The sequence below is a fragment of the Gymnoscopelus microlampas genome, assembly GCF_963454915.1.
Source record: "Gymnoscopelus microlampas genome assembly, chromosome: 17".
In the NCBI taxonomy this organism is placed as follows: Eukaryota; Metazoa; Chordata; class Actinopteri; order Myctophiformes; family Myctophidae; genus Gymnoscopelus; species Gymnoscopelus microlampas.
The window spans coordinates 19,732,055-19,804,143 of record NC_139954.1 but is presented as its reverse complement, the minus strand read 5'-3'; the positions used below and the strand labels follow the sequence as shown (position 1 = coordinate 19,804,143).

General features: G+C 41.5%; 1 protein-coding gene across 1 annotated transcript; it reads right to left on the bottom strand.

Annotated features, from left to right (window-relative positions):
- Nucleotides 1-51,679: 51,679 nt before the first annotated feature.
- On the bottom strand, nucleotides 51,680-70,554 carry cckbrb (cholecystokinin B receptor b; the record flags this gene model as incomplete). The annotated part of the gene is made up of 5 exons (XM_084084181.1): nucleotides 51,680-52,955; nucleotides 56,080-56,207; nucleotides 58,503-58,764; nucleotides 60,928-61,176; nucleotides 70,404-70,554. The coding sequence occupies 5 exons, from the start codon at nucleotides 70,552-70,554 to the stop codon at nucleotides 52,402-52,404; spliced, it is 1,344 nt and encodes a 447-aa protein (XP_083940307.1). The 3' UTR covers nucleotides 51,680-52,401.
- Between the last annotated feature and the right edge of the window lie 1,535 nt (nucleotides 70,555-72,089).

Here is a 72,089-nt window from a genome sequence, read left to right as displayed (position 1 = left end):
ACTTTAGGTGTGTCTATGACTCACAGCGAACATCACTCAGTGAATATCGTGCTAGTTTTGAATGCATTTCAAATTGTGGATTTGTTTGAGAAGTATAGCCAAATTGATTTATGAACCAAATTCAAACCAACCATCCATCCAATCACATCCAACTTCTTAGCTGAACAGTTACTCATTTATTCAGGTAATTTTCCATAGTCAGTAAAGGTATTTACTGACTATGGAAAATGGTTTACAAATGTGAAATCTAAAAATAAAACCATGATGGGTAAATAGTCTAATATGTATGATATTGTCTATATGAGAATGGACAATGACATGTACAGTATGGTACGGTATGGTCCTTCAGCATATTTTCCCCTGTTTTACAATAACTCTTTCTAAACCAACTTATTCTTAACTGTTTGTACCCTTAACCTTATTTCTTTTGAGGAATCACAATGACTGGATGTTACCTTTAAGAGCTTCCCACACTGGTAAAGAAAAACAAAAGATAACTAATTATTTTCATAACTGGAACACTGATACGATGTAATGCCTCACTAAGACAGCACACTGCTTACAGTAGTGTGAAAATATTTTGACCCTATTAATAGAAATATATAATCCTATTCCTGTCACACTATATAGAGGAAGACCTGCAAATAGATAATTTGTTTTTTTATTTTAACTCTTTTTTCCCAGAATGTGTAAGCTCTTTTAAATAACTGCATGTGTTGGCTGTCTGAAGGTTTTGAGCAGCCTCTTTTGTTTACTGAGTGTCCTTAGTCCCTCTTAGAGCTGTTCCCTTAACAACTCCTGTAGCATGTCCTCTGTCTTCTACTTTCTCTCCATCAAAACATCCAACCTGTGTCTCATCAAGTAAAGGGCTTATTAAGATTATACAGTACAAACATTGGCATCAACACACTATATATACTACATGTGCATCCAAATACTTAATACATGGCGCACCCACATGTTTTATGTCCTATAAGACATACTGTATGTGTCATTACTGGTATACCTGCAGGAACAGAGGCATTTCACTCGCTATATGGTTGGAGAACATTAAAGGGGGAATAATCCTGGGGAAAAGGGTGTGACCTGGTGTGTGTGTGTGTGTGTGTGTGTGTGTGTGTGTGTGTGTGTGTGTGTGTGTGTGTGTGTGTGTGTGTGTGTGTGTGTGTGTGTGTGTGTGTGTGTGTGTGTGTGTGTGCGCGTGCGTGCGTGTACTCAAAAGCAGGCAGCATGGCCTGATTGTGGCAGATGTTGGAGATCACGATCCAAATGTTAACCGGCGTGAAGAGAAAAGAACAGTGAACTCAAGGGCTGACCTCTTCTTACCTTCTAATCTAGATGTTTCGTCTCTTTCACGAACTGCGCTGGGAGATCAGGTATTAACAAGGATTAACCGTTTGTCCACCCTCAAGTCTATTGATTATTTACATGTATGCTGAGGTGTCCATTTCAAGGTCTGATGTGTCTTCACGATTGTTGTTATCGGTTTTATATCAGGTTCATAAAAGCATCATCATTCAACTCCATGTCCAGATAAAAACAATCTTGGTTAGGAATGTGTACTGTTTAGACCCTGATCATCCCTTCAGACATTATCAATGCCTGCTTGCGCATAATTCATAACTGCTTTTTGTCATTCAGTCTGCACACCCATGCATGCAGTGACATGAAAGAAATGTTCTATTGGCCAACTGCAGATGGGGCTATTGTGGATTTCTAACCAATTGCCTGGTATCAAAACGTAATGAAAAACAGACAGACAGACAATTATAAAATAAGCCTAAGAGCAGATATTCTGAGTGTGTGTGTGTGTGTGTGTGTGTGTGTGTGTGTGTGTGTGTGTGTGTGTGTGTGTGTGTGTGTGTGTGTGTGTGTGTGTGTGTGTGTGTGTGTGCGCGCGCGCGCGCGCGCCCGTGCGCGTGCGTGCGTGCGTGCGTGCGTGCGTTTGCCTCTTTGGACACACACACACACACACACACACACACACACACACACACACACACACGCACACACACACACACACACACGCACATGTATACATGCATCTATGCATGTGCGTAAATATTTTAGTGTTTTGTTCTGTGTGGACATGAGGATGTGTTTCCACAAGGGTCTGTGCTAAAGTGGTGAAGCTGTAGCTAATTGCTATCAGTTCTCTAGAGAGCCAATTAGTCTTGCTATAACCTTGGGGCCCGCAGGTGTGGCAGAACCACCCCTGTCTTAAAAACCACAGGAGACGCAGCATTAATTTCCCCCAATAGTCCCAGCGGCCTTAAAGCTGCATAGAATAGATTGATAGGTGTAGGTTTTAGCTCTGCACTGACATAAGACATATAATGCCATGGAATGCTGCCATCATTGAAATGAGGAAGATCATGACTCATGTCAGAGGCTGTTTGTCAGAACTACAGGGTAAATTAAGTGGAGGCTGCCATAAAATTAAAAGCCGATGCATGCGTTTATATGGGGTGGAATAAATTCAATTCATATTGAACCTCAAGCCATCCTTCCCTTGGCCAAGAGAGCAGGCAGATGACACTGAAGATCCTGCTAGCCGGAATGGGAAGTGTCATACAAATCTGCCATGTTAGCAATATTTTTCCCCATACCCTGCAGCGAATATCCAACCCGATTACCATGAACCAGTGTAAGAGATTTGTCACAGACATGCTGCATGTGTTTTCATCCTGTCTAATTGCATCGAGTCAGTGTTCATTACAGAATGTGATTAAACCAATGATCTCATCACAAGCTAACCCTTGGGCACGTACGGTATGCACAGCATACCTGCCCTGACATCCGCAAGCAATGCAGGGCTTTTACTCACAGTGATGCATCCTCACCAGGGTTGTGTGGGGGCAGTGCTGTGCATACAAAATGTGTTGTCCCTCATGGTCTCTCAAGACAACTTTGAGCCACGGGTTCCTCCAAACAGCAAAGCTTGAGTTATACTTATCTGTGGGCAGGTGTCGTGCACTGAAAACTGCCGATCTACAAGCTCACACACAAGCTTGTAGATCTGCTATTCACTAAGTATAAAGCAGGCTTAATGGAATTAGACTCCACCAGTGTAAAGCCAAATTTGTACTTTGCTGTATGACAGTGTCACGGAGACGTACGATGTAAGTGCAAATTAGGCTTAACTCTCTGATTTGACTTTGCTGTCAGTAATGTAGGCATGCACACAATAGCTACTCTGCTGTGATTCTTTTTTTTAACATATACTGAATTAACAAGTTTTCATCGGTCAATTTTCTGCATATTATGTTGAGGAGAAATTGTGCAAGGCCCTATTACAGTAATTCTAGCCCCCTTAAGCAACAGTCTGTAGCAATTGTAAGGTATGGTTTGTAACATTCCACAACAAACCAACCTGCAGAAACAAATTTACGTGTTTTCCCCCTGCACATAGACTACGTACTATGCCTCTTACACCCTACACCTCCAACCCTGTGTGCACCAACCATCACATGGTATATAGACAAATGTTGCCCTTTCAGTCTCTACCTTCTCAGCCTTTCTCTGTTTTCACCATAGTTCTGTTCTCTATCCTGTGGATCTATGCAGAAGCCCATTTCTTTTTTGGTTGTAAATATGTTCCCTAGTATGCTGAACAATGTACTGTATGTCTTTGCTTCCAGGTTCTCTTGTGTTTTTGAGTTGGTGTCACAATGTTACTTTATATTCTTCTGTTGTTCTTTTTTTCTTTTCTTTTTGAGTGTCTGAAATCATCGATGTTAAATTGGATGTCGTGGGGCTTAACCAATAGACTTGTCCTCAGCTTCACAACCTTGTTGAGAGAGGTTGTGGGACTGTGTGTGTGGAAGAGAAAGATTTACAGTATGACTATAAAACAAGGTTCAAAGGCATATAGAAATATCATTATGATTATGATTATTATGATTACTATTATACTACTGGTATATTGTAATATTATAGATGCTTTAGTTCAAGTAACTTCTTTAATTTTTTTACAAACGACTTTGATGAAATGATTTATAAAACAATCTCACGAGTCATGATCTTTTCGAAAAGTATGAAAACTACTGCTACAATGATTAAAATTGTGTTCTGATGAAAATAAATACAGACATATAATCTGTTCCTCTGTGAATTTCTATGTCATTGATACAAAACCAAATGAATACACAAAGATAATGTTTATTTTTTCCCATTCTGATTTCATCCTTAAAGGTAAAGGTGAGATGGCAAATGTACAATATCATTAAAAATGTAATCACTCAACCTAAACCTTATTCTAAAAATAAATACATCTTCTTCTTCTTCTTTTGGCTAATTCCCATGTGCATCCCATCTAGATGCCATCTGCTTTTGATCTCTGCATCTTCCTCGGTCATTCCAGCCAATTCATTAATTCATTCATTTAAGGTATAGAATGAAGACAAGATCAGAAAGAAATCCTTCCCCTGACCATGGGAAGGACGCTAAACTGTTTAGAGCATTCTGAATGAATTTGCCAAATAGAATAACCTTTAATTTCATCAGCCTAATAGGCTCTATTCACAGCAGCCATATTATGAAGACATTCCCGGTCGGTTTGGGATCTCGCTGTCTCTCAGACATTCACAGGTGTTACCAATGATACTAATGAAGGCTCTGTTCCATTTGGTCTAGCACAGTGGTTTCCACGACCCCCATAACTCTGAGAGTGTACAAATGGACCCTTACGGGTCCATTTGGTTCCATTTGTACACTCTCAGAGTTACACACCTATAAGGGGCAATTTGGAAGCCCATGAGGGTCCCTGGACCCCAACTGTAGACCCACTGGTGTTTCCAGTGGGCCAACATGCACAATATTAGCACCCTGACTATGTTTGACCAGAATGGAACAGAGCCTTCATTAGTATCATTAGTAACACCTGTGAATGTCTTCATAATATGGCTGCTGTGAATAGAGCCTATTATGGAAATGTTTAATTCTGGGAAGGGGCCCAGGGCGATGCCCAACCTGCCAGCTTGCCCCGGACCAACATGAGGAAGGCAGCGGGCCTTAACATCCACCCATGGGTACTGAGGGTGTGTGCCAAGCAGCTAGCTGGCCCATTCAGGGACCTCTTCAAGCTCTCCCTGAGGCTGGGGAGGGTGCCCCAACTGTGAAAATCTTCCTCAATTGTCCCAGTACCAAAGAAAGGACATCCTTCTGCCCTCAATGACTACAGGCCAGTTCATCTGACATCACATATCTCTGCTGTCGAGCAGAAACCAGCTATGTCCAAAATATTAACTTTTCAGGAGATGAAAAAAAAGGACTTGTTTTTAGAACAACACAATACTACTGTACCTCATCAAAGTTGGTATGGTGACTTTATACGTTGTCAGATACTTGAATGTGTCCTTTTATTGTCATCACTTTACCCAAGTACAGCTGAAGTAGAGTTAGGAGGTTTTTGACCATAATGTGGAGATTCCGTTCATTCGTCTGACTTAGTCATTCTAATCAATGATGGACAAAACAACTATCTCCACAAGTTGGAGTTAGGAGGTTTAGTCAGAAGCGCTTTTTAATACTTTTCATTGGTTCAATATTTGTAAAACCTACACACAGACTTAAAGGGTGTTCAATAGCACTGATTTATTAAAAGAAAAAAAAAGCCCGATAGCTACGATGATATAGAGACATCGAGCGACTGGTACTGCGACACCTGAAACCACTGGTGAGTGACTACATTGACCCCCCTTTTGGTATGCGGTCCAGGTGGGACTCAGGATGACTGGACTTACCTGCCATGCACAGTCCCCAGTGAACATTTCTCACAAAGTTCACTGGCATTTCTATTTCATATTATAATTTGTAAACATGCCCAAAAACCTAAACCTTAAAGAAAGGTGAAATGGTTAACCCTAATTGGAAAAAATGTTTTTCCCCCCCTCCCTCCAGGAAAGGGGTAACAGCCAAAAAGGGCTTAGGGCAAAGATTTAGAATGTAGTCTAAAGGAATACTTAATTAAACAGAATGTGAAATTATATGGACCTTAAAATTAAAGAGTAGCAGGATCCCAAAAAGACTTTCTTTCAAAAATAAGATGGCGAGAGCAAAAATTCCTTGCTCTGCCTTTTTCTGAAAGGATGACCTTTCTAAAAAGGCTTAGCACTGAAGTCCGACCCTAACCATTCCCTAACCGCACGCGGAAGCCACTAGTCGGAGTGACGATATGTCGGAATGGAAGGCGGTTACCGTAATAGTGTAGGTTAATGATTGCTTTTAGTATTGGAAACACTTCTCTCCAGCCTTCTACTCGTTATTATCCGTAAGTCATTGAAGTGATCTTAAAAACTATTATTCCAGTTTCAACAAAAAGAGTAGAGTAGCTGAAAAAGACCCATCAATTCCTCTGCAAGATTTTCAGTGACAGTACAGTATGAGGATGACCAACATTGGCAGCAAAACAATGATGAAACAATCTTCTGCACCAGAAATGTAAAAACACATGTATTTCCATTTGCTAACACAAGATGGCAGTCTATGATTGTATATCACTTGGATAGATATGGACGCTCTACATAAACTGATTGATGGTGACTTGAATTCATCTCCTTCTGTACTTTATACATTTGACCATAACTTTGTGTAAAGGAATTGAATATTGTGTTAGATTATTATAGGCATTATTAAATAGGCATCACAGGTTCGTAGGACAATAATAAAAACATTGGCAAAATATTTGAAGCAAGGCAGTGCTCCAGTATAAAGGTATAGTGTGGTTTCTAAAATACAATCTACTAATAAAACAACACTACATTGAAACGAAAATATAAAAATACGACCTAACAACCTCACAATACAATTAGCAGTAATGAAGTGGGGCTTTGGACGGTGAGTGGCTCGTATGGACAGAAAGTACAGGCAGATCACTCGAGTCAATATAATGACGACTCAGTTTCAGGGTATTGGCATGGCCAATTAGCCTGGTTCCAAACCTACCCTGACCCCCGCCCACTCACTGAGTGGACTGAAGCTCCACGCAGCTTCAGGCTGATAATCAGGCTAATGGCCAAGGGTTTCTTGGACAGTGCTATTCAGATCGGTACTCACCGACAGGGCAGAGTAAAACTTGGTTGGTGCAGCTGAGGTGTCCCTGTCCTTCCTTCCTTCCTTCCTTCCTTCCTTCCTTCCTTCCTTCCTTCCTTCCTTCCTCCCTCCCTCCCTTCCCTCCTTCCCTCCTTCCTTCCTTCCTTCCTTCCCAGCTAGCCAGCCCAATAATTTCAAACTAAACATGCAAAAATAGCACAAAACATAGCAAAAACACACATCACACAATAAACCAAAAGCAAACCAAAACACAAATCAGAATCCACTCTTTCCACCGGCTTGCACGTACAACCGACAGGGCAGAGTAAAACTTGGTTGGTGCAGCTGAGGTGTCCCTGTCCTCGATTCCTCCCTCCCTCCCTCCCTCCCTCCCTCCCTCCCTTCCTTCCTTCCTTCCTTCCTTCCTTGCTTCCTTGCTTCCTTCCTTCCTAGCCAGCCAGCTAGCCAGCCCAATAATTTCAAACTAAACATGCAAAAATAGCACAAAACATAGCAAAAACACACATCACACAATAAACCAAAAGCAAACTAAAACACAAATCAGAATCCACTCTTTCCACCGGCTTGCACATACAACAAATGCCATTCTGTCTGTCTGTCTGTCTGTCTGTCTGTCTCTCTCTCGGCAGCGTATCTCACGTGCGTCAAGGTGGCATAGGCTTGCAAAATGCAAGCCTATGCTGTTTGCTTGTCCTCAGATGATAGGAAATTAAGCACTGCAATAGTTCAGGCAGGCATGCAAGTCAAGTCTGTCCCACGCTTATACACCTTCCAATCACATACGGCCACAATCATAGTGGTTCATGTTCACTCACTTACATGCTCAGCACTACGTCCCCCATAGTGTAGCATGCCATTTTTGTATGTTTTTTACATTGGACTACACTTGCAGCATGGCTTTTTTTATGGTTTTTACACTGGATGCATATGATATGTGTCTCAAATAACAGGGATTTTATTATAGAATAATAACATTTCTTACTGTGGTACCTTGGTAGAATGAAAACAGTGATAAAGCAATCATGCTAAATGTGTCATCGCTCTAGTAGCTTGTAAACTGTCATCTTTCCTTTTTGGTAAAGAGAACCCTTCTCTTTACCAAAAAGGAAAGATGACAGTTACAGTAGTGAGTATATTATTATCTACTCTACAGGGAAGCACTGCTGTGGTTAGTGTCAGAATGTACCACACACTAACATCTCTAAACCAAAAGAGGGCAGTACAATGTAGGCATCCTAAATGATATGAGCCACATGAAGTCATGACCAACCATAGGCCCTCCATAGTTCATAAGGAATGCCTCTTTAAATTAACACTGAGGGTGGTGTGCAGTGAACTGACTCAAGATGCCTTGAGTTTAATCAAGAGTCTCAGGTTGCTTTTTGTTCTGCTCGCCTGAATGCTATCAATCGTTCCTAATCTGCAGAGAATAACCGTTTACTTGTGCTGAATCGCATTGTTCTGCTTGTATCTCAGTTGCTATTGTTTGTCTCGGAGCAGGGGTCATCAATGTGTCCGGCCTTGTCTGTGGCAAATTTTAGATTTTTATTTTTTTTACATTTTGATCATAAGACTCAATCACTGAATTGTCAATTATCAATTAATGCATTGTCACTTATTTGCTATGACATTATGTATGACACATTAGGAGTCCACTTATTTTCAAGGACCCCCATAACTCAGAGAGTGCACAAATGGGTCCATTTGGTTCCATTTGTGCACTCTCAAGAGTTGTAAAGGTTTGTGTGTTTCTGGTAATTTTCCACAATTTTTTATGTCCATTGGCAAAGATAGAATTTTGACAAAAAATGTCCACCACAAGCCAGCGTGGCGATGACCCCTGTCTCGGAGAAAGAGGAAAAATAAATCATAGCCTGATTTTCCCTATCATCTGCTTTTAATTCCACTATTGAATGCTCATTTTGGGAAAGCAAAACAAAACAGTGTGCTCCCTCATAACGTTGTTAAGACTTTGACTCATTCTGTATGTTCGGATCTTATAACAAGTAGGCTACTGTAGGAGGAGGAGAAAACAACATTAAGAAGTTGATATAGCCTACTGCTAATGCTTCACACACATCACAGTCTCAGAGCAAGACATTGCTATTCCCTGTCTATCTGATAGCTGGCCAAATTTGAAGCCTGTTGATAGACTATATCTGTACTTTTGCATTGCTAATTAAGTTAGCAGCTGGGTGGTGAGCGACAGGAGGAATGTGGAATTGTATTGAGTGTCACTGTGTGCAATCACACGCTATAAGTGTAACTTAGTTACTGATTACCACAGCTCCATTTGAATCACTTATCAAGTCCCCCTATAATTCACAAAGAAAGAAAAAGAAAAAAGAGGGGTGGCGGGAGCGAGCAAGCAAGCAAGAGAGAGAGAGATTTTTTTTAAACCTTTTCTCCAAAGCCACTTTTTGCAATACAAGAAAAAAAATGTGACAATCAACCGATTCTATCCAATCACAGAATTAAAACAACAGCTTCCCCCCCCCCCTTTTTTTTAAGCCATCTGTAAGGCCATCACTAGTGACTGTACATAGTGCCTCATCTACACACCACACCTGTAAAACCCCCCAATGTCTCCCACCAGGCTGTAGTAGGCGTTCTCTATTTTCATGCGAGCTGCCATTATCCCCTTTGCCATCAACAAAGGCCCAGCCCCTGAACCTGATTCCTCCTGGTCTTCCAGATGGCCAACTTAACAGTCCCATACACAAACTTTACCAGTGTTACAACAGGCCTTCTCCTGCTGCTGTATTTTCGACCAAAAATAACATTTTCAAGAGAAAAAGTCTCCTCTAGTTGCCTAGTTATCCCCTCTACAAAGTCTAACACCCTGCCTAGTCTGGGACACTCAACAAACAAGTGAAACACAGTCTCCTCTTGTCAACAAGCACCCCACTCCGTTACTAGGATCTAGGAGTGCCAGATACCTGTTGTTCGCAGCCATCCCCCCCATGTACAATTCTCCACTGGAGATCACCTACCTGTTTTTCAACGGGTGGTTTGTACAGGGACCGCCAGCTGCCTTTCGGAGTAGAACCTGGACCAAAAAACTTGTCCCACCTCGATGCCTTCATTCCCCTCAGAGAAAGCCGGTGTGCCACCTTCACGCGCGTGAGATACGCTGCCAAGAGAGACAGACAGAATGGAATTCATACATTAATAGATACTGTGTATATATACTGCATATATACTGTGTACACACACACACACACACACACACACACACACACACACACACACACACACACACACACACACACACACACACACACACACACACACACACACACACACACACACACACACACACACACACACACACACACACACACAGGCCCACATATAATCATTGAAAAAACACGGCCACCTCACGTATTGGATGGACAATATCATTCACCAAAAACCAAGGACATGTGTTTTCAATGAATATAACATGGTTAAAATGTAGTTTGAAGTTACTTACAATGGTTTTAATAAATATTAATTTTGATAAAATTAATATAAAATATCTAAATACATCAAGCAACTTAAATACTCTCTGGGGTGCACATAAAAGCCAGAGTAGACATTAAAATTACCCCAAACTTGTTTTAAGGTGTTTCTGCGTGCCAGCATGAGTTGTACAGGAGCTATGCTAGCACACAATAACACCTAGATACCCACAATAAATTACCTTTAGCTAGTGTTTACCTTTCAAAATAGTCTATTATTCGGGTTGGCAACTTTCTAAAGACGTTGGAGAAAACTATTTGAAATATAAAAACAAAGCCAACACGGCTGAAGTTGTGAATAAACATTGACGTGTAGTGATGGTGATACGGTTAACCCGGTTACCCTCTCTGCATGTCACTATTGCCATTTATTTTAGTGCGTCTCTGACCCTGTTTCTGTCACTCTGACCCCACCCCCCTCCATCTGCCTAATATATGTTCTGAGCTGCAGCAAGATCTATAAACCCAGTCGTTAACATCAAAAAATCACCAAAGTGCACAATGAAGAAACGAGACAGATTTGTGCGTTAGAGCTCTCAGTCGCACCAAACTTCTAAGCCTGAAGGTAATGGTGTGAAAAAGAATGATATACTGTATTAATGCGCACACACACTGACTGCAGGAATGACTTCAGGCATGTGCATAGAAAAGAAATGCCTATATGCAGATGGCGAGGGAAGGTTTCCTGTCAGACAAGCCATCATCAGGGAAATGTTCCATCAATGGAGATGTGGGCTTTTCTGCCAGATGTATGTGGCTGGACTGGAGAACGTAGAGGTTAACTTGGGAGTCTATACAGAATGAACCTATATTTTTTACTGTGCTGCAGTAATGAAGAATGAGTTACCTGTAAAACCTACTATTAACTCCCTTGTTACCTTTAATTCCTCACTAAAAGAGATGGCTTAATAGCAGCTGGAACAACCGAACCATCTGCAGCAGCAATTAATGCACAGGTTTTGACCTGTTGGCCTACGTCAGCATTTCTACGCACCAAGCGGAAGTTACCTATAGCTGATAGTAATCATTAAGACAATACTGTGTCTCATCATCAAAGAATAACAATAAAATACAAAATACATCACAAAACAATTACAGTACATTTCAAAGCGTTGAAACATACATTGAAACAAGTTGAAGTTCCCCAACTCATTGAAACTTACTGTAATTGATTGTTATTCATTGATGATTGATGAGACCAGCTGTACAGTCTTAATGATTAGGCTACTATGAGCCAGCTATAAATACACATACTGTAGGTCACTTAATTCCGTTTGGTGCAGTGAAACACTGATGAACTGATGAACAGGTCAAAATGTGTCTGTCATTAATTGCTGCGACCAAGATATTTAAACTTAGTTAGTGAGTGCGGGTGGTTCCTTTGTTGTATATGTTGTCAAGAATCTGCACTCCAGTTTTAGAGTTGTGGGTGACCAATCAGAGCCCACTATTCAAAGTGGGACATTTTTTATGTGACCTTTGAATCTGTTTGTTGGAAATGAATCTTCCACACCGAAGTTTCAGACTAATATCTACACAGTGATATTAGTCTGGCCATGCCAGGCTAACCCAGTTGCCAGCGTGCTTATCCTTTGGACTGAATAGCAACTATACCTAATTATGCCCCCAGGCTATAGCTTCCTCCACACATTTTAACAAAATATCTGTTATAAAGTTTTGGTTTAGATATATTTGTATTGTGTTACACACTTGGATAGAAATAATAATTTTCCAGTGTGCAGGAATTTAAAGGTGGTTTATTTCTCTGTAAACACACAGACAACTGCACATTATAGCAACATTGGCACTCCTTGCAAACTCTGGTCCTATTCTGAACAGTAGAAATCTCAATATGAAAATCAATAAGGTGCATCTTGCATTTGCATATGAAATAACAGTCAATACTTTCACCCTTACTGGTAAACAGTACACAGAAACCACAAAGTGACTTCTCTTTTGTATCAAAATAATCACAATTATTAAATGCATCAAATCTCACAGTACTCTAGAACAACAGTAGAACGTTTTTCACCTTATAAACAAAATAAAGGTTTAAGCATAATTCTGTGTTACCCAAAACGAAATATACTAGCTGCATAACATTACTCTGGTTAGTAGAACCATAATGAAACCATTTTACACAACACACCATTCACATCTCATTCATTCCAGGCAACATGAGCTTCTTTGCCCAACTCCATGTCACAGTAGGTATAATAACAGGTAAGCATTTCTAATGACATCTAACATGCATTCCACACACACATTTGCTTCACAGATACTCTTCTCTGTTTATACCTACATGTAACCTGTTCACTATCACTTTTATACACTTTATCTCATAATTTCTCACCTGTAAAAACACAGACAAATGCACATTATAGCAACAATGGCACTCGTTCCAAACTCTGAATCTGAACACAAGACCCCTGCTGTCCAACATGTGCCTTGCACAGAGTGTTTAGCTGCCCAAAAATTGCCTGTCCCAAATTGCACTGAGTGTCACTCAGAGTCATTGTAGTGCAATACCCAGAATGATTAACTGTTTCACAGCTTTAGTAAATATATAATTATGTGCCACGCTTCAACCACAGTTCACAGAATAATGTAAACAACATCCTAATGAAATGAAATACAATAATGTATCAAAGGAAATAATATGGGGGTATGCCTGTAATAATAACTAATATAATGATGTATCTCAATTCCTAATATAATCACGTATCTCACAATTGCAGCTGTTTTTATTTTCCACTCTATTTCCCCATGCATGCACCTGCCCCTTTGTGGCATGCACACCCATGCTCTCATAGATTCACATCACACACACACGCACGCACGCACGCACAGGCACACGTATATGCATGCTTGCATGCGTGCGTATCTGTGTGCAACATTAAAAAAGGTTATGGGTCGCACTCAGAGTGGCAAGAGTTTCCTCTTTTATTATTATTTGACTTACATGTCAACTTACATGTCAAGTGAACAAACGTTTCGGCTATCCAGCCTTCGTCAGTGTGTAGTGCATAACAGTATCTGTGTGCACGCTTGCGTGTACGTTGTGTTTCTCGTGGATTGATGGCCTGGCCTAGCTACAAATTGGATTTCCTCCCGTTCGGAGCCTTGCAAGGTTCCACCTTAACAACAACCCATTAAAACCATATTGATAGTAGCTGAGGTGTGTAGAAACATTGCAGCCCCATTCAATGGGATGTGTTCTAGGTATCGGGTGGTACTTGAATGTGCATGAATTAAACATCAGATATAGCAACCAAGCATTTACTCTACTGCGAGGTGTTCAGGAAGGCAAAAGAGTCCTTGACTATGCATATGAAATATTATGGGGGTGGTATGAGAGAGAGAGAGAGAGAGAGAGAGAGAGAGAGAGAGAGAGAGAGAGAGAGGGAGGGAGAGAGAGAGAGAGATCACAAAAAAAAGTTGTGATTGACATGATCTATAAAATAATTTGTCTTTGGGGCAGGGCCATGTTTCCGTCTGAGTGTAGGCCTACGTCACTCAGAGACATTAATGTTGCCTTGGTGGCTTCTCTGAAACTGATGATTTTGAATCTTGAACTTGACAGGCCACTTTTCAGAAGAGATTAAAAGTGATTGCTCCGCTGCAAAATCCCACATAATGTGTGACGTCGACATGATGTGCCAAAGTAGGCAGTTGTTCTCCGTATGTGCTGTGGGATTTATTTTTTTCTCAACAGTTGCCAGAAGCAGCAGGAGAAAACACAATACAGCAAGTAGCAGGGACAGGTACAGTATGACATCTGACATAGTAAAACACAATACAGCTCCACTACAGCCTAGCGCCACTTGAACACAGATGTGGAAAACACTAATGCCTAACGTTGTACACATCTTGTGCATTACCATGTAATGAAAGAATCAATATTGGGACCACAATACTTTATGGTAAGCAAAAATGTCTACATGAACCATTTCACCCCAACTAATGCACACTGTCATACATAATTTAACATGAATGACAAGCAGCTCTGAACCCTTAAATTGCTAATCTGATTATTATACAAACAAATTCTCAAAATTCCACCGGCAAAATTGCTACCACCTCAGCCTTTTGATGTTTGTTTAAGCAAAACACATAAAAAATGTATCTGGTATTAAATCCTGTATGGTTTGTTGTGGATATCGCCTCAGGCAATCCACTCTCTGGCATAGTGTTGTCACCAAAGCAAAAGTGTTTTACTGTGCTCTCACAGCAGTTTGTATATCAGACAGGCTTAACACAGAGTAAGTGTGAGAGCAACACACTTTAATCGAATTCATCCCAATGATTAATCTGGACAACTTCAGGACGGAAGATAACTACAGCCCTAGCATCCGATGTCCTGAGAGGTGAACATTCTGTGAAAATAGCCGATCTACAAGCTCAAGTTGTGAGCTTGTAGATCTGCTACATTCAGCAGAGATTAAGGTCTAGACAGGGGAAAAGGGAGGGGGCCACAGACCCATGGGGCACCCCGGTGCCAATTATTCTCACATTTTATTATTCTCTTTGTGTCCTTCCCTCTCCGCTTACAAACGGCCGAAACGCGTTATCAAGCACTAAGAGTATTGTGTGTTCCTTGAAGTTTAGTTCATTTTAATTGCAGGATCTTGTGAATTCTTTGCACCCACTTTGAGTACATCTTGCAGTTCAATGTCTTATGGCTATTTGTTATGCAGTAATCCTTTTGCTCATGGACTATAGGATTTTCACTGGCATTCACTCTAGGCCAGCTAAGGCATCAAAAATAAAATTAAAAATGAATATTCACAGTGGTTACTCTGTAGATTTCCATATTTATAACACACACACACTTAGTGTGTGTGTGCGTGCGTGCATGCATGCGTGCGTGCGTGTGTGTGTGTGTGTGTGTACAAGCTCAAAATACATGATTAATTGTGTGGTTGAAGATCATTTTGGCAGTGCAGAATAAAGGTTTAAATGTTGACTTGGTTTAAGTGTCTTTTCTCCTCTGAAAAACAAAACAAGCAAAAAAAATCTGATTTTGTCCATATTAGCAATGGTTTCACTTCATGGAGAGTTGAAAAGCTCATCTACGTTTCCAAAAGCGTGAAATATGAAAAATATGACAAATAAAACCAATTACATGGAATTTAATCTTTACACTCAATCTTGTTAGTTTTGCATTATAACGTTGCGGTTGGGCAGAAACCTTGTATCTCCATAATTCATCTCCTTTATTCATTTATAAATATGACAGTGTCACACAAAAGTTGTGAAAATAGCCAATAAGCTGTCAACGGCTCGCTATGCGTTGTGAGCTTTATATATATATATATATATACATTCTTCTGTTTTTCATTATTGAGTTCACCTATGTGATAATAGGATATTAACCTTGATGCTTGCTTTTGCACAACTAATCCCGATTAGCTCACCTTGACCTTGACCTTAAACTAAAACAAGACACGTGGATGAGCATGAGCCCAGCCTGTCATGTTCCACGTTGCATAAAGAATAGAGCAGAGATGACTACTGTGACTATTCACTTTGTTACACACTCTGTATACACGGTAATGTAGAGAGCTGAATGATATTTTGTCCTAGTATTTTTGCGCTAGGTAAATTTGATTGCATGTTACTGTTTTTGGTAGTGAATGGTGAACTTGCTAAAAGGATTCCCATTTGCACTGTAAGATATTACCACATGAACGCTAGCGTCCCTATTCTGAGGGGAACATTCGATGAAAATAGCAGATCTACAAGCCCACAACGCATCACAACCTGACGTGTTGTGAGCTTAGATTGGCTACTTTCAGCGAAGAAATTCGGTGTAGAGGGACAAAAGGAGGGGATCAAGTATAGAATCCTGGGAGAAGTACAGTATAGTGGTTCAAACTGGCCTTTTTGCTATACATTCATGCAAGTAAAATCATGCTGAATGAGAAAGATCGCTACTCCTGGCCCAGCCATTTTTTCCCTTCTGTTTACTTTCTCTCAGCCGCTAGAACTGGATTGATGCAATGTTATCCGGATGCAAAGGAAATCTAATAGACAAAATTGAGAATACAGTGAAGGATGTTAAAGCACAAGAAGGTTTTTTCTTTATCATGACGTCTGCATCCTTATTTTGTTTCCAATAAATCACCTCGGCAGGCGGTCGTGGCTGGTAGACCTAATTGTTCTGCTGTATTCTAGGCAAGGCAAGGCAATTTTATTTGTATAGCACATTTCAACAACAGGGCAAGTCAATGTGCTTTACACAAAACACAATTATAAAACGACTTTAGGATGAATAAAACAAAAGAAGTAAAAATAACAAATACAATTACAGTGCACAAGAGAAAGAAAAAGAAAAGTAACTCAATCAAAGGCAGCGGAAAACAGAAAGGTCTTTAGTTGTGTTTTAAATTCATTAGCTTATGGAAATTTGACATTTAATTTTAGGAGTGAGCGTTGATTGGGTTTACCTGAAAACATGGTCTGTGGAAGGAGTCTGCACTTAAGAGAATGCCCACTTATGGGTATGTAATAAACAGACATAAATGAGCTTGGAAATTCTAGTACACTGTAAAATCCTGAGGCTTCATTAAACTCGGAGAGAGTGTGTAAATGTAAGGGTCCATTTGGTTATATTTGTGCACTCTCTGGGTTACAAATGGACAAATGAACATGGCGATTTAACTGTGTATTTTGTTGCTTCTTCTTTCCACTGCCATCTGAGATGGCAATTATCTGGGCAATCAGAGATGAGTGATCTCAAACACATTCTACTACCGAAGGTCTACTGCTAAATTAATTAGCTCCAATCTGTCTTATGTAAATTTGACATTTAATTTTAGGAGAGAGTGTTGATTGGGTTTACCTGAAAACATGCTCTGTGAGAGGAGTCTGCACCTTAGAGAATGCCGTCTTATGGGTATATAATGTGAACAGACATAAATGAGCTTGGAAAGTTGGTAAAATCCCAGAAGCAGCTCCATACAGTATATATACAGTATATTTATCAGGTTTGCACATGTCTGCAAACAGCAGCATTTGTGTTTTTTCAATTACGTTTTTATTTTATTTTATTTCATATTTTTCCCAAAACAATATACAAAATAAATGAAAAAAAACATTGAAAAAACACGGCCCCCTCACGCATTGGAAGGACAATATCAGTCACCAGAACCAAGGACGGGTGTTTTCAATGAATCTAACATGGTTAAAATGGAGTTACAATGGGTGTACAGTATATATGAAGGAGGCGTGTCTGATCAAATGAATGTCAAATATCTAAATACTGAATTAAGCAACTTAAAAACGGTCAGACTCTCCAAAAATGAACTGTCCTTTCACCATCTTTTCCAAAGACAGTCAATAGGAATTGATATACTGACCTTTACAATAAGATGGAGAGGCTATCCATATCCCCCAGGACCCCCACCACACACGCATGAACACGCACACGCACATGCACATGCACATGGACGCGCACACGCACGAAAGCACACACGCATGCTGCATGTGTGCGTGCATGCGGCATGCACGCATGCACGCACGCACAAATGCTTGCTCTACATTTGTAAACTTGACTGCAATCTAGTTTTTCTTTACATTTGTAAACTTTTGTTGTCCCCTTAAACATACCAACTGTTTGTTGGTATGTCTAAGGGGAACGTAAACTGTGTGGAGAGAGTGGTTCGCCTGTCTGCTGCCTATGGGTCAATGCAGAGACTCTGTCTGAACACTCTGGAAATCTGACCAGAGTTTGGACAAACATGACAATCCCTCCACCAACCTATACTCAATCCATAGGGCTGTGATATGCATGCTCTGCTTATGCTTGGGATATACCAACTAAATAAGCAGCGCATGTGGATCCAGCAGATCTTCTCACATAACAATTAACTACAAATGTGACCAAACACAGTTTGGCGGCTCGTCTCCAGTTTAAAACCCTGGTGCTAGCCTATAGGGCAGTAAACGGAAAAGCTCCTTCTTACCTCCGGGCTATGGTCAAGGCTTACACCCCTGCCCGAACACTTCGGTCTGCCGCCTCGGGGCGACTGGTTTCCCCGTCGCTCAGTGGTCCTTCTGGCAGCCGATCTACACGTCACAGCTTTTTTCTGTTCTGGCCCCACAGTGGTGGAATTAACTCCCCATGAACTCCCCACTGATGTCAGGACAGCAGAGTCACTGCCCATCTTTCACACAGGCTGAAAACCCACCTCTCCAGGAAACACTACCCTGACCCTTCCTCTTAGCCTTGCCTACTTGTTGTCATTTATTTGTACGAGCTCTTGTTTGATTGAATCTTGTTTATTTGATACACTTAGCTCTTGCTCATTTGATTTTCCTATTTGTCTCATCTGTTTAAGAAAGTAGCTAGCTGATATATTGCACTTTTACCTCAGCGCTAGGTATACTCTTAGTCGCTTGTTTTAGAAGAGAATGCACTTAAGACTTCTGGTGATTAGTAGTTTTCCTGCCTATATGTTGAATGCACTTACTGTAAGTCGCTTTGGATAAAAGCGTCTGCTAAATGACTGTAATGTAATGTAATGTTGAACTTGTAGGACAGAGTGCTCACCACAGTGAAGTTCGTTTCATATTGGTTGGATATTCCGGTTGTTTTTTATGTTGTTAAATGGGGTGTGGAACAATGCAAATGGGACGTGCCGTGCACATGAATGCCGAACAGGTGGGATTCATCATCTGATACACCTGTGATCTGCACATATCAAGGTTCTACACAGCCTTTCATGAATCGCACATCAGTCTTTACTTAGTCACAAAAGTACACTAAAATATAGGCTTTCACATTTTGCGAGCTCTGGGTAGCCAACCCGACATGGCGGAGATCCACACTCCGAGGAGTGCACTTTTCTAGTGCTGTCTTTGTGCTTGGGCGTGTACAGCATCTGGCAAATGGGGCTCTGCTGTGACGACGGGTCGATTTATAGCCTTGCGCATAGAATGAGCAATAACAATAATGTCACACAATAAAGAGAGGGCAAATGTCCATGAAAAACAGAAATAAACACCTGCACAAACATTGTAGGGTTCCACTGCAGTCTCTCTCTGCTGAAGAAACGTGGCCCATTTTAGAGAAAAAGGAAGACAACTAAAAACTGAGAGGAATCAAATGAGTGTTGGAGGAATTGCTCCGGCCTCACAACAATGGTCACAAATGAATGGTTTCGGGATTGCCTGTTAAAGTTGGCCTGATTTCTCCAGTGCTGATTTCTTGATGTGAGAGCCAGGAGTATAGCCAGTCATACCAGGAAGTCACTACCTAGCTCGTAATCATCGTAATCATCACATTCAGAGCAGCTCTGAATGTCTACATTAAAGTCTGGCAAGACCCAGTCCCAGAATGAATGGCATTTTCCTGGAGCAGGTGTGAAAACTCTGTTTTGATTTGAAACCTAGACGCCACTAACAATAATAGTCACAGTACAGAGGTCTACAAAAATCACCCAACATTATTATGTCCATAATCCATTATGCCATTTTTGTTTCAAAACTAGGATCATTTTAACTCGATTTAGTTGTTCATTTATTTAAATTTGGACTTGAAGTGTGCTGTAAACACTGTGACAATTTAATTTATTTATGCAAACTAAAGCCAAGGGTAGGGCTCGATAAGCATTATGCTTCTGCCTGTCCCATTTTTTTCACCCATTGCCAATTGTCTAAGTAATCCTGGTCGAGGTTTTGTTCTTGTAACATTGCTGCATGATTGTATGAAAGATACATTACACCAGCTGATTTAACAACAATGTTGAGTCTCCCTTCCCTGACTAAACCTGACTTGCTACTTGTGTACTATTTTCATATGTACAAGCCAATTCCAGCTTTGACCCAAGGAGATGATAAATGAGCTTGAAGATTCTAACTTATTCAACTCAGATCAGACAATGATTTTTTATTTCTTCTGTAAAATGTGTGGCTCCACAATTAATCCTAGTGGGTTGCTAGGATCTGTGACAGGATGATGAACAGTCTTGTCTTGAAAGATAGATAGACCACTAGAAAAACCTCTGACCCGAGAAAAAAGAAAAAGAAAATATATATGAAGGTGAACTGCATTATGGAATAGTCTTCCATGTGATGTTTGTGGCATCAAAGGAAAGGCTGGTTTTAAAGGGAAACTGAGACTCCATATATACTCCGGACCAGTGGAGGAAAGTAACTAAGTATATTTACTCAAGTACTGTACTTAAGTACAATTTTGAGATACTTTTACTTTACTTGAGTGTTAAAAAGGTCTTCTACTCCACTACATCTCAGAGGCAAATCTTGTACTTTTTACTCAAATAGAATTATTGGAATAGTTTAGTTAAAAGTTACGTAGATTTTGTTCATTATTACAAAACATAGATTAACCAATTAAACATATTTTATACTTAGTCTATGTCATACACAACATGTACGTTGTGAGCATGTTGTACTTTATCTTTGGTACTTTATGTAAAACTTTTACTCAAGTATTCTTTACTCATGTATCATTCAGATTTTTTCAGAAACCTGATTTAATAGACATTTGTAGATGCATATTGGTTAAGCAAAATATCTGAGTACTTGTTCCACAACTGCTTACATATGTATAAATCACCTCTTTATTGTTTCCAGATTGAATCTGAGGGGGACAGACTCCTATCCGAGGATGAACTGTCAACATCCCACCAAATGGAGACAGAGACTTGTTCTGTGCCACTCCAGTTCCTGGACACATAGACAGACCTTTACTGATCCTCAGGGAAATTCAGTTGTCATAGAAGCACCGCAGTAAGACTGAAACAAAGAGTCACTGTCGGGCAGAAACCTATTATCTCCATATTCTAACTTTTAGTTTTTACCGTATATGACGCAGACCCAGCAACCACGTGACAGCTGAACTGTTTTTTAGTTTTAGTTTTTTTGTGAAAGGCCAGTGTTTGATCAAGATTGATCAATGCTGTAGCCAACATCTAACACGTTGTAATAGCTCAACATGCTTTTCATTCAGGAGATAAGAACACCAGGAAACATAAAAAGAAGCAAATGAGAAAAACACATGTTTTGCTTTTTTTTTTTTACTGAAAAAAATTATGAGCACATAATCAAGAAATTAAAATGGAAAATAAAATGCTTAACAATAGTAAGATGGTGAGAAATGATGAGAAATACTGTGGATGCATAAAAACTCCTGTACTGTTTTAAGAATAAGACACATACTTTATTAATATACATGAAACAACACTAACTAATTAAATTGAACAGATGGCAGGTAGTTTAAAGGTAGTCTAAGTAATATTTTTGGTTAAACAAAAAGTTATTGGAAAAAAGTTCAATATTATGATAGTAATCATTGCTATAGAGTGTTTGTTCTCCTGCTCTTTGATAAACAGAAAATATATTTTCAGGTGTTACCAATTCATCCCATCAGGAGAGAGAACCCCAAAAAGATAATTTATCAGCACTTGTTTCAGTTCAAATTTTGTCTGCTCATTTACATTTCTCATCACTTCAAATTTCACTTGTTTATCGTACATGAGTTCGCTCTCCTGATTGGATTAAATTGGTATCCTGACCAGAAAATATTTGTTTTACTAATTAGATGGAGAGATTTGGAGACCCCTGTTACTGAACTACAAACTCTATATAGCAATGATTTCTATGGTCCCCCCAGAAAAGGGATGATAGGGTTCAAGTGGTTAATACATAAAAAAAAAAAAGTTCCTATCACACTTTTAGATTTAGCAACCCCCTGTAGTAACTCTGAGGACCCCCTAGGGGTCCGGGACCCCTGTTGAAGACCCATGCACTAGATAACTCTTTCACAGATCCAAGGGTTACTTGGATGAAAGCATGATGCGTCGTGCCATCCTCTGCCATCCTCTCTGCGAGCCGCATTAAGAAAAGTAACACAGTCTCCATCTCCAAAGTTATCAGGCTCACCAGGGGCCCAGTACCTGGAGAAGTAACGACATTTAACTCCTTATAATAGACAGAACTAGAAACTACTACCAGAAACTACTATATACTATATGTTCTGGACACTTTATTTTATATTGTGAAAACGTCCATAGACATTCTAACTGGAAATACCAGTTGTTTGTTTACAAACAGTCACTTCTGATCTGGTCTATATACAGTGTACCTTTACATGGATGGTTTTCACTATCAATATTTTAGTTTTTATTTATTCATGACCTCGAATGATAATGATGATGGAAATTAACTGCACGGTAAAATAGAAACAGGTACATATTATTTATCGTCTCTGTCGGGTGGAAACCTCATACTGTACTGTATGTCCAGAACTATTACTTTTCAGGATTTAACTTCAAAAACTGCAAAAGTAGCAGATCTACAAGCTCAAAATGTGTCGCTTCGCGCCGCATTGCAAGCTTATCGATCTGCTACTTGTGATGCTTTTGTGTGACGCTGTAGTATGATCAAGTAGGGCATTAAATTACGAAAAAACACAAAAAGTTTGAAAATTGAGATAGGAGAATTCTTTCCAGCAGCAACGATTTGTGAAATGCAATTATAATGTTCGATGAAATGAACAAGAGAAGAATGAAGGTAAAATGAAGATGCAGTCTTACGTCGGGGTGGTCAGTGGTGTTCCATCCACCCACTGAAATGATCCTTCTTCCTCTCTGTCACTCAAACCCAGCCACACCCTCCGGTTGATACGCTCAACAAAGTCCTGGACAGAAATGGTTCTTGTGAGCTTATAGGTTACATCTCTCTCTCTCTCTCTCTCTCTCTCTCTCTCTCTCTCTCTCTCTCTCTCTCTCTCTCTCTCTCTCTCTCTCTCTCTCTCTCTCTCTTTCTCTCTCTCTCTCTCTCTCTCTCTCTCTCACACACACACACACACACACACACACACACACACACACACACACACACACACACACACACACACACACACACACACACACACACACACCTGTTTTTCTTTGCTGTTTATGACCATCAGATTTGATTGTCTGTCTCTACAGTATTGTCTGCTCTCCTCCCAGGTTTTCTTCTCAATAGAGATGTAATAACACTGATCGCCATCAAGTTTAAAGCCGTCTGATTCTACGACAACAAAAATAATGTAAGCAACTGTTTTCATTTATCATTTGCTCAAATGAATGACAGCATGACATAACAAAGAAGAAAAACAGTAATATTTCACTGACCACACAGCCTCCTCTTCAGGTTATCTCGCTCTTCAGTTACACGGTTACATCTTTTCTGTAACTGGTCAAAACTGGTCCTCAACTGGTCACGCTCTTCAGCTATGTTGTTATATCTGGTCTGTAACTGGCCTCGGTCTTCAGTCCGGTTGTTATAGGTGGTCTGTAAGTCGTCAAATCTGGTCTGTAATCTGGTCTGCTGTCGCTCTTCCGTCAGTTTCTGGTCTGTATGGAAACAATATTTCAAAAATGGGAGATAAAACATTTATTTACAAAACATTTTGGCTATAGTACCCTCACAGCAATAATGTCCTGGGTTCAGAAAGAGAAGACTTTCTGTGTGTAATTTGCGTGTTTTTTTCACAACAAACTTCTGCAATGGTAATGCCCCAGGCAATTATTATTGAATGTCGCTTCATTGGTTGGTGCCGCCCACCCCAGGTGAGAACGAACAGCACAGCTTTTTCAATTTAGATATTTGTGAAGTACTATGTGCATTTTCAAAATACAGTTTTGAGTCAACAACGATGTAGGCATATTTACTTTCAATGTCACATGGGCTACTATGTGAAATTGATATCGTTATGCAACTTGAATGGCACTTAGCCAACAGCTCGGCCATCGGACCGCTCGGCCAGCGACTTGTGATGTAAGAAGCCATTAATCTAAATGTTATCAGAAACAACTTTTGTTGTCTCTTTTGTATGAAAGAGACCGATAGACAATTGACAGTCGTTCAGCTGTATCTTTGCGTTAAGATATGCCTGTGGCCGTGACATTGAGGTCAACCAATGAAATACCTGGAGGCGTGGTGACATGTACGCACACACGCACGTACGCACGTACGCACGTGCGCACGCACGCACGCACACACACACAACCCCCCAATCCCAAATGTTCTAGTTTTAATAATATTTATTTAATTAATCGTAATGTATGCAAAAGTTTGTAATAATCATGATGTTGATTTGAATTACTTCAATTGATTAGTCTCCTAGCCAAGACTATAGTGACGTTCTCAGCTGGACTGAACTCTGCAGGGAACACTGGACCCTTCCACACAGACACCACCATAAAATACACAAAGGTTTTCACCAACATTGACACCGATTACAGTCCTAACACCGGTATGACCTATGGACAACTGAGTGTGTGCGTGTGTGCGTGTGTGTGTGTGTGTGTGTGTGTTTGTGTTTGCATAGGCTCCGAATTATGTGTGCGCTCCTGGGTGCTAAACCCGAATCAACCCATGAAGACAAAGTCACATACATTTGCATGCCTATGGGAGCGCGCCCCACCAATGAATGGATGCCTATGGGCGCGCGCCCCACCAATGAATGGACAGGTTGTCCGAGCCAATGGGCGAGCTACTGTAATGTAAATCTGTCCCCGTGCAACGGCCGCATGAGGTGGTGCTCGGCATTTCTCCTACTGTAGGTGCCAGGGCAAGGAGGACCCCGCAGGATCGGCGCCACTGTGTGTGTGTCTGTCAACAGGTCTATGTCCTATAAATCCTCACTTAAACCAAACAGCAAGGGAAGTTTACCACCACTGACACTGTGGAAGGGAAATGTGATTGTAATTACTGGGTTGCGTTTAATGATTTCTATTTAGAAATGCACAAAAATTATACTGTGTGACATACAGTATATTTGACCATTTCTAAACAAACAGTGTGTATTTGACCTATGATGCAATGAGTTTCAATTAATTTTCAGTAACTTTTTATGTTCCTAACTTAAGTGCAACCAGATACAAAATGTAACCGCCGTAACAGCTTCCATGTTCACAAACATGTTAGAAACATGAATGGCACTTAGCCAACAGCTCGGCCATCGGACCGCTCGGCCAACGACTTGTGACGTAAAAAGCCATTAATCTAAATGTTATCAGAAACAACTTTTGTTGTCTCTTTTGTATGAAAGAGACCGATAGACAATTGACAGTCCTTGGATCTTCAGCTGTATCTTTGCGTTAAGCTATGCCTGTGGCCGTGACACTGAGGTCAACCAATGAAATACCTGGAGGCGTGGTGATACTGTATGTACGCACACACGCACGCACGCACATACGCACGCACATACGCACGCACGCACGCACACACACACACACACACACACACACACACACACACACACACACACACACACACACACACACACACACACACACACACACACACACACACACACACACACAACCCCCCCAATCCCAAATGTTCTAGTTTTAATAATATTTAATTAATCGTAATGTATGCAAAAGTTTGAAATAATCATGATATTGATTTGAATTACTTCAATTGATTAGTCTCCTAGCCAAGACTAAAGTGACGTTCTCAGCTGGACTGAACTCTGCAGGGAACACTGGACCCTTCCACACAGACACCACCCTTAAATACACAAAGGTTTTCACCAACATTGGCACCGATTACAGTCCTAACACCGGTATGACCTATGGACAAAATAATTAAATTTGTTTGGGGACCCCCACCCTGACAAGCACTTGGAATTGTAGAATGAGCATTTACATTTAGTTTGACTCGGTTCCACAGATTTTGTGAAAATAGCCGATCTACAAGATCGGCTATTTTCTAAATGTTTTCCTCTTTCTTAGGTAGTATTTGACAATTTGGCCAATGTTTGACAATTCTTTCATAGAATAGTTTGTTGATTACTTTTGAGGCAGTAATGGTCTTTTTATTTTTACCACTGTTCTAACAGCAACATACAATAACAGTGATAAAAACTAAGGTAAGATAGAAAATACAAATATAATATATATATTGGGCTACTAATAGTATCCACATCAACATGTAGCCTAATAATGGCAAGAGAAAAAAGTATAAGTGTTTAATAAGGCATTACAATAAGGCAAAGCCATTGTATGCAGAAAACACGAAAACACGATAGCAGAACCACTTGTAGGCCTATAGCAGCAATTAACAGCACCTACTGCAATGTGTGTATACTAAAGCAGCAGTAGTCACAGAAGTAGTCACGTCAACATAACAAGACACTATACTGTATGTATCAGAAAAAAACAACCATTTCCCTGCATTATACTATAGCAGCGGTAGTAACATCAACAGTATATATGTTGACTTTACCTTCATTACCCCCTGTCTGTAGAATGGCCACCTGCTGCTCTGTAGCCTTCAGCCTGGCTTCCATGGCTCCAATCTTAACCAGAACTTCGCACATATCAAGCTGACAGTTCTCTTCTGTGATCACCTCACTCATTTCACAGCAGCCAAACAGAAACATCGGTACAATTAGAAAGGCTCTCATTCTGTATTAATGTTGCTCTGTCTGGCCCTTAGACTGTCAATACTGGTCCTGTTTCGAACCTTTATACTTGCTGGTGAGAGTCCTCGTGGCATTACCCAAACCCAGTATAACCACGTGTTGACAACTGAACAGAGCAGTTTTTTAAGCGTGAAAGGCCAGTGATTGACCTAGTTTACGGGTAAGTCCAAAGTGTGCTGTGCTGCACACTGACAAGTCTCATGCGGCAGTCCCCTGAGCAGTGTTTGTGCCAAGTTTGGTGCTGATGGGAACAATGGTGTGCCTCGCAAGTCCAGATTTTACATTTGTGACATCTACCGTCGACCCACTATCTAGGCAATTTTAATATAGAGATAATCTTCAAGTCACAGATGGTGACAAAAGACAGAGACAAGAGAGAGGCCTCACAGTAAAATCCTATAAGTGATAACCCTTTATCAATTTGTAACTCTGAGAGCTGATCAAATGTAAACAAATTGACACTCAAAGTCCATTTGGTTACATTTGTAAACTCTCACACTCTCACAGTTAAATTAACAGTCATGGTCACATGCCATGTGACCAGAGGTGGGTAGAGTAGCCAAAATCTGTACTCAAGTAAAAGTATTGTTACTTTCAAATAATAATAAAGTAGAGTAAAAGTGGTGATGAAGCAAGAGAGAATAAAACAATGTGCAATAAAAATGAGTAACAATAAACAGTAAGGACAAGCCAAATCTTAAAAAGAAAATAATAATAATAATAATTGTACTAGATGTACAGGAGTAAAAGGAATGTTTTTCTTCACAAATATACTTGAACAAACGTGAAAGGTGTGTTGCATTAAAAAAAATACAATTTACAGTACATGTACTGTAACCGAGTATGATCTTGGCACAAAAACTATTTTCACCCACTATTGTACACCTGTAGGTGCACAACCTGTGATGGGACAATAAAAGTGAGAGTACCACGACTGCATGTGACACATCCCACTCAGAGTGGGATTCCATCTCGGAACAAATGCTGACCAGTTCAGTCGATGTGGTCACTGACAAGTTGCGGTGGGGAGCTGTCCAGTCCCAGAGGTTCCTTCAACAGCCCAGGTCATCCCAGCAGGTACCCATGACAGAGTGTACATCTGGTACGTCACCACAGCCCCGTGAAGCAGTGGCAGTATCAGTAGTGGAAAGTAACTAAGTAGTAAACTAAATGTATTCAAGTACTGTATTTCTTTTTGGTATTTTTTACTTTGCTGGAGTACTTCCAATTTTCAATACTCTATTCTTCTGATCCACTACATCTCAGAGGCAAATAATTGTACTTTTTACTCCACTATAATTACTTGAAAATTTTAGCAACTAGTTACTTTGTAGATTTTGATTATTAGTACAAAACATACATTAACCACTTCAGCCCTGTATATACTTTGACTATTTGAAAATGAAAGCTCACAATGTGTCTCGGTGCGACGCGCTGTGAGCTTGTAGAACTGCTATTTTCAAAGGATTTTCATACATTTTTTACATTTGAAAACTTGTGAAATGGGCCATTCTGCATAATGAGTACTTTTACTTTTAGTACTTTAAGTATATTTTGATGCCAATACGTTTGTACTTTTATTCAAGTACATTCTGAATACCAGCCTTTTACCTGTAACAGAGTATTTTCACATTGTTGTATTGATACTTTTACTTGAGTAAAAAATATGAGTAGCCTACTTCTTCCACCTCTGCTCCGGACATTGTAATAACATCTTAGTATGAATGATAGTTTTATGGTTGGTGTACTTTACTACTTCTCTTTTATATATACAGATGTGCCATTTCAAAACTTCAAATGTCCTGCCATCGCCAAGACAGTACATTTTCAGGGGATTCCCAGGGCAATAAGAGGGACAAAGAAGGGCATTTAAAATGCTGAATTATTTTGATGATCACTGCTTTTATGATGCTAATTAATTTGAGCAACTGGTCAAGGACCTCTTCAAATCACCTTTCGCCTCATAATGAGTCTGACACCTTCTTCAACACACATTCTTTTGTTCTCATGTATATGGATGTCTGTTGAAGGGAAAAACGGGGGTGTGTAGTGACAACTTCTTTTCAGGGGCAAAACAGTGCATTTTTAAGGGCAGAAAAGGGAGGAAAAAATGCATTTTCAGGGCACTTTCAGGGAAAGAACAGTAACGTGTGAAGTTTTGAAGTGGCACATCTGTACTTCTCTTAAATATATATATATACAGTATATATATATATATATATATATATATATATATATATATATATATATATATATATATACATACACCGGTATACAGTATATATATATAGTTGTCTTGGACCCCAGGACAGTATGATCGATAGCTGCAGTTCAGGTGGCAGCTATTGGGGATCCGTTCCAAATTAACAAATAAACAAATGAATAAAATTGCAAGCAAAGGGGAAGGAATTTCACATTAAAGACACAATAAAAATGATTTAATGTCAAGTCAAGCCCGGATGTAATCGATCACAGTAAGACCTTTAAGAAGTAAGACATAAGACCTTTTAAAAAAATGCAACGCTACATGGGCAACAGGCTGGGTGGCTGACAGCCTGAATGCCTTCACATTGATTACAATGTTCTACAATATGTTCCTCAATTATGAATTTTCAAGTGAAAAAAAGCATCAGCAGTATTTTCAGCCAAAATAATTTTCGACCAACACTTTTTAGCTGTAACATAAATGATCATCCTCTCCATGCGGTCCTATCGTCCATGGAGGAGCGCAGCTCGTCCACTGAGGACAACCCTGCATCTCATTGTAGGAGGCTGATGTAGGTTGTCCTCTTTTTGCCTCCAAGAGGTTCGGCACCGCCGATCAGCACCCAAAACCGATCTGCCCATATAGGCAGATCTCTGTATCTGTCAGTCCTTGTCCCTTTCATGGCCATAAATGGAGATCCGTGATGCCATCAGTATACGCTCATATATGGGCTTGCACCCATGTGTGCCATATATGGAGCTGACTGATTTGTTTGTGCCCGATGCCATGACAACACATTTAGGTTAGACAACACACTCCATATTTGGGCAAAGCTGCATTGGAAACTCCTAATATGGTTATGGCTGAGTCATATAGTGACATGAGCGTGATGTATAGTCCGCCGGCTAGTGCAATTTTCCTCTGTTTGATTTCCAGACTCTTTTCATGTTGTGAAGGTCCAACCATGCGAGAGCCTCTCTGCTCTTTATAAGAGCATATATACAGTATATTATATATGTTTTTGCCATTGATGAGATTCATATGCTCCAAGGTACTTAAAAACATCAATAACTTTTAACCTTGTGCCTTGTGTGTCAACGGAAGGGAGGAGCTCTTCCTTTTGGGTTTGAGCACCAGTGTCTGGGAAAAGGCACATGTCATCGCCAAAGTCATATCTGTCAGCATGACTGTTGACTCCTGCGGGGTGTTGAGGTGAAGACCCAGCTCTTCCCCTTTGCTGTTGATGGCTTGTCTCAGGACATAGTCCAAAACCATGATGAAGAGGAAAGGGGTGACAGGTCCGTGTCTCCTTCATGGGTTCATTTGTAGCACTCCACAAGCATGAAGTATAGAAAACAGCTTTTGTCTGTGCACACTGACACTGACACACTTTTTTGAAGCCTATAAACATTATCACAGCTGTCAGATCATTGGCCTGCATACCCTCCAGCAGTCTGTGAAGAGCTACGATCAGGCTGACATTTGTTCACTTCTCCCTGAACCTGTTCTGTGTTGGCCTCTGTAGGGGTTTGATGATAGTGATCTCTATTCAGTAACATCTGGTTGTGGTGGAGCTCAGGCTTCTCTCATCTCACAACTAGAATTGGAGAGCTCTAGCCAGCCATGTGTGTTTGTGCGTTTATGATCCCACAGCACACTAGCTGTCCAATTGCCCCACTTGGCCTACATATCGCTCATGGGTCTGGCATTTGAACAGGCTACTTTTCCCCCTTTCAATTTGCATACAATTTCAACTCTTTGGATAAAGATCATTGACCCAGATTATGGCTCACTAGGGGGCCCGCCCTACCGCGTGCATGGCATGCACCATTTACAGGTGGTCCTAGGACCCCAATGGAAACAAGACCGCAAGGACATTTTGAGTGTTATCCTTTTAGACAAAGTGTTTGACTGTACTCGTGCTGTTTTACATTTCTGTCTAATAACATATTCAATCAATCAATCAATCAGGGAGCTGCAGGGAGCACATGCCCCCATTCACATTCACAGGGTAATGTGCAATGGAAAGTGAGCTGCAGGTTACTCTGGGTTCACATCATCATGGGCCAAATTCTGGTCACATCATGCAGGCACCATTGTTAAGGTAGCGAGACAATGGTTCACTGCTTGGTATGCCTCTAAAGAGGGTGGTTAAAACAGCACAGTACCAGGACTGACCTGCTTTACACAAAGACGGTAGCAGAGTGAAAATTCTGTCATGCTGGCTTTCTCAATCACAGCTCTATACTGCCTTCTCCAGGGGAAAGAGAATCAGCAGTGTGAACGATTTTATTGTGGGTGATGAAGAGGGAATACTTAACATCGTTTAGAAAGAGATGCTTCAGTTGTGTTGAAGTGATTCATTCAAACACGTTTTGAATGTTTTTTATAAATCACATGCTGTATTCATACTAAATGTTTTAACAACTTCTGCTTTTCAGAAGTAAAGCTACATGCCTACTACTACAGTAGATGTATACAACATAAATGATCAATATACATTACAGTCAAAGGTGACTGGGACAGCTGGGAAAAGGGCCAGCAGTGTCAGGGGGTAATAGTCCGGTCACATTCAAGCTTCCAGAGGCATGGTCTCTATAGCCAAGTTCTGCTGGATGGGAGTTGGGGCAGATGTGATTGTAAAAGAGGATTTTGGTGTTTTTTAAAAAGCCAAGCAGTAAGGGAGAGAGCGCAGGCTTCAGGGATTCACAGAGCGTTTACAGTACATCAGCATGCAGTGCAGACAGCCTTGGAACCGGCTACAAATACCAGGGGGTTTCTAAGCTGTCTTTCAGTATGGCATCACTGGCTCTAAGATGGGTCAATACAACAACGCTGCTACCAAGAATCAGCACGTCTCTTTGGATAACAAAAAGCTGATGGAGCAGACCAGAAAATAAGCTGCTCAGTGGGGTTAAGAAACTCAGCATGTTTCCACATCAGCCAACATCTGTACTATATTGTTGAAACTATCACCACTGCCATGCAGATCTACATGAGTATATTACTGTGTCCTTTAAAATGTCTAACATACTACAACTCCACTACATACCATAATATCACTTTGGTAGCACTTCCTATGACACCAATATAATGAATCGTCAACACACATTATTATAATGTGCTTATAACACTGTATAATTATTCATAAACACTCATAAATACTCATAATTCTTTATAACAACAATCATAACACATTATAAAGCATTTAAATGACAAGGTACTGAATAATTAAAGTTATAAGCACTCATATACCCATAAAACAATCATAACACATTAACATTTTATAATGACTTAAAAGGTCAACTGCCCACACAAAGCTCTGAATTACGTCATATACTGTAGTCTGCCAGCCACACCGAACAAACTTCGCCTGTTCAGGTGTACTGGGCTTTATGCTGTTCTTTAAAACCAACAGACACTGTCATCCTTAGAGCCCTGTACTCTCACAAGTGGGGCTAAAAAATGAAAAAGAATAGTCTCTGATGGATTAGCACAAATAAAAGAAAACATCAAAAGCTTTAGAGTGAAATGAAATAAAGTGGCATCAAATATGTGGTGCCTTTAAAATAGAGAACAAATGGCACTAGAGTAATGCTAATGTGCCCCCAAAGTCAGTACAGTTCATCCTGCAATTTGTTTATTAGATTAGGAAATATCTTGTGTTCAAAGTCTACTATGTTAGTCATTAGCCAATAGTTATTGAGATGTGTAAGCGTTGGACAAATCAACCAGCTGACAGTCCTTGCCATCCTATGAGCCTCTGAAAAGCAACCCTGTTGTTCCATTAAAATTCCCATTTCTCTGGTCGGCTTGACCTTACAGTACCAGGGATGAACGTGTACTGTATCTGTCCAGATTCTGAGAACTGCAGATGTTTTAAGCTTAATGGGATATTTAACTGTTCTCTCTGCCTTGCTTTCACTATCTCAACTTTTCAATCTCAGTGCGCATGTACACAGTAAGATGTGATGATGTGGGTACACTTGTGGAGGGAACAGGGGTTGCTGCGTCCTCCCTTAATTTCTGTTTTCCCATCAGTCAGTGGGTTGTGAGGCACCATTTAAGCCCTGGCAGATCGGTGCATCAACAGGAGATTCCAAACAATCAGAGCCAGTAAAGCTTATGTGGGCAGACAGCTACCTGTAACCCTACCCATGGAAAATAAGCACGGCATATACCGCGCACTATTCTGCCCCTGTGTTGTATCCATGCCCATCTGTGATACTAATCTCTGTGTTGTTTTGAGCTGTGCATTGCCTTCCAGAAAGAGCTGGTGCGAGGCTCTGTATGTCCATGCTGTTGTTGTTTCAGTCAGAGGCAGAGGCTGTGAGACATTTTGTTTTGTCTCCAAGGCAGGTGTCCTTCTACAGTATGTTGACCACCTGGCCAACACATGACTGCCCATATCCCCCTGGAACAAATAGAAGCGGGGATCACTGTATCTCCCCTTCCATCTAGAGACAATCATATGAAGGAGAAATCTATACGATAAAAACAAAGTTCAATATAAAGGAGAAAATAAGCAGACGCGATGTGTTTTCACACATCTCTGTGTAAGAACTTATTACCTCCACTAAAAGTATTTGATTATAATTTTGTCATTATGCAAGCTTATCTACCCAAGGTCAGGCCTATCATCCCAATCCATGGGCTTTATCACAGACCCAATGCCTTGTTTATTCACAAAGACTATGAAACAAATTACATTTAACATTACTGTCAACAAGGAACTCCCCCAGCAAACAGAAGTGAATTTGGAACACATCTCAGCCAAAGCACATCACAGTAATCCTTAATGATATTCCATCATATTCAAGGGCTTTTGGAGAGAAATGAGACAGACTCCAGTCACTTTCAGTTTAGAGCACAGCAGAGGGCAGTATGACGGGCAGTGTGTATCGTTGACGCTCTTTAATGTTACATGCATCAAGGCAATTATGCTTCTGATTGCATCAAAGTCATAGATTTTTTACAAGCAACCCTCTCTGGGCTGGCTCTATATTTGTTCAAGCTGTTGTTAATAACTAGGTCACACTTGACCCCAAGATAGATAGATATATAAACTGATATGATACTGGATGGATGGATGGATGGATGGATAGATGGATAGATGGATAGATAGATAATTAGTTGATTTAGTTGCCCATTCCTTCCCACCCTAGTGCAGCAGGCTAAAACCGGCCCTGCATTGCATGAAAGAAAGGGACCAGAATATCCTCTATGTGTGCTTTTCACCCCTTACAGTAGTGTGCTGCACAGTCTCATGAAATCATCTACAATTTTGACAGCACTTGCAGTTTTGCAATCTATGGCATGAAACAAAAATATTGAATAGGGAGAATGTAAAACTAAACAGTAAAACAGTCGAGCTGAGTGGGGGCGGGGGGGGGGTAATCTTGAAAGATTTTATTATTTGAGTTCTCGGCCTGCAATGTGACTGTAAAAGCAGTTATTGTAGAGAAGACACTGGAGCAGCTAAAGTGTCTTTTAATAAGGTGCTGCGTACAACAAGTAATGACTGACGTTTTCGATGCTACTTCCTCAGAGTCATTGCATTGCTGAGGACAAAATGCGGGGGGGGTATAATGAGAGCTGCAAGGTTAATTGGGGGTTGATGAGGTGTGTCTGGTCTAGCATGCCCCAGGCAGGAGGCACATATCAATTTTTAATAAAGCAAGGCACCAAAGGCACAAAGCTCACATCACTGTAACCATGGAGGCAGCAAACCATCAGCTCATAGCCTGCACATCATCATGACCCACACTTCTTAATGCTGGAATATGACGAGGACGAGGGGTCGTTTATTGGCTCATTGAAAACTTTATATATCGTTGATATCGGGTGGAAACGTCATTATGTCCAAAATTGTTACTTTTCAGGATTCAAATAAAAAAATAGCAGATCTACAAGCTCAAAACACATCACAAGGTGGGTCGGGGTTAGGGTTCACAATAAGGCTTAGGAAAAATAGGGTTGAGGGAACATAGAATTGATCCCATTGGCAGCTTGCCCTCGTTAGATGACTGACAGACCTACAGTACAGTGTGTGTATGGGTGTGAGTGCCCTGTGTGAGTTACAGTATCTGCGCATGTCTGTGTGCAACTGTGTTTTCATCTGTGGGTGAGTGTGCATGTTGCTAGATTTGAAATTAACTGCTGATTTCCTGGAACAGTCTCACCCTTTGATTAGCATGTTAGAATTCAACGATGTTTCCACCACTTATCAGGAGCCCACAGGCGCTTCACAGAGGAAACTGCACCTATACTGTAGCAACACTACACCTCACCTCTTCCTTCCTCCTTCGTTCTATCCAATAAGGCTTAAGTGCCCCCAGACATTTACGTCATTATGGGATGGAAGCACAGGTGATGAAAGTAATTAACATTTACTATTGTAATGTGTGTGTGTGTGTGTGTGTGTGTGTGTGTGTGTGTGTGTGTGTGTGTGTGTGTGTGTGTGTGTGTGTGTGTGTGTGTGTGTGTGTGTGTGTGTGTGTGTGTGTGTGTGTGTGTGTGCGTGTGCGCGTGTGAGTGTGCGCGTGTGAGTGTGTGTGTGCGTGCGTGTGAGTGTGAGAGAGAGAGAGAGAGAGAGAGAGAGCGAAAGAGAGAGAATCTCCAGCCACTTTAATTTGTCCGGCATCGACATTATCGATTATTTGTGAGAGTCTAAGTGGGACTTCTCATCTCTCATCTGATAACGTTAGAGTTTGACCTACAGTACTGGGATCATGACCATGTCCTCATCTTGTGTGGTCTAGGATATGGAGAGGAAATTAAAACTCCACTTCAATAGCAATTTTGCCTCAGAGACTCTCCAAGGGAGGTGTCTGTTGGAAGTCTCCTTAATCACTTCAACCCTATATACTTAGTTGAACAGGGTTCCCCAGGGGCCATACTTGGCTCCTTCCTTTTTACCCTGCATACCGAATCTCTTCGACACCAGATATAGCCAATCTACAAGCTCACACTTTCCATCAAATGTTCACCTGTCATGGCATGCCCAGAATAGGGACGCATGGTTCTAGGGTTCATGTGTTTAAATAACATGATCATGGGTTTTAATTCAAGCAAGTTAGGCCACATAGTTGGGTGATCCATTTTATTCAAAATACTCAGGCACAGCACTGTACATTTTCTCGTCAATGGTTTCATGACCAAGGCACGATAAACAATTAACCATTATTTATCTCAGTCAACCTAACTGAAAAATATCACAGCAGTATAATGAGACCATGAGGTCCATCTAAAGTGTGTAAAGTGTTACATTGGGTATATTGATGGTGTATTTGTCTAAATCAACTACTGTGCTAAAAATGCACATAAATGCAAAATGTATGCTTTACTAATGGGTCGAAAATTCAATTCACCACAAGTGTTAATTTAAAAGGCACATAATTGCCAGTTCTTGCCTTCCACGGAAATTGCCCAATCGATAATTGACAGTTTGCCTTGTCTAGGAATGAATAACAGCAACAATTAACAGACCCCCAGCTGGGGACCCTTGATGGAGCTGTGAGTCAAAATGTTAATCATCATAATCTCACCCTGTAACTGTCCAAAGACCATCCATTGATTATCCCAATAATCAGCCTCTCCATCAAACAACCTCCCTGCTAATGGCACCCCACCCTACTTGTCACCATTGGTACGGTGACACCACCAAAATGTCAACTGTCTGTCTCGCTGGTTGGTGCAAGCTCAGAGGATACAGCTCCGTCACCCCTGTAAGAGTGACAGACAGTCATTCCTGAAACATACCAAAATTAAATGTCACTCCGGCCAGATAAATTACCCATGCTTCCTGCTAGCACCTGCTGCTCGTGGGGAGCAGTTACTGTAGGAATAAAAATGCAGTACATATTCATGTACATTCTCTCTCTCTCTCTCTCTCTCTCTCTCTCTCTCTCTCTCTCTCTCTCTCTCTCTCTCTCTCTCTCTCTCTCTCTCTCTCTCTCTCTCTCTCTCTCTCTCTCTCTCTCCTCACTCTCCCCCCCCCCCCCCCACCCCCCCCCACACTGCATTGCATCTTTTAAACCTTGAACAGAAACATATAGTGTATGGGTAATTACGGGACGGACTGGTCTTTGGGACTCTTGGGACCCATAGATCTGTATGATCATGTCTTTAACTGACCTTAGGATTTAATCACCGGTCAAAACATGCCAATAAAATCCAATTTAACTAATGTGACCAACTAAGTTATGCATAATGTGCTAAGCCTAAGTAATAGTATACTTAGAATTTAGAAAGATCTGTAAAATTGCATACATTTCTTGTGTCAAGGGATACTGATCGTGTTAATTCTCTATCTGTCCATACCATCCATACAGACTGACATGCAGTATAACATCTATAATAGGCTTACAACATACATACTGTATATAAATAAGCATAAACCTCCTTAAGAGATAGGTCTGATTTTATCATACAGAATGCTTTGTCAGGCACTTGGGGTGGAAATAGCTTATCTGAGTACAGTATGTAGTCACAAATATATTGACGAACATGTAATTAAAACTAGCCTGTTTATTTTATCACCCCAACCTTCCAAGGCCCTATGGAGTCTTCCGTTCCGTTTCGTAACTCGCCAAAGCAACTTATACGGACACGCTTCTGGTCTCAGTGGCGCTATCCATCAGCAGGAAACACACAGGCCTTTGTGCTACAGTATATTTGGAAAACAGGAGAGGCCATATAGGCTTTCTCTAAGGTGAGCTTTCAGCTGCACGGCAACAATCTCTATATAGCAGGGGTCTTCAGGGGCAGCTATGGGTCATCTATAGCTACTGTAGCGGCGGCCATAGCTGAGTGGTTAGTGTGAGCCCACCTGGTGAGCCAGAGCCTCTGGTTGTCCAAAGTGCGATTCCAGGACAGCAATGTGTCAAGAGCAAGACTCTTAACCCCTAATTGCTCCCTGAGCGCCGCACAATGGCTGCTCCTAGTCATTATAGGATGGGTAAATGCAGAAAGACAAATTTCACATACAGTATGCGCAAATATACAGTGACAAAAACACAGGGATCAGGAACCGCAATACACTCCATTCATGAGCCCATCAAATAGAACCCCCTTGCCTCCCTTGACCTCTCTCTCTCTCTCTCTCTCTCTCTCTCTCTCTCTCTCTCTCGTTGTGGACAGCTCACATTTCATCTTGCCCTGTGTGTAAATTCTGTGCTCTCTCTCTCTCTCTCTCTCTCTCTCTCTCTCCGCACGCACGCACGCACGCACACACACACACACACACACACACACACACACACACACACACACACACACACACACACACACACACACACACACACACACACACACACACACACACACACACACACACACACACACACACACACACACACACACATGCAGAACATTCTGTTTATGGGGGACGAGGGACAAACGTTCCATTTTGGGACTGCCCTGTGTCTGTGTTTGTCCTTAGCCTGTCAGTTCTCCTGCCAGGCATGGCTGCTGGCTTGAATCACCTAGATCTCACACTGGAATAAGTCTGCCTTTAAAAAAATACAACCCTATGATGAATATAGCAAATGTTATGTACTTTACATTAGGTAACAATAGATTTAATATACAGTTGTTGTTAAACATTTAAATTGTGAAATAGGAAGCATTGCCAACACCATCTCATTGCAGTGGTAAGCACAGCGATTTTTCTCAACTCTGTGACCAGATAAAAACGACAAACGTGCACTGCATAAAGGTGATTTTGACACAGATTGGTCCAGTGGTTTGCGAGATTAGCCAGGAAACCCAGACAGACAAACGGCTGTGAAAACAACGATCTCTTGTCTTGACCAACCTACTGCTGGCATGGATAATGAATGGAACTAATTGCATAAGTGCGCTGGGGTTATTTCAAAACAGAGCTATCAAGGCTGCCAGGATCACTTTGCTGCCTGTGATAACCAGCTCTCATTCCACCACCGTGACACAAACAGAATATGTCAGTTCCATTATTGAAACTTAAATTAGTTGCCAAGTTACTTCAACAGACCAAGTCAGGACCATAAATACTTGAGTGTCTTACTTTCTTTCGAGCCTGGCTCTGGGAGGCCACATGCTCCACCAATCCTGTAGCACTCGGAAACACAGAAAGAAGAAAGGTTATATTCACAGTATTATTGTAGGACAATTGTACAATACGATGAGTGTATATACTTGGGGGAAATACAATAATTGTTACAACGAATGGACAATACGTACGAATGTGTTACAACAAAGGCCATCAAATACTAAAGTTGAACAAAAACGGCACGCTGAAATAAACCAACAAAACCTAAACATAACAAAACAGCAGTTGCAGTCAGTGTCTACAAAAGAAACAAATTATACACATGAATACACTGTAAAACAGATTTATTATATAAAAACATTTACCTCTGTCTGGTTTATTATTGAACACTCGATTACATTCTCCCATACACATACACACATACACAGTCACACATCGACGGTGGTGGCATCCGTGCAAGGCACCAAACTGCTCATTGGGAGCAGTTAGGAGTTATATGTCTTTGCTCAATGATACTGTACTTCAATGCAGGAGGACCCAGGGATCAAACAGTAAACCAGCCTGCTGGTGGGGGCCCCTCACTGGCAGGTGAGTCAGTAGGATACGACAGCAGCCAGTGACACAGAAATGTGTGTGGGGAGGAATCAATTGGGATAACGACTAAATTAGGGAGAAAAATGGGTAAAAAATAATTGGCTACTCTAAGAAAAATCTTTTTTTTTAACCGAACCAGCTTTTTGCAACCCATCTACTGTGTTTATAGGAACCATAATGGATTGGAGGTACCATTTGTGTAATCATATTTTATACCATCACATCCACAAGACTAATAATGCACGTGTGGGAATGATACATTTTTAAATCCCAGATTCTGGTCAGGCAGAGAAACGAGAAACGTCATAGAAAAACAAAAGTGGACCCTCCCATTCATCCGCAAGATGATAAGGTCGACCCTAGTGTCAGCAGTCATGTTCAAGCTATTGAAAAGGGAAATTGTTCTATACAAGCCTAGGGGAAACATGACATACATACAGTACAAAAATAAATTGCGCTTCCAAGAGGACATGGGACTTCAATAATGATTCTGTCAATCAGAAGGTTCACAATAACTTCACAAAAACATGTTTTAAAATATCTTTAAAACATGTTTTTGAATTCCCATTTCTGCTAAGCAGCAAGCTATATATGCTTTGACTAATTTGATTTACAGTAGGACAGATTTACGCTACTGCAAAGACAAAATGGAAGCGGGAGGAGGCAGGACATCCGCTTTACTCCCGGATCGTTTTCAGCGCTTCTGTGCTCCAGACTGTATGACGGAAGCATATGAAAGTTGTGGGAGGCAACAGTCTGGCTCACGAGACTATAGTAGCCAGTGGTGTACTCTACACTAGTACTTCAGTCAAAGTACTGTATAGATACTTCTGGTCGAATATTTCCCAATTACAAGTGAAAGTCACATTTGTACTTGAGTTAAAGTACTGGAGTACTTGCTTTGAAAAATAGCCTACTTAAGTATTCAAAAGCATATTTTATTTTTAATATCAATGATATGACGAATTCAAAGATTTTCCAGAAATGTGCAAAAATTATCAATACACAAAAATAGCAGATCTACAAGCTCACAACGCATCACGGTGCGATGCGCTGTGAGCTTGTAGAGACTTCTTTGGATAAAGGAGTGCTGCTGTGTGATATTAATTCACCTAGTATTCAATGCTCAAAACACATTAGATATCAATTTAAGAAACCTCAATTTGTAACACTTGACCAAACCAATATCCACGTACAGTACAGTAGTGCCTTGCATGAGTGTGTATTTGTGTGCTTCTGTGCTTAAATGCCCACACCCTATTTGAACAATACCCCAGCAGCAACGTCAGCAGATGAAACCTCAAGCACAGTGTTATTTTTCAGCTGTTATTGTAACTTGGTCTACACAGTAAGTGACCCCATCACCCACAGTAGTGCAGTCCATTAGGGCTGTACATTAGGAGCCACGGAAAAAAAATCCTCACAATTTCACGCATTACTGCACTCCGGTAAAAGGTAAACACCCAGGCATCATTCCCACATGGAACATGAAACATGACTCAGGGACGGGGGGACGGGGGGGGGGGGGGGGGGGGGGCGGGGGCTTACGACATAGAGTTCACACATCCGTACCCTAGCTCAAGAGGTAAAGCAGCCATCTTTTGTCAAAGTGTCATGTTGGGCCTTGCATGGCAAACACATTCTCACAAATAGTCCTATAGCATCAGTGTGGGTGATTGTAAAACGCTGTAGAAATGCAAACATTTCATTAATCTTGATATTTCATCTGGAAGAGTACAATATACCGGGACACAACAAAGCAATGCAGGACTGATACAGTAGATGCAAGTCATTCAGACATTCAGCAAACAAAATGACCCACTGCTGTTTGAGAGGGATTCCACCCGAGGAATCGGAGGGTCCACTTTACATATTCATGCTAATTTTCAAACTGTTCAGAGACTGGGATCTATAAAGGTATCATTCCCACATATTAATAAACATTAACATTAATAATGTACATTAAAATACATCATCGTTCTTAGTAATGTGATAGAATATATGATCACAAAAATTATATATCCGATCCATCCATTACTGTAATAGTACTGTAAACAGTAAATACATTGTGAATAGATTTCAGGAGAATGAAGGCAGGGCTATTCCAGTCAAATGTGTAGATAAAAAACCTTCAGTCGACTGCCCCTCTTTCATCATTGTGCGTGCGTGCGTGCGTGTGTGTGCTCGCGCTTGCCTGCGCTCATGTGTGTGTGTGTGTCTGTGGACATGCATGTGGGTGAATTAGTTTTTTATGACAGCACAGCATTGTACTGTGTGAGCACACTCGGACACACTGGTGTGGCTGATAATTATAGAATGTTCTATGTATGGTGGTGATGGCACCCCGTGGGTCCTTTGAATCACCAGCTTTGAATCACAGAAGTTGATTGACTATAACTATAGCTGATGTTCCATGAAGTGATGTCTTTTGTGGATGCATACGGAGCTATCGTGGTTGTCATTATATGCCGGCATCGTAGAAAGGAAAGAAGTCTCATGTTAAGTTTGAGCATAGGTTTTATTTAAGCTTAGGCCTAGGTTAATTATATATTGAATATTGGTCCTCACTCCTTGGGGTGTTTTTTGTCACTGTATATTTGCACATACGTGAAAATTGTCCTCTGCATTTACCCATCCTATAATCACTAGGAGCAGTGAGCAGCCATTTTGCGGTGCTCGGGGAGCAATTAGGGGTTAAGAGTCTTGCTCAGGGACACACATTGACACATTGCTGGCCTGGTCTGGAATCGTACTTGGGACAACCAGGGCTCCCCAGACGGGCTCACTAACCACTCAGCTATAACCCCATGTAGTTAATGTACTGTACATAAGTTAGCAGCTATTAGTATGGTGAAGGCATGTGTTTGGTTTAAGGTTAGGCTAAGGATCTAGGTGGAGGCCGTTCCGGTGGGACTTCTGTCCTTTCTAGGGTGACTATTTAGTGACAAGCAGGTATCTGCTCCTTAGTAATGGCCACAATGTAAGGTATCACAAAGGCACTGTATTTTAGAGTTTGAGAATAACACATGAAGAAAGTTGTCATTGTGTTCGTTTGGGACTGTAACGATCAGTATCACCACTATATATATATATATATATATATATATATATATATATATATATATATATATATATATATATATATATGTATATTGATGATCAAATCCTTCTGCATTCATGAGGCATTACTCTAGGCTGCTGCCAGTATTGATGGCACTCTGTTGATCAATACCACCATGCATTAGCCACAACTTAACCTCAGTGAAATCTTCCTCAGCAATACATATTGTCAAGATGTAAATGTCAATAGCTGCCACAAAGCTGTTGGGGAAAATATTTGTGTTTTAAAAGGACTGAAATGCATAACTCAGAGGAGATATGCAGACAAGCATGAAACCCTCATCTTGCCATAGCATTGTGTGTTACATATTTGTCTGCATTGGACCGTGACCTGCTCTACATGTAAAGGGTCATGAGATAACTTCTGTTTTGATTTGCCGCAATATAAATCAAATTGAGTGATTAATGTGGTCTTGAAGGTAGACACTAGACAGGTCTAAATTGTAATTGCAAGCTACAGTGGTCTATTTTCACACCAGCTACCATGCACTGTTGTGTATCAAGAGTAAGCGAGAACTGACAGTACACTGCCTTTATAGTTTCTAGTAAGATCACTCTGGGCAGAAACTGCCCAGTAAGCAGGAGACCAATGTACTGTAATTGTGCCTCTGCACTTTCCCATCTCAAGTTTCAGCAGTGCCTTGTACTTTACAAAGTGCTTAGGTGAGTATTAGCCAGGCCCTTCAATACAGATACTCCAATTATAGCTGACAGCATGTATTTGTTGAAGGTCTTTGTCCATTTACTGTACGGAAGTTTGGCTAAATAGGAGTCCAGAATTGAAAGTGCAACATAGACCTGGATAATGATGAGATTATAGATATAGTTAACAAAGAGACTTTATTTAGCTTAAATAACATTACACTTGTAAGAAAAGGAAAAGCACAATGAGCTGGATTTGACCAAATGTACATTTAAACATTGTACGTAAGGCTTTTGCAGTCACTGAAATACTTCACACAGAGAGAAAGAGCGGACGGGGTCACCAATGTGCATCTCTCACACAGAGGAACACCAATGTAGTGAACTGTAGAAACTAGGACGATGATAATTTTCTCTCACACACACACACACACTCTCACACACACACACACACACACACACACACACACACACACACACACACACACACACACACACACACACACACACACACACACACACACACACACACACACACACACACACACACACACACACACACACACACACGCACACGCTCACGCACAGTACATACCATTCTCGAAAAGACCAAATACTAACCAGATGATCCTCGTGCAGAAGAGATAGCACGTCTTTCCTGCCTGCCCAGGCAGATACAATGGATAGTAGATGTAACAACAAGCATAATAGCAATTAATCTACATTGTCACACATGGAAGGTGAAACCTCCCCCACATAGGCAAGAAGGGGCGAGATCCCTCTACAGTCCACATAGGAAGCAGAAGCCAGAATGAAGAACTACACACAAACACACACACACAACCACAAGTAAACACCTACTGTAGAATAGAGCCAGCAGTGCAGCAACATGAACACTTTTCAAGGCAAGATAGATAGATCACAGACATCAGCCAAGAACAACACACACATCACACATTAATTTGCCACTTATTTAGTTTCATATCACAAATTCTCACAGGTTTAGAGATGACAATACTCACACAAATTCAAACAATCCCAGTATTATCCAGAAATATTCAGTATTTGCCATCAAACAACATCTCTCCCTTGGTTAGGCAGGAAGATGGGTCTGATGTTCAAATTAAATTGCCACATCAAACAGATGAGTCATCTCTGCACCACAGTAGTTCTCAAGCGAGATCTACAAGCGAGCTTGTAGATCCGCCATTTTCACAATGTTTACCTGTGAAACGAGTCAAACTAAATACAATGCCTCAACAACTACATTCCAACTGCTTATCCGGTGGGGGGTCCCCAGTTCAAATATAATTATTTTGGGAGGTCCCCAGTTCAAATATGATTATTTTGGGGGGTCACGCACTTTAGAGCTCTACTGAAATGCAGACCATATGTTTTCATGCCTACGTTATGTGTGTACACGCATGCACACACACAAGCAGTACACATGGTTGCACACCCAAGAGGACATACAGATGCACTCTAAAAATACCTAAGGCAGTGGTGGCCTGGAGACTGTGACCATTCAAGTAAGCCCTCCTCTCCTCCTCCAACCTCTTATCCTGTCCATCTCTCATTCAGCCTTCTGCCTAAACAGGCAACTGACTCAGAGATGTTGCATTCTATCATACTACAGTATACTGTACATGAAGATTTGAGCCAGAATCTCGCCATCAAATGTCATCCATTGAAATAAATGATATATAGAAAAGGAGAATACATTTATTGTTTCTAAGATTGTTAAAGTAATACTAGGTAACGTTTTCAGTAAAACTAAAGTTAAATTGTATATCTTTTGTGAGTGGCAAATGTTTCACAACACCCACTCCATGAATTTCACCCCCGAAAGCCTTTTATTTATATATTTTCTATTGAACGCTGTCGAGCATGACTTTCCCTCGAAAATGACGTCATCTGGCCGGAAAATGGAAGCGGAAATGCACCGGGTTCCTGTTTGGCCAGGAACTACCGCGCCGGTTTCCTGTTTGGCCAGGAACTACCGCGCTAATAACAAAAGGAAACTCACGCTGATTTTAAGAGATTGTATGATTTGAAGAACGAAAAAAAACAGAAAAAGAAAACACAGCTCACGGTAGCTAATGCTCCACTGGCTAAGAGAAACGATCCACAGATCGTATAAAACAATTAAAAGAACGCTTTTTGAAACACTTCCGTCTTCCGGTGAAAACGAATGGAATTCTGGGTAACGCAGTAATAAAGAAACGGCCTGCAGTGACGGTAATGACCAGCAGAGGCTGCTAAAAGTCATTTTTTGGAAATTTGCACAGAACAACTTTAAGAACTGACTGACAGTCTAACTTTAAAGCAGTATGATGACACAATAGGGGCCGAACGCAGCACATAATGTAATGCAATTTACAGTTTGTTGCTGGAATAGACAAGTAATTTCCTCACACCCCAGCTATGACTCATTGAAAGACCAATCTCAGACTAAACCTCAATCCCCCCCGAGGGTGATGAACTCTAATGAAACAATATCAACAGGCCACTTAACCTTCACACAACACTGTCTTTAATCCTAGGCTTCTGCAGACTTATTACATTCCTCTGAATGGCCCAGATTCATATGATGAAAGAAACAACTGATGATCCTTCATTATGTTACATCCCTGCAGACTACTAAAGCAAAATATCACTCCAACTTGTCAAGCATATTGCACTACAATAGCTGTCAATAGATGTTGTTCTTCTTTTCTTGACTGGTGAACAGAATTTTGTCAAGGGACAGTGAAACCTTTGCAATAAGGGACATTAGTCCCACCCTTTCCATGGAATGAATTAACTGATTAACAGAGAACATACAGCAAATATGTTCACAAAGAATGAACTCATTAACATCCAGGTAAGATTAGAATTATAGAACAGCAATTTTGATTATTCTGTCATTGATGTATCTTCCCCATTAGGACAAGCCTGATTATCACTTACACACACAACAATGGTCAGCTTAAACGAAGGCTAAACATCGAAATGCCAACAGTCAGCTTTCAGCATATCAGAACCAATTAGTCTTTACTCATGTGCAGTGTAGTTGATACATTTTCAGCTCATCTCTTCATTTGCCCTCCAGACATACCTGTTTACCAAGGTCTTTTCACAGCAATATTAATGCCAGGGATTTATATAACCATACCTGGTTACTATCTCACTATCTCACTTCTAAAGCTGCCAGATCAACACACAATATTTAACTAAAATGCTTGCTCTTTTACAGGGATGCCTCCACGTTCTACACACTCTGACCCTGATAACATCTTCATATTATTTGCCAAGAGCCTCTGAATGGTAGCACTCTTAAAGGTCTAAGTTCAGTTCAGTTATGTTTTCAAAAGCCCTTCTCTCTGGGGCATGCCATGCAGCTGACCGATCAATCTTGCACTTTGTATGTCGCTCTGGATTAGACTGTCTGCTAATTGCCTACATTGTAACTTTAATGTACAGTAGTTTACATTTTTACAAAATCATGCCCCCAGTTCAATTCTGACTGGTCTGTGCTGCATATCCAACTCCTTCCCCCTCTCTGCCCTCATCTCTACTATCATGCCTAAATAAAGCAAAGACTAAAACAAAATTCCTCTGTGCACAATATGCAAGTACCTCTTTTAATGTCACATGTTTTACTGTTGTTGTACTTCAATGCCATCAACAGCAAGTAAGAAAGCCTTCTCCATCCTCTGAAAAAAAGTACATTGCACGCGACAGAACGGTTGAGAAAGATACAATATCCTATATCAAAATAGGCTAAAGGGAGGACGGGCCGGCCATATCAGTCGGATCGGCGGTGCGACGTAGGTGGGAACTCTAGCCGAACCTCTAGTGACTAAAATATTTCAACATGAACATCGACAGTCTTGAGTAATGGAATGCCTTCAAAGCCAGAATGGAACAGTGCTGATTCCTTTCCTGGACCAAAATGACCTTTTCTGGGCCTGGAGTGATTTTCTTTTCCCTATGGAGCAAAATCCTGCTTTAAGAGTAACCTTTAGGAAATCACATCAATTACCCGTGCATATACTATCTATATGTCATCCATATGTGAAATTGTGAAAGCATCATGCCCCCCCCCCGACGCGCGCGCACGCACGCACGCACGCGCACACGCGCACACGCACACACGCACACACGCACACACACACAGCTGACATTACCCTTATAATTAAACTATCCCCTGTGTGCTTTGATGCGAATGAATACCAACATGAATTAATATTGAACCACGTGAGGTGGGGTCCGGGTACAGCACATTCTATTGACAATTGCCTGTAATTGGTTGTCAGGAAGAGGGATAATTGCTAGTTTACGCTGGTGTGTGCGTGTGTGTGCGTGCGTGTGCGTGCACGGTCGTGCGTGTGTGAAGTCCTAACATCAAACAACTCTTGTGACACCGCTGGGAAATCAGCCTCTCACATACAGGATAAAAGTGTTCTCCAAGCCTCTGCCCAAAAACAATAAACATGCAGGAAATTGCATTACTGCATTCTGCAGAAAGTACCAGCTGGAACATCAATCTCTCCTGTATGTTGTTCTGTTTATATGCGTTTCTCAACGTGTGCACAAGCAATTTAGACAAAGGGAGCTTCCTGATCTATTCTTAGCACTTAACACATATTTTACAGGCAATTCTGTTGACAAATTCTACTCCTGGGACCTTGTGATTTAAGTTTCCAGCTCTGTGGCCTCTCTTTGAACTGTGCATCTGAACACACACCACTGTTTTTGGTGGGGGTCACATTAACCACTTGAACCCTATATACTTAGTTGACTAGGGTCCCCCAGGGTTCTTGGTCTGCTCCTTTTTACCCTCTACACCAAAATCTCTTCAACGAAAATAGCAGATGCAACGTGTTGTGAGCTTGTAAATAGGCTATTTTTGCTGAATGTTTGCCCCAGAATAGGGACACAATAGGGTTCAAGTGGGTCATCAATCAAAATAAAGTAAATAAAAAAGCCATCATACTCATGATGTGCTTGCGGTAACTGGCAGTGGGCTATCAGAGTACTGTAATAGAAAATGGCAGTGTCCAAAGCAGAGACATGGATCCCCCCTATCCTCCCACCAAATCAAACCCCATGGTCAGAAGGGTGCAATGAGGTATGCCAGAGATCAGGCTCCGACTGTCACTCTCCCTACTAGGACAACTATGCTCCTTGATCAGAATGACAGAAATCTCTGCATTGCTCTCTTTGTGTCTGTAGAACTTTCCAGTACACTTCCAGTATACCTTCCAGTATTATTATTATATCTAAACTTCTCAAGCTGTCTCAAACTTGGCTGTACTGCCAAAAGTTGCTGTCCTAATGTATTCCTAAACTCATCCAAAGATAGAGACAGCAGAGGGAGGATCATGAAGATCAAATTCTCTCGTCTCAGCATCACTCTTAGTCTTCAGCAGTATATGGCATCAATAGGATTACCATCTCCGGCACAATAACATCAGCACGCCTAATGAATGATAAAAGGCTTCTTTATATTCCACAAGAGCTGCAAGCCAGTCGTATGGCCCCACCTGCCAGTCCCACCGCTAAAGCGAATTACAGATGTTTAGACGGCTTACAAAAAGGCAGACCATACAGTACATCTCTCTTCTTTGTAGCTATGACAGCATTGTGCTGCATGCAGAGCTCCATGTGAAGTATGCTCATCCGCTCTCACTGGCAGGGTAGAGATCACAATATAATTAGCAGCAGCGGAACAGCAGGAGCTGGAGAGTCGAACTTAACAGACAGCGCCTGACAAGGCAAGATGAGCAGAGTGACTCAGAGAACAACAGTAGCCCAACTTTTTTAGGGTTACTTTTTTAATCCTTTTTGCTCCCTGCACTTTCAGTATTATTCTCTACAAAACATCCGTCAATCATGGAACAGCTACAATAGCAGTTTCCATTTTACAAATACTGAGCCCTTCATTTGACCTATAAATGAACCACAAAGCTGAGACATAGACGTATTTGCCTGCCATGATAACAATGGTGAAGTTAAAGGGATTCAGCAGTAGTAAGAGGAGATCATTTCAAGCCTGATAAAACACAACAGGGGGAAAGAAATCCCAATTTAAATGTCTGCTTTGTGTCTCGAGGCCCCTACACATACTGTAGAACCCAGATGGTAAGACTTTATATTAAAGGGATATGGTATTTCACTTTCAAACATGTTTGGACACCTGTCTGAACACCTCAGACAGTTTTTACATTGCTTGATTCAGTATCTAGATCTTTGATATTCATTTTAACAGACACATTTTATTTTTACAAGAAGAATTTACTGTTGTTTGTTGCCAAATTAAAACAAACTTTTCTTCAATTCAGTCCTGTCTGTCTGTTTGAATCTCACCCCCTCACCACCGCATTGGGGCAATGGGCTACTCGGCTGCCCTCCAATTGTGATAAGACGCCTAATTAATCATTCTAAAATTGATAAGTAAACTAAAAAACAGTTCTAACCTTACATCTGAACCTGAAATCAATGACAAAGTTCTAACAAATCAAGCGATACATCTTAACTTGCAAAACAATGATAACTCTAACATTAACATAATAAATAAATAAAAATAATTGGGCTGGATCTTTAAGTATAAGGTAGCCAGACCCTTGTTGCTGTGTTCATGTTACTTGGAATCTACTTCAACTGACCCACAACACGGTGAAATAACACGGATTGACAATTCCGTAAATAGCGACTAGAAAACCCCAAAAGCTGTGCATAGGAGCCGTGAATCCCACAGTGAAATAACATAGGAGCCGCGAACCCGGAAGCAGAGCTGTCCCCACAACATGATTTGCAATTCTGTGCCTATCGGTACATAACTCGGACGACGCTGAGTAGGCTCAAGCGAACGTCACAACGTTCGGCACGGCAACTCGCTCACTTTAGCTCACTCGGTGATGCCTCTCGTGGCTCCAGTTCGCTTGACACTGCGTGCCTCCATCATGGTCCAAAACGTAACCAAGACAATAGAGGGGAATCGCGGCAGCTATGCACGGCTTTTGGGGTTTTCTAGTCGTCTATTTACGACTAGAATTGCCAATCAGTGTTATTTCACCATGTTGGGGTGAGGTCGGGTTGGATAACGCTAGTAGCCTAAATAGAATAACTACTTGCCTTCTACTGCATGGCAGATCCTGCAGTGGAACTCTATTCTGAGGAGTTTAGAACATGGGCCCTCTGTACACTAGCAATCCTAGATGAAAAGAGTCCTTCTCATAGAACTCAATGAGTCAAATGGCATCTCGTCAGCTCATGGTCAGCACCATGTTTAATAGAACTAGCTGTGATCACAGCTGTGAAAGCCTTGGTTTTTCACAAAATTGCTCCTGGGAGTGGAATAAAAAGAATGCACTAGTGTTTTTCATAAAGAGGTTGTAGCTCAAGGTGCTTTGCAGCAGTGAGAAATGGAATATGACTATATAAGGCAATTGTCAGTGTTGCTGTATGCTATTCCTGTGAAGGTCTGTTATGATGGAAATAATCACATAAAAACACAAACAGGAATATAAGAGGGATGATGGGAGTTAGGTGCCTTTCTGTGTCTATTTTTGTTACTACAGTACTTCAGTTGACTGAAAAATCAATACCAAAATTATATCTTATCTTAGTCTACAAGTTTTATTTGTAACTATTTATAAGCCACCTTTATTTTATCCTCCCAATGTAGGGCCAAATTGGTTTATCCTGCCAATTACATTATTGTATTCTGTACCAATTATATGCTGGGATATACAGTAGAAAAAATACTCTGTTGCCACTAAATGTACTAGATTTTCCCTGGCCGAACATAGCCCTCCACAGTTTTGTGAAAAGAAATGTTGTCAATAGTAGCGGATATAGAACAAACTTTGTGTAGTTATGAAATAGAGTAGACTCATTAAAGATCAGACATGTGCTGTTCTGTGCAAGGCCACAAGACACACAAACACTGCAGCATACACAGAAAAATCCCAAAAGCCATTTACATTGTGGGCCATTGTCTTTAGTAGCAAAATGGGATGTTCGGGGATTGGGGCAGTGAAATAAAACCACATACATCATCTTCATCACCTATCACCAGGAAGTGTCCAGCTCCTCTGGCAGGTTCTGAGTTTCACTTCCAATCTAGTAAGGTTAAAAACTGATCGTTTGTAATGTTGCCTGTGGTTATAGGGTCCATAATAAATAAAGGAATTCATTGAGACAAAAGAACATAGCATTTACAAGCACGCACTTAGTCCACACAAGGCATAGGTCATTAATACCATCATCAACATTGTATGAACATTGTACTGTATGAACATTAAGCAGCTGTGACCGGAAAAAATAAGTCAAACTAATGAATCACAAAACAAATGGTCTCCCAATTACTAATGCTACATGAGTTAGTGTAATGGTTAATTTATCTTGCCCCCCAAAAACCACAAACACCACCGACATTGCCTGCATCACATAATCACAAAGACACACCTACACATGCGTGTCCCATGTAAAAATAGAAAGCAAACTGACTTGGTACAACATGAAAAAAGTTAACTGATTGTATGCGATTGTTTTTCTCTTATTAATTTTCTATTTAATGAAAAAAAATAACTGTTGAGCTTTTCCAGCATATCTTTATCTGTGTGTCTGTACTCTGTACACGTAGACTGGGTTTTCTTTGGGCACCTTTACACAGCCTCACACGCTGACTGTGAGCCGACCTGACCCTATCATTATGCTTCCATCGCTCTGCTCTCTTCCTCCCCACTGTGAATAAAAGGATGTGTGGTGCGTTGCCACAGTGACCATCTCCCACGGACGGCGCCTCCATCCGTCTCTCTCAGCAGGTGCCCACGGTGCTGACCGTGGTGTAGCTGAACTTTGACATGGACGTCCCCGTCGCCATGGCATCCTCCTCGTCCCGCAGCCCGCGGTGGTGCCTGCGGCTTCGGCGGCGGCAGGGGACGCGGCAGCAGGCGAAAGTGGAGAGCAGTGCCTTGCGGAAGCGCGTGTTCATGAAGCAGTAGATGATGGGGTTAACGCACGCCGAGGTGTAAGACAGCAGGTGAATGAAGGAGATGGGCGTGCCGGAGAGGGCGAGTACGGCAGAATCATTGTCGAAGGCTTTCCAGGTGTTGGCGCAGTACAGCGGCATCCAGCACAGGAAGAACAGCACGACAATCACCACCAACATGCGGATCACCCGCTTCTTGGCCTCCAGCTTGGCCTCCGTGGTATTGCTGCGCGGGCGCTCCGCCCGGGCAACCCCGCCTGGGGCGGACAAGGTGGACATCTCCACGGAGGGGTTTGGCCGCTGGTGGGCCACGTGCACGTAGCAGCCGTCACCGTCGTCGCTTCCGCTGGACGTGGTGGAGACCAGGCCGTTCTTCACGACTGCGCAGAAAAAAAGCAGAGGAGAGACGCGAGAGAGTGAGTTTGTCTTCGGAGAGCGTAGGGTTGGAGTGCTCAATCTTACTGAAAGTAAGGAAAGGTGTGCTCATAGAGCACAAATCGCTGCCAGGAATCATGCCCATAAAACTGATAGTGTAGCCTGGTAAACCATCCCGGTCGCGTGAATTCACATTATCATGTGTCTTCTGCAGACCGGTCTGGCCCCAAGCGCTGGGTGGGTGTTTTGCAGTAACCAAAAAGTGATCGAGCCAATCAGCGTCTGTCAATCCATGGCACTGAAACGTCTACATAGAGCCATGAAAGAGTAGTGTGGTATGCATAGCCACAGGACGTTAGTTGGACCAGTAGTAGATCTACTGTAAAAGTGGTTGCATATTGACGCGTTCTTTTTGGCACTTGCAGAGATTAATGAAAAGGGACCCGGTAATGATGAAATTAACACTCAGGATTTTACTGTGTTGGAATACAGGATTCTACTGTGTTGGAATACATGTATTGTTTAAAACGACAATACAGAGAACACAGACACACATGCACCACCGGCTTCGAATGCTATCAATGCATTGAATGGGAGATTATCACGTTTTATCAGACCATTGAATGGGCGAAGTAGGCGAGCTACCGTCTACCCCGCGATTTGTCAGACCATTCATTGGGCGTAATCAGGAGTTGCTGACCTACCGACGGAGGCGGAGCAGTCCCCACAACAATATTTACGATTCTGTCCGTATCGGTACATAACTCGAACGGCGCTGAGTAGGCACAGGCGAGCGTCGCACCGCTCCGGACGGCAACTCAGTCGCCTTAGCTCCTTCGGTGGCCCGTCGCGGGGCTCCAGCTCGCCTGAGACTGCGCGCCTCCGTCATGGTCCGAAACCGAAACAAGCAAAACCAAAACCGAAACTGAAGTATTTAAGTCATCTCCGTCGGTAGGTCAGTAGCTCCTGATTACGCCCAATGAATGGTCTGATAAATCGCGGGGTAGCTAGTAGGTCGCCTACTTCGCCCATTCAATGGTCTGATAGAACGTGATAATCTCCCATTCTATGCATTGATAGCATCCGAATCAGGTCCATGCACACACATGAACAGAGCCCAGCTCTATCTGTGCTGTGTCATCATTGCCGTGTCAGTTTGTTCTCATCCATTTCTAAAGATTACAACCAATTAGGTTCTCTCAGGATATTTCTTCCGGAGCTCTTATCAATGCAGCTGCTCACCTTAATGGACAGAGCAGTGATTAATCCAAACAGAAGCTCTTTACATCTCTCATGGGAAATTGGTGCATCTACCTATACATTGGGATAGTTAACTCTCGCCGCTTCCGACGACACACTCATTCCATTGCTTGTCACCACAACACTAGCCACAACGTGCGCGATGAATTTACGGGTGGCGTAGGCTACTACTCATTGCTCACTACACATTTGCCTCCTCGCAGCACATTTAATTCAACTCACCTCATTAATGAACACACTGGACGGGGAACACTTTCGCACCGTTTACCGTGAGCACACCAGAGCGCCGACGGCCACAGCCGACGCTACATGAAGCGGCGGCCATTGAAATCTCTCTGCATCGCCACAACAACAGACGCGAGCCCTTTGCTTCAACCCCCGCTCTTGCTTACCTTTTTGTTTGGTCATGTCTCTATCCCACCACACTCACGCTAATGTCCTTAACTTTCGTGCCATGCAAATCCTAAACAACACATTATTAGTTACCCGCACCAGTCACCCGAACCGACTCGCCAGTCAGTCAGGATGCCAGGTTGGAGAAAAACAGGCGCGGGAAACAAGCAAGCAGGTTTATGAAAAACAAAAGCGACAGGGAGCACGCCGGTTGATCTATATGGGGTTTGAAGGTGTCCGCGATGTTTCGCGCGGCTCCCAAGACTCCCAGGGGGTCCGCGAGGGAATCTGCGGACCACCAGGGGGGCCCACATGTATTTTTTTATTCTTTTTTTTCTCTCTTTTTTTTAAATTAGTTAATACATACAGAGAGAGGGACACGGAGGGACCAACAAGCACAAAGCCCCGCGCAGCGGATAGGGGGAAGGGGCGTGCAGCGCCCCGACCCTCTAGTATAAATACAATTTAAAAAATGTATTTTGACCTCAGGTCAGGTTCAAGGTTGCATACTGTATTTCACAGGAAGAACTGTATTCTCTCCCGACAAGTCTCCCGATAAAATCTGATCTGTGTAAAGCAGGGCAATTTAAAAAGCACTTAACATATCAATACAGTTGTTGTTTTCTTTTTTTGTTTCACCTGGCAACCCCAGCCCCTCCCTCTTGTATTTCTCTTCTCTGAGACCAAACAGATGGTGATGTCCAGAGTCCAGACCTGCGGCCGCCAGCCAATTCCATCCCCTAATGGGGCATCAGCAAACGTTCTCCAGATTAGATCATACCAGACAGGCTCTCGCATGCCCACAAAAGGTTATGAATGATACACTTAACCTGCACACGTTGTAATGATTGTAGCGATAATGTATATTTTGAATATGAAATCATTATTCAAATAAACCGGGAGTAAAAGGTGGCGTCTAACTAGGAGTAACAGCTTTCTGGAACACATCGTTCGAGAGGAAACTAATCAGTCACTTCTTTCCTTAAAATTTTTATCCCACGATTTTGTAACCCTATTTTTTACACCCAGTGCCAATTGTCTATGTAATCCTGGGCACTACCTTCCCTCTGCCAACCTAGGGAGGCCTAATCAGTCACTTCTACACATTATATATAATTCACAACAATAATTAATTTGCTATCTGTGCTTGTATCTGTCAGTATAACTTCTGGGACAGGCACCATTGTGCTAACTTTGAGTTGCATCCCCGAATCCTCCAGTCTTATTTCCATTCAAGGGTTCTAAATCTTTAACCTATCTGATTTACAGCTTCTCTTTAAGAGTGAAATGACTTTCATTGGTGAAATCAAGAATAAGTCTCAAATAGATTAATCAAGTCAGTTTATCTCATGGAGAAAGCAAATGTTTCCTACGCAAAATAATACGGAGTGTTCATTTAACTCTGAGACAAATGGAACCAAATGGACCTGTGAGGATTTTACAGCATGCTAGTGTACTCAGAGTTAGGCTTCTCACTTGTGGACTCCTTCTTCTGGCCCATCTCAAACTGAATGCCTCTGTAGAGTTCCCTGGAGATGAGACCATAGGCCACGATCATCACCACCCCGGGGATAACAAACAGCACCAGCAGCAGCAGAATGAACCTGAGACACACAAGAGACAGTACAGAAAATAAATAAATAATACAACAGCCCCATGAATGTGTGCATTTATTAACCCTAGTTGAGGTGAAAGCCTATAGGTGCCACTTCTAAGGGCAGCAACATGAAATTGTTTAGCCTAGCATGGCCAGACTGATATCACTGCGTAGATATTAGTCTGGAATCTCTGTGTGGAACCCGCATTTCCATTTCTTTTGCACTGGCAGATTTCTCTAGTTTCCAGGCTAGAAATTGTTCTCCAAGATGTTTTAGCATATTTTTCTAAAAACTTAACCATATCGTACACAGTCAATTCCTCAGTGTATTTCGTTTTTGGGTAGCCAATTATTTCCCCCCCTTTTGTCTACCAATCAAAGTCCTCCCCACTCATTTCTGAATTGTAACTGCTGTTGTATCCTACTGGCTCACCTGCCAGTGAGGAGCCCCCACTGGGAGGGCGTAGCGCCTTTGTCCTACTGCTCCCGTTCAACATTCCCCGCTGTGATGGCTGACTCAGCAGCCATACATTGAGACTACAATGTATGTTCTGTGAGAGGCTGCTGACAGAAATGGAGATGATGGGCTGGCCAAAGGAATGGGGATCAGCTGCTCCAGATCTGCAGCTAATGTGGACAATTGGACTGCACCACAGTCCCTCTGCACCATGGGGAGGGGCAGGGTTTATTAGAATGTGTTTCAATGGTAGTCTGTGTCTTTTCCCCCTTTGTGTTAACAGTGGTCTGACCCGTCCCTATATATGTCCACCTCGTGTCATTCTGGTTAGTTCAGAGTTCAGTTCAGTTTTCTGTTGTGTTGATCTGTCCAGTTTCTGTTTAGTTATTTAATTTGATTTCATTTATTTTGAGCACCTTTATTGTTTGTTATCTGTTAAATCATTTATTTGCAACAAAGCACAGAAAGAACAATATTTCCCTGTGTCCCTGACACCCGCTGACAGGTGCTGCCCCAGCCCGTAGGAGTACGTGGAGTGACAAATATCACTAGGGGTGTGCCGATATATCGTCCCGCGATATATCGCGATACGTTTTCGCGACGATATGTATCGTTTTGGGAAAAAAAAATATCGTTTTGAATTTTTTTTTTTTTTTTTTTTTTTTTTTTTTTTTTTTACTTTTTTTTTTTACAATCATTATAATCAGGCATGCAAACAGCCCCGAGGTGAAAAGGGTGACAACATGTTTTTTTTTTTTGGGGTCAGGTGTCACACTATTGCCCTATTTGGATTGAAAACGGCTATTGTAGCTGAAAAGCTACAAGTTTGCATGTCTGAATAATGCAAAAACAGAATTATTTTTTTGCATTTACTTTTTTACACCCCCATATATTTTCATAATAAAAAAAGTGCGTATCGTATCGTATCGAAATCGTATCGAAGTTGTGAGCCAAATATCGTATCGTATCGTTTGGTGAAATTAGTGTATCGGCACACCCCTAAATATCACCCTCACTGTCTGGTTCCCTATCCCAAACACAAGCCAGTTAGATGAACTGGCGGCCAACCCGGGTCGAACCCCTAGACTCTGGTGTTTTACGGGTACTTTACTCTTAGGCCACCCGAGCGCCTCAGTGTCAATTGGAACGTTTTCAATTAAACAAAAGTTATTTTTGATATAATCTTTCACTAGTATATTTTTCACAAAAGTCATTCCACATAAATGTGTTTTTTGACAACTTCTCTAAACATTATTAAACACTATTTTATTTGCAAGTGCCTGTCTGCAAAATTCACACTAAAAGGACATACTGTAGGCACCAGAAATGTAAAAAGAAAAAAGAAGCATTTTAACATTAATATATGCCGTTTCTGATGACTTGTTACGTTCCAAAATATCGTCGGGCACTCTAGGACCCTGCAGCACTCCTTTTGAAACGCTGTAATGACCGGGACTTCGCCAGTGGCGTCGCCAAAAAGAAAAATGAATGTTACCCAGTATGACTTTGAAATAATACCAAAGAGTTTACTTTGTATGTAAAAGCAAGCACACGTTCATTTATCTAAAGCTTATCGATTATAAATGTCTAACGCTTGTAAATACGGGCAATGCCTCCCTCATTTCATAATCATGCATAAACATATTTCCTTGACTCCATGTGTTCACATCAAGGTAGAGATACATCAATACCATCAAATACCAGATGCGTAAGATATACCAGCTACAGCTGTAGATACCAGAGTCAGAAAGACTCTAGTTCATTAAGCAAACAAATACACACACACACACACGCACGCACGCACGCACGCACGCACGCACACACACACACACACAACCAACTTACCAGGTCTGCTCTGCCTTGACTTGCGGCCACATGTGGCGACACTGATGAGCGGTGGTGTTGTCAGGACGCTGGTAAGGTTCTAGTTGGCTGATGATGGGATAAGGGATCATTAAGATGAAGGCGAGCAGCCAGGTAGCGGCTATGACCCGATAGGCATGGGAGCGAGTTTGCCACGCCCGAGACTTCAGAGGGTTGCAGATGGCGCTGTAACGCTCAATCGCTATGGCGACCAGGCTGAACGTGGAGATGCTCACGGATATACCTGTAGGATAATCCCCCACCCAACAAAGAGACCGAGAATGAAATAGCTGCTGCTGTGGAGCCATCTGTGTTTGTATCTGTATTCTCACTATTCTGTATCTGTATCGGACTTCAAGTGGCCATTCTATAATGTCTGTCATTTGTGCCATACTATTAAAACAAATTATTTTACATGCATAGATTCCAACTAATTTCACACTGTTCATAAGTATCACTTTCACTTGTACTTCACCAGGCAGTTCAGGCTTTCATGGCTGGTGGTGCTTCTGTTTTGAGACGTGACTCAGTGATATAAGCAGTGATTGGTATATTTTTGAGGGGACATACATAAAAACAGACACATCCTGTGGGGGGGGCTAATAACCAGTATGTTCACAACTGTGTACCTTGAATATATAAATATGGCATTTCCTGTTAATGCACTAGCTTGATAAAGACTGCAAGGTCGAAATGTCGTTCTGTTGCTGCTGTGAATACAATTGGAGCATTTTAAAGTGTTTTTCATGGCCGTAGGCCAAGACGTAAAAATCAAGCAGGTATCCTGACCAGCTTGTACAGTACAGTATGTACATGTACATAATATGTACACAGACAAAAACTGTGTTTGAATCCAGCTTATGACCTGCGATCACGTCATCTTTCCAGTCTCTCCACACTTTTCTACTGAATATAATAGAGTGGAACACAATAAATTAATTAGGTGTGAGGCGTTATGGAGTTCTTTAAACCGACCAGAAATACCAAACTCCACTCTCAGCTCCCCAGGGAGCAAAATGCATTTCTGGGTGGTATAACTTCTTATACATTCTGCTTCTGTGAGACATGAATGTGATGCATGGAGGAGAGGGAAGGAGTAGATGGTTTATTGGGGTCTTGTGGTGGGGGAAATCACATTGGCCTGGGTCACTGCCGATATGATCTCGCGTCTCCCTCCTTACAGGCAAGACGGGGGAAATTACTCTCCTCAAAACCACATCCTTTGCCAGAATATAATACAAACACTGTGTGTGTGTGTGTGTGTGTGTGTGTGTGTGTGTGTGTGTGTGTGTGTGTGTGTGTGTGTGTGTGTGTGTGTGTGTGTGTCTGTGCGTGCGTGCGTGCGTGCGTGCATGTGTGCGTGTGTGCGTGCGTGCGTATGACAGAGAGACCATGGATGGGCGGTTGTGTGTGTAGCCTACTGTATGTACAAAGGAAATGGAGATAGACACAAAGAAAGAAAAAAGAATAGAAATGAGCCAGGGCCCAGTGATCCGTCACACTGTCTGGACCCCCGGAAGCAGGTGGAGAGCACGGCCAGCTGAAGCAAAGAGTAATCTCTCCAGAGCCTGTCCACTTTTCCACAGTGCCTTCTAATGACGGCTGTCTCTCATTCACAGCCCCTGTTGTGGAAACCCGCACATGCGTTTTATCTATTGCAGATCCTCTATTCAGACTTTTCTATCAATATGTACCATCCACCTCTCTTGTTATTCTAGCCATGTCACTGCACAATTTGGTTTTACTCTCGCCACATTCTCTTTCATTTCTCTATCGCACAAGATCCATCTAAACTCAGCCAGTCCTTTGTTATTGTCCCAATCTTCGACTCCAGCGATTCATCATTATTTACTTCTCCCCTTTCATGCACTAGCTTTATCGATGTTATCATGTACCGTCTCTTGTATACCATGGGGTTTCATTTAAAGAAAGTGCAAAGGAGCTTGAAAGTCAAAGTACAATTTGACAACAATTTTTCACACCAAAGTGAGTAAAAAGTGAGAGTTAATTGCAAAAAGCATCACCTTGCCTAGCTTAGTTAGCAATAACTCTTTTACAGACTTGATATTTGGTAGCAATTAATAAGAGAGGATAGAAGCACACTGAATAAAGAGGATGGATGATCACGAGGATTAGCAGTGAAAGCCTCTGTTTCCCGTCTACCCTTTGTTATTTACCTACAATATTTCTACCACTCCTCTCATATTCCTCCCTCTCACCTTGATCCTCTTCCAACACTCACCTTCCCCATGCACTCTTCCCTCCCACCATATAGGATGACCTATACTTAGTTGTGCGCCGAAAATAGCATTTTGTGCTTAGCTCCATCCATTCCACTCCGAAACCACCTCAAAACCAATCCCAAACCCCCAATCCCCCATTGTCCTCCACCACCACACCGCCTCACCCATGAGGTAGGCCACTATCCTGCACATGGCGGCTCCAAAGATGAAGTCCTTGAGGATGTTGGGGATGATGTTGAAGGGCATACAGAAGACAGCCATCATCAGATCGCTGACAGCCAGCGACAGCAGGAAGGAGTTGGTGACGGTGCGCATGCGCTTGTTGACCGTCAGCACCACGATGATCAGGAGGTTGCCAAAGACACTCAGCAGGAAGATGAGTGAGTAGAGCAAGATCCGCAGTGTGTGGTCCTCTGGTACAGAGGGGGTGGGGAAGGGGTGGTGGAGGGGGGGGGGCAATGAGAAGAAGAAGGGAGACATAACAGTGGTAAAAGGGATTAGATGTTAGAGATGCCATTGCCGAGGCAGTGCAGCAACATCAACAATACATTGGCATATATCCTTTTCAAGTTTACTGTTATCCTCTCTTGTTGCCTTGCCCTCTGGCCTGCTGGAGGCAGTTCTTGTGCATTTCCTTTTGATTTCACTGCCTTATGACACCCTTTCATACCCCACCCCCTCCATACCATTTGAAAGCTCCTCTATAGTACGTTGTTGATGTTCACTCATTACCAGTGTTTTTACCACGCACGCACGCACGCACGCACGCACACGCGCACGCACACGCACACACATATTTTTAAATTACCTTTACCTTCAACTTGTATTTTAATTTGTGTGCATTGGCCAGGATACAGAGAGTGGTATAGGGAGGGTAGGGAGGGTCACAGTACTGTGAACATTATGCCCATATACTGCATGGGCATAATCTTCACAGACATACTCACAGACAGACCGACCGACAACTTGAACACTATAGAACAGATGGGTTTGTACGGAAAATAATTTCACCCACTCATCACCTGTAAACTGCATGTTGACCCAGGGGCCCAGTCTAAAACTCCGAGACACTGAGAGGGCTTCTTGCAGTGTTTCAAGGAGAGTCCCCATTAACAAGGTTGTCTTGTTGAACAAATGCATCAGCACTGTCTTTACATACAAATCAATACTACCACTCTGTCTGTATTGATCCAAATACCCTGCGTCAACCTGCCCTCGTATAACTAGACAATTTGCAAGTGCGTGCGTTGTCTTTTACTCAATGTATTGTACATTGATGGGGACATGAAAAACAGGAAAGCAGGACAGGCCCCTGCATTAACCATATTAAAATGTTTCACGTATGGAAAGCAACAGTGATTTCTTCAAGCAATTACTTTTTCCTGCATGAGTGGCAACTAATTCAAATTGCTTTCCATGTGATTGAAAGAATGACATTTACAGTAGACAGTAATTGAGAAGAAGTTGGAACATAATGTGCCAATTCATTGCTTGTATTTATCTGAATTCTAGCTTTGAAATATGGTGTTCCAATGCTGCAGGAAGGTCTTTATCATTAAGCATTAACAACTGTCGACCATATCCACAAACAAGAACAGTGTTGTGACTGCTAATCTGGTATGTCCCCAGTATACAGCTACACACAGCAACATCCTAATCGTTAGTTTATCCCTGAAAGTTGGACAACATTCGGGAATTTACTGTGCACTATGTGCTGGAAAAGTTTGAAAGTGTGACGGAATCCATTGGTACAGATGGTTTTCTGGATTGAAATCTCAAATACAAAGCTTATTTGGATGCATACCCACAGTCATGTTCTTACTCACTGTCAGTGGACTAACTTATGGTTATACATCAGTATGACATTACCAATTAGACTCGGTCCTCCGGTGCCTACATCTGAGAAATGACTGACAAGTGAGTCATATTCAATCACTCATCTTTAACACCTTTTTCATAACAAAAAAGCCATTCTAAAGCTCACAACACGGCGCAACACACCGTGTTGTGAGCTTGTAGATCTGCTATTTTTGCTAGTTTCACCGAATGTTTGCCTACTGTGAATAGGGACACTAGGGTTCGTGTGGTTAGCTGAAGAAGATATCAGCTGTCACCAATCTACAGTTTTTCATACTATATTTAAATGTTTAGCATTCAGATAAAAGTCCATAGTGAGCAAGGGTTATACTGTCTGATAAACAGGACAGATGCTGTTGGACACGCACACTGGCTGGACTGAATTTATGCTATGACATCACCGTGCCAGCACATCTACTAGTCTCACAGAAACTAAGTAAGCTGTGGCAGCCTTTTGGAATGGCAAGCATCACAGAGCCTGAGCCCTCTGGGATTAGAAGCTTCCCCAGGTCACATCCTGTTAAAGACCCGGTTCTCACCCCTGTCAGTCAACATCCACTTACCTTCTGTAGAGAAACGGCACTCTGGGCACACACCAAAACGGGTTGCCTACGGCGTGCATGGCATGCCCTGGGGGATTAACAGCACCAAGAACGTGTCCCAGTGCACACAAGTACGAATACGAAGGACACTGGCCAGACACACACAAGGTGTATACACACACACACACACACACACACACACACACACACACACACACACACACACACACACACACACACACACACACACACACACACACACACACACACACACACACACACACACACACACACACACACACACACACGATTGCGCATACAGTAAGTGCATCATGAAAATACTCAGACACACCAACGCACTCTTGCATCTGCTGTATATCTACCAGCAAAGTTCCCCTTAGGGGTTGACAAGTTGCATGCGAGAGAAGAGGCTATTTTCCATTTCTGCTTTCTCTCATTCGACTCTCAATTAAGAGAACAAATCAACAACAACCAACCTGAGGCAGTGGGCCAAAATAAATAATAAAATAAATATGCTTAAATTAAGTTGTTGTTGTCCATACTATTTCCACACACACATACACCATCTAAATGCATTCTCGAGCCCATATGGTAATTTAAAGATTATTCTCGGCTTACTGCTGCCAAATCATTACCAACTTTCTCTAAGTCGTCGTCCCCCCTGTGTCGTTTCCAGTCATCTCCATGCAGCTGGCTATCGTGCCAATGCTTTTCGCCCTCGCATCTAGCGATTATTCTATTGATTACTTTTTTGATTAATCAAATAATAGAGAAGCGCATATTTTTTTACAAATATTTAGTAATTTTCATATATCAACAAATCGATTAATCGTTATTTTATACTTGGTCGGACAACGGTGTCATGCCCATTAGTTAAAATAGCCTAATAGTCTACAAGCTCACAATGAGCGATGCAACGTGTTGTGAGCTTGTAGATTGTCTATTTGAACAATTTTTTAACATTATTTTAAAAAAATACGGCTTTCACCTATAATGACACACCCAAATAGGAATTGCTTACTAATCGATAATTTTCCAGGACTCCAGACTAACGTTTTAGTTGGCACTTGGTTGCACTGGTCCATCTAACTTTTTGATGTAGGTGCACCAGCATGTAGTTTAGGTGCGCCCACACATACAAACACATAAAGAGACCTGCTAAATGTAAGGTGCAATGCATCAGAATCCCAATCACAATCATCTTTATGTGACCAATTAACATTTTTAGTTGCACTGGACAGATTTTAGGGTGCATCATGTGCGCCCAGAATGGATGCACTCTGGAGCCCTGTTATTGATTATCAATTACATTTTAAATTTGATCAAATCAAACTTTTGCACCACTACTGCAATCATACCATTCTGAATTGGAGCTTCTATCATCAGCACCTCTCGCGATGGTTTGAGGCTTGCCTGGATCTGTCACTCAGATAGAGTAATTATGTTAACCAATCAACCTCTCTCTATTTCTCTCACACACACACATGCACGCATATTGTGCACACAAATCCTCTTTGACTAATAACATTTAATGGATTATCTTGTTCACGCACGCAAATAAACCGCAGTAACACTGTGTTCCCCTTGGATTCTATTCTCTTGGTAACACATCACTATTGGCTCATTACAGTGTGCACAGAAATGGCAGCCACTAAGAACTTTTTAATTAAGGAAGATGAATTAATTGAATGCGCGCGCGCGTGCGTGCGTGCATGCGTGTGTGTGCACTGCATACCAATGTGCTAATTGACTTGAGTCTGTGCACACTTTGGCATGTGCATATGCAGGATGCATGCATACAGACAGCTAAAAGGCACGGGACAAGTGTACACTACCCAAATACTCTCTGTCTCCCTTCTCACTCTCTCTCTCTCTCTCTCTCTCTCTCTCTGCCTAATGAAAAATGCTACGTGGGCTTCAGCCTAATCGAAGCCAATTAGCTTTCCTGTGTGCTTGCTGGCTCTGCAGGGAACAGTGATAACTCCCTCACCAGCACATTTGACAGGTTTGAATTTACAATAGCTGCTGCCGCCTTGTGAAGACCAGAGGCAAAATATTCTTCATCACCTTACTTATCAGAACTGGGTGACTGCCTCTCAGTCAATATACACACCATAAATGGAGCATTCTCACGGTAAAATCCTCAGAGTTCATTTAACTCTGAACGTGTAAACCAATAGAACAGATCTCCACTCACTTTATCAGAGAATACACTGGATCTGGGTTCACTCCTACCCTCATGTAACCCTGAGGATTTTACTGCGCTCCTGACTATTTGTTTCTTTCCTACATTTTAGTCCACTGATTCATGGCATTGACCAGTTGAGGTACGAGAGTGCACAATGTTTTCTTTTAAGCTTTTTATTTCATGAAGAGTGGTACTGGAATACCGCCTATATGGCTCATGGGAATGTTTCATATTTTATAGAGTGGTACTGTTAGAAGAATATTGAACCTTTCACTGCAATGTTGTGTGTCTCAAGGTGATACCACCCCCCTCCCACTACTGCAAGATAGAGAGACAGACCTCTATTGATCCTGTATAGAAATGCAGGTGTCATACAGTAGCAGCACCCCAGTAGGCATGAAACACAGGATAGGTAAGAGTACAGAGATTCAAGGCTAAGATTCAAGAATAAAACAACAACTAGTAAAGTAGTAATAGAAAAAAGAATTAACAAGCATTATTTAGTCATGAGTGCTTAGGAGAAGCCAGTTGAGCTGAAGTTCCGGGTGGAGATACCTCCACACTGGCCCTGCAGACATCACTGTTTAACACTAGAGTAAACATGCTAGCACTCATATGTGTATGTGTATACAATACAATACATACCTACAGGATGTCTGCACCAAACACGCACGCGCGCGCGCACACACACACACACACACACACACACACACACACACACACACACACGCACACGCACACGCACATTAACACATTCAAATTTAAATTAAAACTTAAATGTTTGTAAAATCTGACGTTAGTTAAAATCAGGTTTTTCTCATTACTATTTAAAAAAATGTACCAGTGGTTGCAGAAACTACTAACATTAGAATTGCTGCGACATTATTACTTGAATTAATAATCCATAACATTAATTAACATGAATAAGCCAAACCATGAATATTTTATGTATCATCTGTTCTTCTAATGACACCTTCTGATTATGACTAACCGGGGTGACTTGATGTTCAGTCACACACACACACACACACACACACACACACACACACACACACACACACACACACACACACACACACACACACACACACACACACACACACACACACACACACACACACACACACACACACACACACACACACACACACACACACACACACACACACACGTCAGTGTCCATCCCAATTGTCCCTGTTACACCTCACCTTTGAGGAGAAAAGCTAGCTCTTCAACTGCTCATGTCTGAGTGAGATTTTTTTAAATGTCACGGCCAGTTGCTAATCCAGCAAAGTAAATGTCATATCGGCCTTCACTAAACCAAAGCTCACCCAAGAACAGTCAAGCCACCACTGACACCAGAGACAAAGATTTCTACCCACTGACCAGCAGAGTAAAACTCAAAGCAGAGAGACCATGTGGTACAATGCAAAATCCTTAGTTCATTCATCTGAGTGCAACTCTGAGTGTACACATGGAAATGGAAATGGTTACATTTGTACTCTAAGAGTTAAATTAAAGGAATATTTCACTTTCAAATAAAATAAACATTAAAAAAAGATATAGAAAATAAATGAAAAAAGTAATGGAAAAATCAAGCCCCCTCACGCATTAGGACATTCTAATGTGTGAGGGGGCCGTGATTTTTCCATACAAATCTCAGCTCTCAGGTAGTAGAGTGTGATGACTGATGAGAGAGAGTGAATGATGGAGATGGGATGTATACTGTACACAGACAGGAGGGCTGGGGTGTGGAAATGAGGAGTCGGGGAGAGAGAGAGACAAAACGTGAAGGAGGTATTTTTTTGTCAAGCCACAAGCGAATGCAGAACTATATAATAGGTTGTCTGTTTGTCTTATGTGCAGTATGTATGTAACTCTGTCCGCAAAGACTCAATACACTGTATCATAATCAAATGAAGACTGAAGGTCTTTATTCAATATTCAATCTCAAGCGTAATATCTGCCGCATATAGTGCAATTTGGTGGTCAAAGGTCAAGGTCAGTTATTGATTAACACATTGTCATGCATAACTTATCTATATATCTTAACTTAACTTAACTATTCATTGATTGCATTTGAGAGCTCGTCTCAAGCCATTTTTAGGCAAATGAGCCATGCTGCTCAAATATGCACATCTCCAGATTGCCCTTATTTGCAAATGTCTTCTGTTGGGAATACGTCAAAAAAAAAAGAGGCAGGAGAAATGTGGGTTTCGCCAAATGTGTTTATATATATATATATATATATATATATATATATATATATATATATATATATATATATATATAATATATATATATATATTTTTTTAAATAAATGAATAAACAAGCTGAATTACCCTTTTATTAAAATGGTGTGGCAGGTGTGAGAAGCCAGCTGTTAAAGTCTACTTTATGATGGAGCCGTCTAGGGTCCGTTCTGATTGTGGTACATCTTGGCTCTCAGCTTCAGCCTGCCCCATAAATACAAGCTGAGTGATGGAATAAAACAGGGGGGAGAGGCGGTGGAACAGGCGGAGAGAGGGGGGGTGGGGGGTAGAGAGTCATGAGTGAAGAAAGACTGGTGGCTGAGCAAGCGATAAAAATTACAGCGCCAACGTTGTTTGTGTCTTCCACATCTCGTGTGTTTGTGCAGATTAATTATATACCAAGTGTGTTGAATATTATGTTACAAGTTGTGAAATGCTTAATCAAAAATGTGCACAGCTATAATCAGGGAGAAATGTGTTATTAGAAAGGCTATATAATATTCACACTCGTGCCTAGGTGCCCTATAATAGCCTATAGGCGTCTCTCTTTTTTTAGACAGGACTATGGTGCCCCCCTGTGAGCAGTGGTGGAAAGTAACTAAGTACATTTACTCAAGTACTGTACTTAAGTAAAATTTTGAGGTATTATTACTTTACTTGAGTAGGTCCAATTTTCTGTACTTTTACTTTAATATTATACTTTTACTCCACTACAATTACTTTACTAGTTACTTTGTAGATTTTGATTATTATTACAAAACATGCATTACCCACTTCAGCCCTATATAGACATTTCGCCATTTGCAACACATTGTGAGCTTGTAGATCTGCTATTTTCAAAGGATTTGCAAACATTTTATACATTTGAAAACATTCTGCACAAGGAGTACTTTCTACTTTTGGTACTTTAAGTACATTTTTATAACAATACTTTTGTACTTTTACTCAAGTCAATTTTGGACTTGTAAAGGAGTATTTCTACATTGCAGTATTGATACTTTTACTCAAGTAAAAAATGCCCTCCTGTGAGTGATAGATCAAGCAGAAGGAATCCTTTTGCTCTCGTCATCACTCAGCTTCTTTAGCGCAACAGTTGCAGAGGAACCATTAGGCATATTTAGGCGGACGAGAATAGAAAGAGTTGATTGATAAAGTAACAGCTGTTAGCAGCATCATGATGACCAGCCCAGAGGAACACGGTGATACGCCGAAGTATATCTACAATAACCACCTGAATTTGGCAACAGGGCATTTTTGTTAAATAGCCAGTTTGAAAATAAAATGCTGAATTTACGAGAGGTGAGAAATTGACAATTGTCAAATATACTTTGGGGTTTTGTTCTGGGCTGACACTTTGTGAATTGTTTTTATCTACAGTTCTGTCTCTTTCATGTTTCATCTTGTTAAATAGAAAATGAAAAAAAAACCACACAGTCTATAACATAAAATAGGCAACTATAATTAAGTAGCTATGCTTTTCCATCTAGTAATGATGACCAGAATAGGCTCTATTCAGCAGCCATATTATGAAGACATTCACAGGTGTTACCAATGATACTAATGAAGGCTCTGTTCCATTCTGGTCAAACAGTCAGGGTGCTGATATTGTGCATGTTGGCTCACTGGAAACACTCTGCTACGCCAGTGGGTCTACAGTTGGGGTCCAGGGACCCTCATGGGCTTCCAAATGGCCCCTTACAGGTGTGTAACTCTGAGAGTGTACAAATGGAACCACTCTCAGGGTTATGGGGGTCGTGGAAACCACTGTGCTAGACTAAATGGAACAGAGCCTTCATTAGTATCATTGGTAACACCTGTGAAGGAAGTGATAATATGGCTGCTGTGCATAGAGCCTATCCTGATTCATTTACAAGGATACGATTTGCGCATGAACATTCCCATAGCCTACTGACCAATTGTTTTATTTATTTTATGTAGCCCAGTGGTTCTCAACCAGTTGGTAACCAAAGGACCCTTATAGATCTTTAACTATTGAGAGCGTAACATGAAACCAAATGGACCCTTTGGTCCATTTGGTTTCATTTTACGCTCTCAAGAGTTAAATTATTGTTAAACTTCTGCATTACTTTATTTACAAGAAGTCTACACAATTAGAGAATGTAGAAGAAGTGTTACTTAGATCAACATTTGCCTGTTGTCTCAAGTCACATCAATACAGCATGGAATTGGGTACAAAATCTTATCCAACGATAACAAAATATTTGGGTATTTTGGGTCTGAGTCTAAAAAGCTCATCAAACCCCAAATAATTAATGGACCTTAATATGAAAAAGGTTGAAAACCACTGATTTATCGTTTCTTCTTGAGATTATGAAATTTGCTTTTATTCAAATCTCGGCATATAGCCTACTTTGTCTTCTACATCATTGGTTCTCAAACTGGGGTCCGGGGACCCCCAGGGGTACTTGAGGGGGTTCCAGAGGGTACCCAGCAAAATGTGTTAATAAAGCATCACAATAATTATGACCTTTTATACTTTGGCTATTCAAAGATAGCAGATATACAATGAGCTTGTAGATCTGCTATTTTTGAAAAATCGTGAAAATGTGTGCAAACCTTTGAATATATATACATTTTAAGCGAACATTTGTTGCTCAAATCTTTGCTTCTGTGGGTGTCCCTGGAACAAAATATTTGAGATGGGGGTCCGCGGCCAAATACATAAAATGTTGGGGGTCCTTGACGTGAAAAAGTTTGAGAACCACTGTTCTAATACATAATAAACGGTGCGTAATGTAGACTCACTATGAACCGCTCACCTCTCTGTCTGCGCTCTGGTCCGCGGACCGTGAACGTGTTTCCACAGGTGATGTTCCAGGGTTCCAGGCTCCCATCAACGGTTCCATTCTGGAGCGCAGCGCCCTGCGCAGCGGTACAGTCAGCCGTCTCATTCAGATAATTGAAATCCATGTTGTGGGTTTTACAACAAACAGTTAAAAATTCTATGACATTTCAGACGTGCTTCTGCTTGGTAATGACAACTAGAGAACTGATCTAAAGTCCATTATGAAGAGGCTAAGTTGTTGGTCTAAAGGGGCAACGCCATGCCAAAATTAACAACTGTCATTTTGTTTTTTCTCTCGTGCCCTGTTTAACTTCTATCAGTCTGTCAGTGTGGATTCTCACACGGAGGCTGGAGCTCAAGGACTCCTTGGAGCTCGCTATCTATGCCTCTGGCCGCCAGATGCATGGTCTGATTCTAAGCCAGAGAGAGAGCCGAGTGGAGACGTATGCAGTGTGTTGCCAGGTTTTGTGAGAGAAATAAGCAACCAGGTATAGGAAAACAAGCCCAAAATAAGCAACTTAGGCCACATGAGCACTTTTTAAACCTATATGCATGGGCTAATTGAAAATAGCCAATCTACAAGCTCACAACACTCGTGATGCGAGGCGTTGTGAGCTTGATCTGCTATTTTCAAAAGAATATTGTAAAAAAAAAAATTACAACACAAATCTGGTACAAGAAAAAAAAATGAAAAAAAAAATTTCAGTCCGCAGACAAATAGGCTACATATTAATTTGGGGGTCCTTGACATGAAAATGTTTGAGATCCACTGGTTCCAACGACATTTAGAAATAAGCCCAAATAAGCAACAACTACACTTTAGAAACAAGCCCAAAAAACCCACAACTACCAATTTTTACAAGCAACTTCACAGAAAAAGAAGGCCAAAGTCGCTTGTAATAAGCCGACATGGCAACGCTGGTGCCAAATGGAGTCTTAAGAGGGAGGGTGATGCACAGGAGGGGGCAAGGTGTTGAGCGGGGGGACCTGTTTGTAGATTTGATGGGTGGGGCGGCATGGAAGGTCGTCTCTGGATAAAGTTGATGGATGGATGGAGTCACATCATATACGTGTGTGTAACGCTTGGGAATCGAACCAGGGTCTCCCGCGTGGAAAGCCAGCATCTTATCAACTAGCAATTAGGCTTTTGGTCAGAGGGTCTGAGCCACTAGGCCTACTGCTACACTTACCCCCCTTTTGACCTCCCCCCGCCGGGAAACCCGATCCGGGTCACAGCCCCAGTGTAACGCCCGGGTCTCCCACTTGGAAAGCCAACATCTTATCCACTAGCCTAAAGGGGAATTCCCCCTCGAGCTGGGGAGATAGCCTGTTAGGCTTTTGGTCATCAGGCAGAGGCTCTGAGCTACTACTGCTACATGTGCACCGCAGTGATGTCCTCAGGTGGTATTGTACAGTATTTCAGCTGCTGGGTGGGTAAGTGCACATGGGGAAGCATTGCTCAATTCCGGGGAGTGGGGACCCGGTTTTCCATGTTTTGATATTCACGTCACAAACTGTGGCCTTTCATGCGTGGCTTTTCATCACTCACAAGATCCCCAATGCTGCGGCAGCCCAAAGTTTCTGGTGGCGGGGGAGTCATTAAATCAGTAAAGCACTGGATTGTAAACATTCTCATCTTCATCACAAATCCCTCTATCAA